The 72,089-nt window shown below is 39.8% G+C and overlaps 1 protein-coding gene and 1 pseudogene across 1 annotated transcript; both read left to right on the plus strand.

Moving 5' to 3' along the window:
• The first annotated feature begins 2,356 nt into the window (after positions 1-2,356).
• Positions 2,357-8,917, plus strand: LOC111163175 (cyclin-dependent kinase inhibitor 2A-like). Its single transcript, XM_022551666.3, has 3 exons — positions 2,357-2,864; positions 6,120-6,426; positions 8,685-8,917. Exons 1-3 carry the CDS (start codon positions 2,739-2,741, stop codon positions 8,708-8,710), a joined length of 459 nt encoding a protein of 152 aa, XP_022407374.1. The 5' UTR covers positions 2,357-2,738; the 3' UTR covers positions 8,711-8,917.
• A 9,726-nt stretch (positions 8,918-18,643) lies between these two features.
• LOC111163162 (LLGL scribble cell polarity complex component 2-like) lies at positions 18,644-30,385 on the plus strand (annotated as a pseudogene).
• Positions 30,386-72,089: the final 41,704 nt, after the last annotated feature.

Genomic DNA, 72,089 nt, shown 5'->3' on the forward strand with positions numbered 1-72,089 from the left:
ATCACCCATTTCCTCCAGTAACCGTCCAATATATTGTATGAGAGTTTAAAGAGTTCCTGATGTAGGGATCTATAGTTGAGTTTTAGAAGAATTTCTGAATTCCCTAAAAGTTATATGTGCCAGTAAACACACTTTTTAAATAAAATTGCATACTTTATTTTTTGAGGAAAGGATATATAGCTTTCAACAGGTTCTCCAAAGGGCCTACTCTCCCTGCCCTAAGATTAGGAACCATCATTTTAGTGATGAGAACTAATTTTGATATTAGTCCAAAAAGCCGGACATATTACAAGGGAAATCTGTTCCCTCCATCCCATCACCACAACGGCTATTTTCACCTCCCCCATGATACAATACCTTAAGCTACATTAAAAGAATTTTATGTTCTCTACCACAGTTTGAATTTTCCACACCATTGTTGCCCTAATGATTGAGAGGTGCCTGGAGGAAAATATAAATGGCACAGTGATGGATTTTTATAATGGATTTGATGCCCCATAAGTGTTTTAATTGGCATCACTTAAAACTTCATGTGTTGCCTAATCTAACAGCAACTGAAAGTACAGTCAGGTATTCTGGGTCTTCAGGAGGAGTCAAGTCTGTCATACGGAGTGAAGTAAGTCAGAAAGAGAAAAACGAATACCGTATGCTAACGCATATATATGGGATCTTAAAAAAAGGTTCTGAAGAACCTAGGGGCAGGAAAGGAATAAAGACGCAGACGTAGAGAATGGACTTGAGGACACGGGGAAGGGGAAGGGTAAGCTGGGACGAAGTGAGAGAGTGGCATGGACATATATACACTACCAAACGTAAAATAGATAGCTAGTGGGAAGCAGCCGCATAGCACAGGGAGATCAGCTCGGTGCTTTGTGACCACCTAGAGGGGCGGGATAGGGAGGGTGGGAGGGAGAAGCAAGAGGGAGGAGATATGGGGATATATGTATATGTATAGCTGATTCACTTTGTTATAAAGCAGAAACTAACACACCATTGTAAAGCAATTATACTCCAATAAAGATGTTAAAAAAAAAAGTCAAGCAGGTACTGAAACATAACTTTTAAAATAGAGCTGGGTTATGTAGTAGACAGACGAAGCATGTGATTAAGGCATCTGCAAAGCCTGAGCAACCCAGTCTTTTAAAAAAGTATATATATGTGTGTGTGTGGTGTGTGTGTGTATATATATATGTATATATATATATGTGTGTGTGTGTAATAACCATAGGATAAATTAGAAACTTGGATTTTCTTTTGCTTATTATCCTCTTCATTCTGTTAAACTTTTCATTAAATATGTCGGCTTTTGGAGGATGTCTATCATTGTTTCGGTGATTAAGGTCTTCTTGCCTTCCCTTTTATATAATATTGATAATTCTACCCAAAGCATTTTCTTCTTTGTGTCTCATAACAGGATTGCAAAAGAATCCTCAAAATGGATAATTTAAGAGCTAACATGCATTAGCTTAGGATGTGTGACACTGTTCTAAATACTTATGGGTATATCAATTCATTTAAAACTCAGAACAGTCCTATGAAGTAGGGACGACTCTTATTCCCCCCCCCCCCCCGCATTTTATAACTAAGAAAATTTTAAGGTTTTTCCAGTAGGAAGGAGAGGTGTAGGGGGCGGGACAGAAGCGGCGCCAGGACAGTGTGTGAGCCTGGTCTCTGAATCAACTCTGAATGCAACTCTGCCCCTAGAGCGCTGAGCACTTTTTCTGGTCTAGGAGGAATTATTTATTAAGAACGGAGCCTATCAGCCCAGTGACTCCCTTGCCACTTTCCTATCTGCTTATAGGCAGAAATCTCCACCATCCCTGTTAAATAGACCTCATCTTCTCGGAGCCAGCCCGTATACTAGGCACTAGTACCAGGCATTGTGTAAGCCTCGGAAACGCTCTCTCCCGACATCCGTTTTCTTGTGTGTGGAGGGAGGGAGGCACAGGCTGGCGGGTGAGCCCACTCTCCAAAATGAACGTTTGAGCTAGAATTTCTGGCATAGCAGAGCCAGCGCGCGATATCCAAGTGCTGAGTGTTGGAGGGGGAGTGTGTCGTCTGAAAGAAGGGAAGCCTCATGGTGGCATGGGTGATACCGATCCTCGGCTCTTACCGCGAGGACAGGCTGGCCGTTTCTTCTGATTAAAAGAGGAAGCAATACTTTGCCTAGGACACCAAACACACTGGTTCGAACTTGGCAGTTAGGAATCCCGTGCAGCTCTCTAATGCCAGGAAGGGTGTACACGAAAGGAATTTCGCTTTGGTGGAACGAACTCGCTCAGAGCTGCGCGTGCGCCTCTGCTGGGGGTGGGGGCGCAGCGCTGGGAGGAGGGCACGGGGAACGCGGGGAGGGGGGCAGGTGGGAGGGCCCTGGGCGCCCTCCAGCCGGGGCTCCGCCGCGCTCCAGGGGCGGACCGCTTCCGGCCGGTGCCCCCAGGCGGACGGGCGGAGGACTCGTGACTGCGGAGGCATGAAGTGGGGCCCGTTCAGCGGTGTCTCATTTGCAGCGCGTTGGGAGCAAAAGGCGCCTCCTGGAAGAACGCGTGGAGGGCGCTCTCCGGGGTGGAAAGAGTCCGCGGGAGGAGTCGAGGAGCGGAGTCTGGGGGCCGCTTCCGCGGGCCCTGGAGGAGGAGAAAGGAGGGGCGGGCTGCTCCCGGGCGGCCGGGGCGGGCCGCCTGCGCTCCAAGGAGGCGGGAGAGGGAGAGTGAGGGAGCGAGGGGCGAGCGTTGGGGAGCAGCATGGAGACCTCGGCTGACTGGCTGGCTACCGCCGCCGCCCGGGGCCGGGCTGATGAGGTGCGAGCGCTGCTCGAGGCGGGGGCGCCGGCCCACGCGCCGAACCGTTACGGTCGGAGCCCGATTCAGGTAGGTCGGCAGGCCTGCCGCGGGAAGGTGGAGGGGGAGCGGGGCGGGGGGATGGCGGGCGACTTAGAAGGACGAGGTTGGCCAGTGGATCGGAACCAGGTAAGCGTTTCTTGGTAAAGGGGAGACTTCCTGGGAAGTTTTCAGACGGAGGTCGGAGTCGGAGACCTCCTCTCGGCGACGCCCCGGGGGCTCAGGAAGCCACCGGAGGACTGAAAGGCACATGGGGTTCAGATCTCTAGACTGGTATGAAGATCTAGGGGGGAGAGCCTATTTGTGTTCATATAAACCGAGGTATGTTCTTCATCAGATGCGAAATTGACGAACATTTGGGGTAAGAGTTTAAAGAAATGGAAGATTTGCTGGACCACTTAACCCCGAACTCACTGAATGGGGAATGGAGCTGATCATCTTCTTTGTTGGGAGTGGGGGGAGGGATTTCAGTGGAAATCTCCTGCTGTGTATGTTGGAATAAAGGTCGATTGAAATTTTTCAGAAGTAACTACACATCGTGTTTATTTTTTTTAACCGAGTAAGGAAAATATATGCTTGTTAGGAAATAGACATATCTGAAGAAAAACGTTAATGTAACCTTGCCTGAAATAATGCTGTCAATTTAGTTAACCACTTGGGGAGTATCTCCTATCATTTTGGGTATTTTAAACTTACTTGATATAGGTTAATTTATTTGAGAGTTTTCAATTCCTCAGAGTTTAAAAATGTCATTTCTCCCCTCCCCACTCTAGTTTTGTGTGTGCGAGGGTGTGTTGAGTTCATTTTTCTGTTGTTTTTCGCCTTCACTAACTTCCTAAATCTGAGGCTAAAGACACATTCTTCTTGGCAGTCACTACCCTTGTTGTACGCCCAGTTTTGACAATGATTTCTGATTCTGAAAAACAAAATTTATATGAAGCAAATGCACATTGCAAAAACTGCAGCCTAACAAGACAAAGGAAAAGTAACTCCACTTGGAACTTAACAGATTTCACAAGTGAATCTTCCTTTCCTGAAACTATGCTACACAGGATAAATTTTACACACTTTTAGATACAGACATAAAAATAAAACTAAAATGATTTCAAATTTGAGATTATTTGGGATTTGAAATGTGGAGAGATTTGGGGAGAGAAAGGTTGAATGGTTGTAGAAGAGAAGCATTGAGTCCTTTTTAAAAAATGCATGCCTGAGTCATAATTAGATATCTCTAAAATTTTGCCAGCACCTTGCAGACTGGGCGTTCAGCCTTCGAGTTCTAGAAGGTGTTAGATGAGACCTTATTGTTTAAATACAAAAAGAAAGTTGGATAATTAATTTTAAATCATTTTTAAAATAGGATGAAAGCATAAACAAAAGGGGGTATGATTTTAGTTTTGAACCCTAACCAAATTTGTGTTTAATAGAAAAATACTTAGTTTATAGAAAAATTTTAATTACTAAATTAAATTTAGGTCATCAAGTTAACTTAGGCACCCTATAAATATTAGTTTGTTTGATTAAGTTTCTTTTTGCTTTGGATTGCTATTTTTTAAGTATTTAAATGTTATGTTACTGTGGCATATAATAAAACATTTAAAACCAGTTTTATGACTAAGATGAAGGACTTTATTTATCCAACCCAACTAATATATTTTCACTTGCATTATATACGGGAATGGAAGTGTACAGACATGTACTAGCTCTGGCACTTGCAGTAGAGCTTCCAAAACATTATGACATCATCCTTGGGTGTGGCCCCTTTGTTTTGGAAATTAACCCATAATCTATTAGAAATCTAATAGTGTAAATAAGTAGTTAATAATATTGTGACAGTTTCACCAGTTTTTCTTTTAAAACAATTCTTTCTTCTAATGCACTGCATTAGTTTTTCTTTCTTTTTGTAGCTGTAAGTTGGTTCACTTATATTTTCTCTCTCTTTTTGAAAATTAAATCAGTTTCACTTTCTCCAGGACATGAATCAACAAACATACTGTAACTTGGTATGATTCTGTTATGATTGGTTTGGACAGATTAATTTGTGTTTAATACAGAATGTAACTAAAAATAAGTAATTCCTCTTTATACAGTCACTATGGTCTAGCTAATATAACCAAATAATGGTTACCCTAAAAAAAGAATAGTCTACCACCACCACCCACCATGTAACACTCAAACTGTAAGGTTGCCGTGATTGTGAACACCATTTCAAAATTCCTCTTTAGTAATGGCTTTGTATCAAAGATTATTTAGGAGCCAAATGAGGTGAGCACCCCCTACTTAATGAACTCTCAGAGTGTAATCTTGGAAGGTGTCTGAGTTTCCTATTTCTGCTATAACAAATTACCACAAATTTAGTATCAACATAAATTTACTATTTTATGTTTCTGGAAGTCAGAAGTCTAAAATGGATCCACGGGGTTGCACTCCTGTTGGGAGTTCTAAGGAAAAATCCATTTCCTTGTCTTTTCTAACGTCTAGTGACAGTCAACTTTCCTTGGCTCTTGGCCCCTGCATCTTCTCTCTGACCTCTGCTTCCATTCTTATATCTTCTCTCTGACTGTGTCCTTTTTATAAGGAAACTTGTAATTAAGTTGAGCCCACCCTGACAATACAAGTTAATCTCCCTCAAAATCCTTAATTTAACCACATCTGCAAAGTCCCCTTTGCCATATAAGGTAATATATTCACAGCTTTTGAGTGTTAGCAAGTGGACATCTTTGGGGGGCATTATTTAGTTTACCAGAAGAAGGAATTTTAGGGCTGGTTAGACAAACTTTCTCATTTTATTCTTAAAGAAATTGAAGTTTAACGTTCAGGGAAACCAAGGGTAGCTTAAAGTTTTGCAAGAATTAAGTTTTTGTCATTTTTTTTCTTTTTCATTTTTGCTTTTAAACAATTACCACGTTCTGGGCTTGGATATACAGCAGTGAACCATAGAAAATCTCCAAGCCTTACATAATTTCATATCAAAATGAGGAAGAAAATAGAGGAGGTTAGGCTGTAGTAAAAGCCAGCTTGTTCCTCACCCTTTTGCTGTTGTCTGTGACTCTGGCAGTTTTCTGTGCGTGGCTGGAACCCTGCAGAACGTTGGAGAATAGAATGTGTACAGAAAAATGGAATAGGTAGGAGAACTGGCTAAGCGAGCTGGTAACTGAAAGAAAGTAGTAACTAGACACCTGTGGCTTGTAAGGGCGTCTGCACGGGCTGGGGGCTCCGCAAATAGTTTCTTTAATCCTGCCCTTGTCCCCACCCCGGTCCTGACCGCTCTGCTCTCTCCGACAGGTCATGATGATGGGCAGCGCCCGCGTGGCCGAGCTGCTGCTGCTCCACGGTGCGGACCCCAACTGCGCGGACCCCGCCACCCTCACCCGACCCGTGCACGACGCCGCCCGGGAGGGCTTCCTGGACACGTTGGTGGCGCTGCACCGAGCCGGGGCGCAGCTGGACGTGCGCGACGCCTGGGGCCGCCTGCCCGTGGACCTGGCTGAGGAGCGGGGCCACCGCGACGTCGCCCGCTACCTGCGCGCGGCTGCAGGGGGCACCGAAGGCGGGAGCCACGCCCGCGCAGACTCCGCGGAAGGTCCCGCAGGTGAGGTGGCTGATCCACGAGTTTGAACTCAGCTTCCGCAGCCCAGCGCACTCACTTTTCGGAAAAGAAAGTTGGGCCCAGGAGACTAGGGTATTTGGTCCTACCTCAGCTCACCCTGCCAACCCGCGGGACAACTCCAGTCTCCCGATCGCGCTGCCTCGTTAGGACTGCAGACGGGAAATAGCCCAAGATGGACTGTCGCACGCTAAAGCCCATCCCATAAACCGTGCCTCCCATCCCCTAAACACTTGAGAACCAGACGGTGGAAAATTGAGCACTCCGGAGGCTAGAGGTCTAGTGGCCCCTCTTCCTGCAAATTAGCTGGCTAGCTGCATCCTTTCAACGGCCCCCAGTTTCCCCACTAGTTTAACAAGGTCGCTGAACCAACCCTGGAATTTCCAAAGCCAACTGCGCGTGGCATCATCTGGCAGAGATCTATCATTCCTGGCTCTATTGCAAAACTTTGCTAAATCCGACCTTCCGCTCTATGCGGTGGAGTTTTTCAGAGCTCCCCCAGTGGGTTCTGAGGGCGACTGGGATGGAGACCTCGCCAACTCTCGCAGTCTGCACACTGGGATTCGCTGCACTCCCTGAGAAACAGAGACTCTCTTAAGCTTTTCCCTCTCTTAAGCATTCTGTTATGATGGATATGTGGACCTCCTTGCCTTTTCCTACGACCACGAGGACTTCTTTTCCCTTGGCCCATTTCCCCCACCTCACTCCTACCTGCTTAAAGTACCAACTTTACTCTGACTTTTTTCTGAAGGGGGAGTCATTTTATCTACCTATCTATCTATCTACCTACCTACCTACCTATCTATAGCAATATACGAAATTACGCGAAAATTTAAGGTAAACCATGACTTCGAAGAGACTGAAATCTATGGTATTTTGGCTCAGACATGGGGCACTAGGCTCCCCGTGCCTTAGGCGAGCCTAGGAGGACGGAGTAGAAAGGCTTGCTCTGGACCTTTGGGAGATGTCTTGAGTGCTAGGCATTGGGTGTGAGAGGCACCCATATCTCCTTTAGCCTGCCACCCTCTCTCTCCTCCAACTGAAGCTTCCGTATGGAATGCGGCATAGGACTAGGGGCCAATCACAGGGCTGTTGGGCGGAGCAAGAACTGGGAAGAGCTGAAGAGGAGAAGGATTTAGATGATCGAGTTGGGCCACAGGCAAATGAATAATCAAACCTAAGATATTTAACCCAGGTACACACGATCCCTCCCTCCTTCCCTTCCTCCCTCCCTCCCTTCCTTCCTATTTTTTAAGTTCCTACTTGCGTGATCAGCCCCGCTCTAGATCAGACACAAAAGTGAATAGGACAAAATGGGAATCCTGCCCTCATAGAGCTTACATTCTGAGAAGTAGATTTTTAAGCAATATAACTGTATTTCGAAGAGTGAGTTTGTAAAACCGATGTGGTGGATAAGAGTGAAGTGTGAATAGGCGGGGAGACTATCTTAAGAGTGGTCAGAGAACCTGAGTCATGAGAAGAGATTAGCCACGGGAGGCAGAGAAACTCGAGTGCAAAAACTTACATGAAAAAGAGTGTGGCAGTTTAAGAGGACCCAAAGGCCAGCTGGAGCGAGTACACAACGAGATCAAAGAGGAGGGCAGAGGCCAGATAACGTAGTAATGGCCCTGTAGGTCAAAAAAAAAGGATGTTAGGTCAAACCATGGATTTTGTTCTAGAAACGTTAGGAAGCCATTAGCAGGTTTGGGAGATAGGGTCTGGGAAAGAAGATACGACTGGAACGAAAGGTTCTCACACTGCGGAGCGCCCCTGAGACTGAGGTGCTCTCTGGTTATGAGAGTTCGCCGAATCGCTGTGCGTCAGGTGCAAGAGATACCTGGGGACGTTCGAAGGGCAAGGCGACCCCTTCACCTCCAGTCGCCTGGCATTGTGTGTGGCAAACAACTTGGCACTCGTTATAGACCTGCTTGGTTCTCGCAAACCCGCAGGTTGCGCGGCTGCTCTCTCCCTGCCCTCGTCGGGCGGGTCCCGAGAGCGGGAGCGGCCTGGCGAGCCCGGAGCAGCCCGGCGGGTCAAGCGGACGCGCTGCGAGATCGGGAAGGCTCGAGAGTGCGGCGGAGGCTGGGAGGGTCCAGACTCCCTAGACAGACGCTGTGCTGAGGGTTGGTGGATGTTAAGAAGCTGTGTCTGCATAGCCAGTGGGGGGCTGCGAGAGAGGAGGGAGGAGTCGCACGTCTTTGACTTCTGGTTTCTAATGTCTTTTTTCTTTCTGCCGTCTACAGACAGTCCCGCCCTAAAGAATCCTTGAAATCTAGAGACACGTCGACTACGTATTTGATCTTCAGTCGTCGAAATTTGAATACAAGAACTACCCCCACCATATCTGTCTTCCCTGCGTAGTTCCAATTCATCAAATAACGCTTTTAAAAAATTGGAACTGCCTCCCCCTTCCTTCCCTTAAATTTTGCTATAAAATTAAAAAAAAAAAAACCCCGACACTGTTCTTGTCTTTTCATCGTGTTGGAGTTTTCGGGAGTCAGTACTCAGGCTCTGGGCACACATCTAAGCGGGCACTTCCTCTTTCGAGCCTCGCACCCGCCAGGCGCTGAGGTTATTACAGCCATTTTGTGAACTAGGAAAACGAAGCTTAAATGGATTACGTGACGCTTCTTGTGTCAAACTGCCCGCAAGGGGCGGAGCCAAGGCGCAACAAAATTTAAAACAAATAGGGTTCTTTCCGTTCACTCAGTCAACATTTATTGAGCACCTATTATAGCACCTTACCAGGGGTATAGTTGTGGGGGGCGGGGGGAACAGATGTCCCTGGACAGGGCCAGGGACATCAACTAATAAGCACACAACACATAACTAGAAATTTTAAGGCCTATTTCATTGAATCGCCGATATAGCATTGTTTCCGAGACTCACCATTGTTTCACATACCTCTTAGAAAGAAAAACGCTGCAGGTAAGAGTGCATACCATAAGTTGATAAGACACATTCGGATTTCAGATAATGAAATGTCAAAAGCTGGGACTTTAGATCGATGAAAAGGGGTAAAAAGTGATAAATGGCAACTCCAGGGAGACCTCAGATTGAGACTTCCCTTACTTACCTGGCCCCAGAATCCGAGCCCCGTAAGTAAGGTTTTGGGTATTTTGCACAAAGCGTCACAGCCAATAATAGGCGGCGGAGCCTGCAGAACGTGACCCACAACCACGCGCAGAGTTCTGCATCCCGCTGGGGCCTGCGTGAGCTGGTCCTCCAGGCCGGCCCAGCGCCCCGGAATTCGACAGCGGCGGGCTGTGAGGTTGTGGCTCTGACTGCCACCCAAGACAAAAGCAGCTCCGCGGTTCTTTGCCAGAGCAGGGATGTTGCAGAACGTAGCTCCAACTTCAGCTGGGGCTGCCTCAGTCTCCGTTGCTTATTGAGGTGAAATTCACACAAGATTAACAATTTTAAAGGGTATAATTCAGTGGCATTAGTACACTCACAATGTTGTGCAACCATCGCCATTTATCTAGTTCCAAAACATTTTCATCATCCCCAAAGGCGACCCCATACCCATTAAGCATATTCATTAGATCCTCCCTGTCCCCAGACCCTGGCAACCACTAATCTATTGTCTCTATGGATTTACCTATTCTGGGCACTTGATGGTAAGTGGAATCATACAATATGTTGCCTTTTGTGTCTGTCTTCTTTCACTTAGCATACTTTTTTTTGAGGTTTATCCATGTTGTAGCATGTAGCACTCCTTCTTATGGCCGAATAATATTCCATTGTTTATCTTGTCATCTGGTAATGAACGTTTGGGTTGTTTCTACCTTTTTGCTTTTGTGAATAGTGCTGTGAACGTTTGTATACCAGTATATTTTGAATACTTGTTTTCAATTTCGGGGGTATATACCTAAGAGTGGAATTGCTAGGTCATATAATAATATGTTAAACTTTTTGTGGAACTGCCAAACTGTTTTCCACAGCAGCTGCACTATTAAACATTCCTACCAGCAATGTACAAGAATTGCAATATCTCCACATCCTCAATAGCACTTCTTATTTTCTGTTGTTGTTTTTTTTAGAAGCCATCCTAGTGGGTATGAAGTGGTAACTCATTGTGGGTTTGATTTACATTTCCTTAATGACTACAGATGTTGAATATCTTTTCATGTGTTTATTGGTAATTTGTATATTTTCTTAGGAGAAATGTCTCTCCAAGTCCTTTGTCCATTTAAAAACTGGGTTGCTTTTCTTTTTGCTGTTAAGTTGTATCAAATCTTTGTATATTATAGATACTAGATCCTTATCAAATATATGATTTATAAATATTTTCTTTCATTGTATCTGCTGTAATTTCACTTTACTGATAGTGTCCTTTTTATTTAAAAAATATTTATTTATTTGGTCATGCCAGGTCTTAATTGCTGCAGGGGGGCTCCTTAGTTGTAGCAGTCCCCTTAGTTGCAGCAAGTGGGCTCCTTACTTGCGGCACATGGGCTCCTTAGTTGTGTCATGCAAACTCTTAGTTGAGGCATGCATGTGGGATCTAGTTCCCTGACCAGTGATCAAACCCCGAGCCCCTGACATTGGGAGCGTGGAGTCTTATCCACTGCACCACCAGGGAAGTCCCGAGAGTGTCCTTTTATGCACAAAAGATTTTAGTTTTGATGAAGCCTAATTAATTTTGTTTTTTTTGTTTGTTGCTTATGCTTTTGGTGTCATATCCAAGACTCCATTACCAAATCCAAGGTCACAAATATTTACCTCTATGTTTTATTTTTTTTAACTTTGTATTTTATATTGGAGTAGAGTTGATTAACAATGTTGTGTTAGTTTCAGGTGTACAGCAAAGTGATTCAGTTATACATATACATGTATCTATTCTTTTTCAAATTCTTTTTCTGTTTAGGTTGTTACATAATATTGAGCAGAGTTCCCTTTGCTATATAGTAGGTCCTTGTTGAAGATTTACCTCTATGTTTTCTTCCATGACTCTTAGAGTTTTATAGCTCACACTTAAGTCTTTGATGCATTTCGATGTCTTTTTTTGCATATGGTGTAAGGTAGGGTTCTACCTTCCCTTGCAAGTGGACCTCCAGTTGTCCTATCACCATTTGTTAATGAGACTGTTCTTTGTCAATTGAATGGCTTGGGATTCTTGTCAAAAATCGATTGAGTATAGATGTATTGGTTTATTTCTGGATTCTCAATCATATTCCACTGAGATATATGTGTATTTTTAATGTCTGTTCCACACTGCTTTGATTACTGTAGCTTTGCAGTATGTTTTGAAATTGGGGGGTGTGAGTATTCCATTTCTGTTCTTCTTTTCAAAATAATGTTGACCTGTTCCAAGTTTGTATCTGGGTTCCCTTGCAATTTCATGTAAGTTTCAGGATCAGGTTTTTCATTTACCAAAAAAAGGCCATTGGGATTTTCATAAGGATTGCACTGGACATGTAGATTACTTTAGGTACTTTTGCCATCTTGACACTATTAAGTCTTCTAATTCATGAACACAGGATGTCTTTCCATTCATTTAGGTCTTCTTTAATTCAACAATGTTTTGTAGTTTTCAGTGTACATGTATTGCACCTATTTGGTTAAATTTATTTCTAAGTATTTTATTCTTTTTGATGGTACTGAAAATTGAATTTTCTCAGATTCCTATCTGGATTGTTCATTGCTAGTGTTTAGAAATACAATTAATTTTCATGTGTTGATCTTTTATCCTGAAGTTTCACTGAATTTGTTTATTAGCCCTAATAGTTTTTTGTGGATTCTTTATGATTTTCTATATAAGATCATGTCAGCTGCAAAGAGGGGTAGTTTTACTTGTTTTTTTCTAATTTGGATGCCTTTTGTTTCTTTTTTTTCCTTAATATTTATTTATTTATGTATTTAGGCTGCACCAGGTCCCAGTTGTGGCACATGGGCTCCTTAGTTGTGGCATGTGGGATCTAGTTCCCTGACCAGGGATCAAACCCAGGCCCCCTGCATTGGGAGTGCAGAGTCTTACCCACTGGACCACCAGGGTGCCTCTTATTTCTTTTTTCTTGCCTTATTGCTCAAGTTAGAACTTTCAGGACAATGCTGCTTATACAATTTTGAATAGAAGAAGCAAAAGCAGGCATTCTTTTTGTTGTTGTTGTTCCTGACCTTAGGCGGAAATTTTCAGTCTTTCACTATTGATGTTAGTTGTAGTTTTTTTTTTTTTCATAAATGCCCTTAATCAGATTGAGGAAGTTCTCTTTATTCCTAGTTTGTTGAATGTTTTTATCCTGAAAAAGTGTTGGATTTTGTCAAATTATTCTTCTGCATCGGTTGAGATGGTCACGTTTTTCCTTCATTCTATTAATACTGTATATTACATTGATTGATTTTTGTATGTTGAATCCCTCCTGAAATAAATATCATTTAGTCATGGTGTGTAATTCTTTTAACATTTTGCTGGATTTGGTTTGCAAGGATTTTATTGAGGATTTTTTGCATCTATATTCATAGGGGATATTGGTCTGAAATTTCCTTTTCTTGTGATGTCTCTGGTTTTGGCATCAGGTAATGCTGGCCCCATCAAATGAGTTAGGAAGTGTTCACTGCTTTTCTATTCTTAGAAGAGTTTGAAAAGGATTAGTGTTAATTGTTCCTTAAAAGTTTGATGCAATTCACTAGTGAAGCCATCTTATCTGGTTCTGGACTTTTCTTTGTCAGAAGGGTTTTTTGTTTGTTTTGTTTTTTAAACTACTGATTCAATCTCGTTTTAAGGCTGTTCAGATTTCCTTTTTTTTTTTTTCTTGAATCAGTTTTGGTGGTCTGTGTGTTTCTAGGAATTTGCCCATTTTATCTAGGTTACCTAACTTGTTAGTGTACACTGTTCAGAGTTTTCTCTCATAATCCTTTTTATTCCCTTAAATTCGCTAGTAATGTCCCCATTATGCTGTGTTTAAGTCATCTTTTTCTTGATTGAGGATTCACTTGGATGCTACAAACGCTCAGCTATTTCCCAGAGTTCCCACAAAGTCAATTCTGACACTTATCTTTTTGGGGTTTCTGTGTAGGGATGGGCCCGTGCAGCTTCTTATTCTGCCATTTCCATTGACGTCCCTTCTAATTTTTGTTTTGTTTTGCTTTCGAGCAGAATGGCAAAATGCCTCTGATGTGCCAAGTTCTCCTCCATACATCCTCTGTGACTGGAACGCAAGTCTTCCATGCCCCGCCTTCCCACTTTCTGGGTTACCTGTCCCCCACTACTTCTCTGAAGCCCCCTCTAACAGTCAGCTACTCCCCTCCAAATTTTCTCCACCTCCCCCCTTTCTCTTTTTTGTACTGTTAAGAGCTGGCTCTTCTTTCCTCAACTTTCTTAGACGCACGCACGCACGCACGCACGCACGCACACCCTGCCCTTCTCCTTTGGAGATTCCTCACACGCAGTCAGCAGGCTGGAGCGCCTCAGGGGCAGCACGGACGCTCACTTGTAAGCCCCAAGGGCCTCCGGCCAACCAGAGCTCCGCTCGCAGAGCAGAGCGTGCATGTGCACCTCTCCAGAGCACGCAAAGCGCCGGCTCGGCCGGCCGCTTGCGCCGCCGGAGCGACGTGGAAGTGAAACGCGCGGGGCTGGGCCGGGGCCCCCGGAGAGCGGGCCGAGAAACTCGGCGGCTTTCTCTGGTTTAAAAACCAAACAAAGAAAATAGAGAGCGAGGAGGGTGAGAGAAAGGGAGCGAAGAAGAGGAAAGAGGGAGGGGTTCTAAGCTAGACGGCTGGGGCCCTGAGGCCGGAGGGGAGGCTGCGGGACCGCAGCTCGGCTCGGAGGTCGGAGGCCGGGGCTTTCCCGTAATAACGGACGAAACTTCGGAGCCAATCAGACGTGGAGGAAAGAAAAAAAGGTACTGCCGGACTGAGGCATTTTTCTCGCTTCAGTGGGGAGCGCGCCGGGTGCAGCGACCTGGGAGCCCGAGGCCCCAGAGAGTAGCCCTGGATTCGGCCGCGTCTCCCAGGTGCCCGCGTAGGCCGGGCGGCCGGCGGGAAAGGAAGCACCTCCTCCCAGAACTCACGTACCGGATTTAAGCCGTAACGTTCGCGCAATAAGCAAACATACATATTTTAAAGTGAATATTATTATTCCATTTTTTTCTATTTGAACTTTTCTTTGAGTGAACTGTCTTACAATAATTTAGTCTGTTTTCTGAAATCTCAATAGTCTTTTTCTTTAAATAGCTGACTAAATCATCGGGTGTTGCCCCAGTTCTGTCTGTAGACGGCTTGCTCTTAGAGAATTGTTTCTCTTGAGGGATCGCAGCCAAGGAGCAAGTCTGCATTTACGTTTTCTGCCTGTGGACTGCTACCTGAAATTATTTAAGTTATCTCCTCTGTTTATTAATATCTTTAAGGTATTTATGAGCAAACAGAATAATCATTCCCTAACCTCTGTCTCCATTCAGGTGGATAATGGAGCTCCCCCCTACCCTGTTTGCACTCCAGTTTACTAGAAAAAGATATGTGAGAGCTGAGGGGGAAGAATGTGAGGAGTTCTTTCTCCGTAAGTAATCTTATTCATTAATTGACTCAAGAGATAATTATTGAGCACCTCTTGTATGCCAGGCACCGTGCCAGGCAGTAGGACTACAGGACTCACCATCTCTAAGGAAAGATAAAAACAAAACAGAAAGTACTGGTACTGTTCATGAATCTACCAATGTTCTGTTCTAGTTACCTTCTGAGAAAATCTTTCCCCTCATACAAGGACAAATTTCTTAATGGACTGAAATCACATCTGTTTTCCAACCAAGCCAAATAGCTTTGATTTGGTAAAGATTGCCAGAAAGATTTTTGTAGTGAATAAGAGAACAAATCAACATGTTAACTCTACCCAGAAAAAGCTAGTGATAGTATTTTTTCTTTATTGGAGGTGAGGAGAGAGAGAGAAATAGTGCTCCCTACTATAAATCATATAATGAAATGATTTTTGTTGTTGTTGTTGTTGTTAATAACTCAGGTGAGAAAACTGTTGTCACAGATAAAATTTGAAGTTAGCAAACCAGGAAGTACATCTCAGGATCCTTCTACCTGCTAACCTCTAAGTTACTATTAGTTGCTATATCATTTTAAAGCTATTTTAATATGTAAAATTTTTTTTATCAGTTGCCATATTTTCGAGCTTTGTATAGGAATAGTAAGAAAAAATAGATTTGGCCTTAGAAATCAAGGAGTCTATCTTTGTAGTTGGGGAACTGGGGAAACTAGTTTGCACAAAGCTAAATAGTAATGAAATAAAGTGTTTTCCTAAGGAAAACACTTGAGATGAGATTGATGAAAGTGGGGGGAAGAAAAAAATGGGGACAGTGTGTTTCTTTTTTGCCAGGAAAAGTACCTCAAGTAAATAGTTCTCAGGAGGAGGCAGTAGCTACACCACAGAACCAAAGGTGGAAATTTCTGGAAAGTGCCCTTAGAAGTGACCTAGGATTGTGAGGGGTCGATCAGTTTGAAAGGAGTGATATCTTTTAAATAGAAGAGCAGAATTAATAATTTCCATGCCGAGTCCTACATGAAGTAGATCAATCACGTATAAAGTAAAAGAGAGGGGAATAGTTTTCACAGTTTCAGTTGAAAAGTAGTACAGTTGCAGGAAATTGGGGGTTGATGGAACTGCAACTTGCCCCTGGGCAAGGTTGAAGAAACTACCTTTGGGTGTCAAATGCAAATGAAATAGATTTTTTCTTTTCTTTTTTCTGTCTTTTCCCTCTTGTATAAGGAAATGTTACCAAGTGTTGGAGGTGGGGTACGAATAAACATTACTTGGGGAGAGTGAAATTATATAACATCTACAGAGGAAAATTATCAATATCCATGAAAGATTTTAAGGGACATCTATTTTATTCAGCAATTGCTCCTCTAGAAATTATTCTGCAGATACATTTGCACATGTGCAAAATGGCCCATGTATAACCATAGCCACTGTAGCTTTGTAATAACAAGATATGAGACAATTTCAGTGGCCATAAATGAGGAGGGATTAATTAAATTATGAGGTTTCTCTAAAATTAATCATGTACAGCTATGGTCCAGAATGTAGCAGATCTAGCAAATATGTAATGATTTCCAAGATACATTGTTGAGTGAAATAAGAGAGGTACTGGATAATGTATGTAAAATGCTTCAAATTAAACTTTAGAAATATTTGTATGTGTGCTTGTATGTACATAGAATATTTCTGGAAAGACACACAAAAAGTTGTTGACTATTGTCTCAAGGGAGGGAAGTAGATGTACTGAATACAATTTACTGCCAGTTTTAAAAGCAAATGTATGAACTATCTAATACTAGTAAAACAAATAACTAATAAAGCAAGTCAAGTACTGGTAGAAGGAAGTTGTTTCTTGAACTGACCACATTCTGTTTTGTAAGAATTCTGCAACTGTCAAAATTGCATTTACAGGAAGAGAAAAAAGAAAACTCCAGGGTAAGTCATTCAGTTAGTCCCTTGTCTAAGCCTTAATTTCCTCATTTGTAAAATGGGTATGAGGGTGACTACTTTGCAGGCTTGTTGTCTGGATTAAACATAAAGAATATAAATTATTATGCATGCTAGCACGTGCACGCATGCACACACTTCTGGCTCAGGCTTCCAGTTTCCCCAAAGCAGTTCCCAAAGGAAGACCAAACGGGGCTTGAAGCAGGAAGAATTTAGGTATAACCAGGGCATTTTCTAACCAGCACGGGATTTACAATTAGCAATAAGTCCCATCCCTTTGGATTTCATTCACTAAACAAACATTACATATCAAGTACTGTGCAGGCTGCTTGGGTACAGTGATGAGCAAGACAAAACTGTGCTTTAAAAAATATTATGCAGTTTATACATGAATGTGTCTGCATTCAAAAGATATAGAACAGAATTAATGTTTCCCTTTGCTGCTACTCTTTTCCCCAGAGGTAATTGCTGATATCCTCATAAAGTTGGGGGAAATACTTCATGACTTTGTTTGGTGCATGTTGTTTCCCCCCTTAAAATAGCATCACACAGTACATGCTGTTCTATAACTGTCTAAAATATCAATATGTCTTGGAGATTTTTGCAAAGAATCAGAAAGATTCTCCCTCATTCTTTTAAACTACTGTAGGTAACCTATTGTATGGATAAATGTAAGATTTAGTTAATCATTCCCCTAATGATGGAAACTTAAGTCATTTTCTATTTTTTACTAGTATAAAATGGGCTATTAATGCTTGGTTATATATGTTACAAATGTTTTCTGCCAGCTTGTTGCTTGTATTATTACTTTATATATCGTATTATTTAGCTTACAGAATTTTAAAACTTTGATGGAAGCAAATGTATCATTTTTTTAAAAAGATGTCTTAACAACTTTGTGGTCTTAAGGCCTTTTACACACCCAAGATTATGAACACATTCTCCTACATTTTCTGTTAATGTTTGACATTGACATATTTTGTTCACCTGGACTTTCACTGTGTGTGAAGTTGTGGTAGGCAGTATAATGCCCTTACCCCCAAGATGTCCATGTCCTAATTCCTGGAAACTGTGACTATATTAAATTCAAAATGGAATGGAAAAATGGAATGAAGTTTTCAGATGGAATTAAGGTTGGTAATCAACAGACCTTGAGATGATGGTATATTAGTTTCCTATTGTTGCTACAAGTTCTGTTGCTTAAAACAACACACATTTATTCTCTTACAGTTCTGGATGTCAGAAAGCCAACATCAGTTTTCACTGAGCTAAAGTCAAAATGTTTTCAGGGCTGATTTTTTTCTGGAGTCTCTGAATGGAAAGTCCCTTTTCTTGTTTTTTTCATCTTCTAGTGTCCACTTGTATTCCTTGGTTTGGGGCCCCTTCCTTTATCTTTGAAGCATATCTCTCTAATCTCTGCTTCTGTCATATCTCCTTCACCGCTCTTTCATGAAATCTCCCTCAATCTCCCTATTATAAGAACACTTGTAAGTATATTTAGAGTTCACCCAGATAATCTAGGATAATCTCCCCATTTCAAAATCCTTAATTTAATTACATATGCAAAAGTCCCTTTTTCCATATATGGTAGCAATCATAGGTTCCAGGAACTCAGGCTTGGATATCTTTGGAGGACATTATTCACTCTGCCATGTGTAGAGAGATTATCCTAGATTATCCATATGGTCCCAATGTAATTATAATTCATATAAATTGAAGAGAGAGGCATAACAAAGAACCAGAGAGCTGGCAGTGTGAGAAAGACTTAGTCCGATGGTGATGGCTCTGAAGATGAAAAAAGAGGGCAATAAGCCAAGCAATGTGGAAGGCCTCCAGAGAGTGGAAAAGGCAAGAAACAAATTATCCTACAGAGCCTCAGAAAGGAACACAGTCCTGTCAACACATTGATTTTAACCCATTTCAGAGTTTAATGTTAATAAGAACACTTAGCATGAGATTTATCCTCTTAGTAGTTTTTTAAGTATACAATACAGTATTGTTGACTATAGGATAGATACAGTGTTGTAGCGCAGATCTCTAGAACTTATTCATCTTGCTTAACTGAAACTTTATGCCTATTGATTAATAATTCACACAACCCCTCTCTCTGGCTCCTGGAAACCACCATTACACATTTTGATTCTATTAACTGGACTATTTTAGATACCTTGTATAAATGAAATCATGCAATATTTGCCTTTCTGTGACTGGTTTATTTTACTTAGGATAATATCTTCAGGGTTCATCCATGTTGTCACATATTGCAGAGTTTCCTTCTTTTTAAAGGCTAAATAATAATCCATTGTATGTGTATACCACTATGACTTTATTCACCTGTTGATAGACATTCATGCTTTTTCACGCCTTGGCTATTGTGACTGGTGCTGTAATGGAGTGTAATGAACATGGGAGATTTCTTTGAGATCCTAGTTTCAATTCTTTTGGATAAATACCTAGAACTGGGATTGCTTGGTCATATGGTAGTTCTATTTTTATTTTTATTTTTTGGCTACACCGCACAGCATGCGGGATCTTAGTTCCTCGACCAGGGATCAAACCCATGCCCCTTGCATTGGAAATGCAGATTCTTAACCACCAGACCACCGGGGAAGTCCCAGTAGTTCTGTTTTTAATTTTTTGAGGAACCTCTATACTGTTAACCATAGTGGCTACACTATTTTGCTTTCCCACCAACAGTGCACAAGGGTTCCAATTTCTCCACATCCTAACCAACACTTGTGGTCTTTTCCTTTTTTTTTTTAAAATAATAACCATCCTTACAGGAGTGAGGTGATATTTCATTGCAGCTTTGATTTGATTTGTATTTCCCTGATGGTTATAGACTGTGGAGCTTTTTTTTTTTTTAAGAAGATGTTGGGGGTAGGAGTTTATTAATTTATTTAGTTTTGCTGTGTTGGGTCTTCGTTTCTGTGCGAGGGCTTTCTCTAGTTGTGGCAAGCGGGGGCCACTCTTCATCGCAGTGTGCGGGCCTTTCACTGTCGCGGCCTCTCTTGTTGCGGAGCACAGGCTCCAGATGCACAGGCTCAGTAGTTGTGGCTCACGGGCCTAGTTGCTCCGTGGCATGTGGGATCCTCCCAGACCAGGGCTCGAACCCGTGTCCCCTGCATTAGCAGGCAGATTCTCAACCACTGCGCCACCAGTGAAGCCCCGAAGCATTTTCTCATATACCTGATAGCCATTTATATGTCTGCTTTGGAGAGATGCCTATTCAAGTCCTTAGCTCACTTTAAAATCAGGTTTTGGTTTTTGGCTGTTGAGTTGTAGGACTTCCTTACATATTTTGGATATTAACCCCTTATAAGTTACATAGTTTTCAACTATTTTCTCTGAGTCCATAAATTGCCTTTTCACTCTGTTGTTTCTGTTGCTATAAAGGAGCTTTTTAGTTTGATGTAGTCCCAGTTGACTGTTTTGCTTTTGTTGCCTGGGCTGTTGTTGTCATATACAAAAAAATCATATTCAAGACCAATGAAGCTTTTCCCCAACATTTTCTTCTAGGAGATTTACACTTTCAGAATTCTTTAAATGTTAATCCATTTTGAGTTGATTTCTGTGTATGGTATAAGATAAGGGTATTATTTCATTCTTTAGCATATAGATATTCAGTTTTCCCAACACCATTTGTTGAAGAGATTATCCTTTCCCCATTGTGTATTCTTTGCACTTTTGTCAAAGATCAGTTGACCATGTATGCATATGTTTATTTCTGGGCTCTCTAGTCTGTTCCATTGGTCCAAATCTCTGTCTTTATGCCAGTAGTGTACTGCTTTGACTATTGTAGCTCTGTAATATATTTCGAAATCAGGAAGTGGAGTGCCTCCAGTTTTGCAAGATTGCTTTATCTATTCAAGTTCTTTGGTGTTTCCACATGAGTTTTAGGATTGCTTTTTCTACTTCTGTGAAAAATGCTGTTGGAATTTTGATAGGGGTTACATAGAATCTGTAGATCACTTTGGGTAGTATGGACATTTTAACAATATTAATTCTTCAATCCATGAATATGGGATATCTTTCCATTTGTTTGTGTCTTTATCAACGTCTTATAGTTTTCAGTGCATGGGTCTTTCCCATCCTTGTTTAAATTTATTCCTAAATATGCTGTTGTTTTTTATGCTATTATGAATGAGATTGTTTCTTTAATTTTCTTTTCAGATAGTTCAGTGTTAGTATATAGAAATACAACTGATCTTTGTATGTTGATTTTGTATCCTGCAAATTTACTGAATTTATTAGTTCTAACAGTTTCTTGGTGTAGTCTTTTTTCTATATATAAGATATTGTCATTTGCAAACATGGAAAGTTTTACTTCTTTCTTTCCAATTTGGATGCCTTTTATTTCTTTTTCTTGCCTAAATGTTCTAGCTATAATTTCTAGTACTATGTTAAATAGAAGTAGCAAGAGCAGTTATCCTTGTCTGTTACTAATATTAAAGGAAAAGCTTTCAATTTTTTACCATTTAGTGTGAGGTTAGCTGTGGGCTTGTCATATATGGCTTTTATTATGTTGAGGTAATTTCCTTATATTCCTAGTTTTTTGAGAGTTTTTATCATAAAAGGGTATTTGAATTTTGTCAAATGCTTTTTGTTCATCTATTGAGATGATTGTGTAATTTTTATTCTATATTCTGGTATTGTGGTGTATCACATTTATTGATTTGTATATGTTGAACCAACATCTTTGCATCCCAGGGATAAATCCCACTTGGTCATGATCTACAGCCCTTTTAAAAAAAGCTGTTGAATTTGGTTTGCTAGTATTTTGTTTTTTGGTTTTTTTTGCATTTGTATTCATCTGGGATATTGGCCTGTAGTTTTCTTTTCTTGTAGTGTCTTTTTCTGGCTTTGGTATCAGGATAATGCTGACTTCATAAATGAATTTGGAAGTGTATACTTCTCTTCAAGTTTTTGGAAGAGCTTGAGACAGATTGGCATTAATTCTTTTAAAGTGTTTGGTAGAATTCATTAGTGAAGCCATCTGGTCCTGGACTTTTCTTCCTTGGGAGATTTTTGATTATTGATTCAACCTTCATACAAGTTATAGGTCTGTTGAGACTTTTTTTTTTTTTTTTTGGCTGTGCCATGCAGGTTGTGGGATCTCAGTTCCCTGACCAGGGACTGATCCCAGGCCATAGCAGTGAAAGCCCAGAATCCTAACCACTAGGCCACCAGGGAACTCCCTAGACTTTGTTTTTCTTTATGATTAGGTCTTGGTAGGTTGTATGTTTCTAGGAATTTATCCATTATTTCCAGATTATCCAGTTCGTTGGTGTATAATTGTTCATACTGGTCACTTATGATCTTTTTAATTTCTGTGGCATCGTTTTTAATGTCTTCTCTTTCATTTTATTTTGTAACCTCTTTTTTTCTTAGTCTTTCTAAGAGTTTGTCAATTTTATTTATCTTTTCAAAATATCAGCTCTTAGTTTCATTGGTTTTTTTCACTTGTTTTTCTATTTCACTTACTTATGTTCTGATCTTTCTTATTCCCATCTTTTTTTATAACTGAAGGCTTAATTTATTCTTTTTCTAGCTTCTTGGAGTGTAAAGTTAGGTTGTTTGAGATTTTTTTTCTTTTTTAATGAAGCATTTATGACAATAAACTTCCCTGTTAGTACTGCTTTTGTTGAATCTCATATGTTTTGATATGTTGTGTTTTTGTTTATCTCGAGGTATTTTCAAATTTCCTTTTAAATCCAATTGTTGTTCAAGATTATTGTTGTTTAATTTCCACATCTGTTAATTTTTCCAGTTTTTTGTCTACTATTGACTGCTAGTTTCATTCCATTGTGGTCAGAAAAGATATTTGGTATAATTCCAATCTTCTTAAATTTGTTAAGACTTGTTTTGTAACCTAAATGTGAGCTATCCTGGAGAATGTTCCATGTGCACTTGAGAAGAATGTGCTCTGCTGCTGTTGGGTGGAATGTTCTATACATACAAACAAAATGTCCCCTACATACAAACGAGTTCTGTTCTGAGAGCACATTCATAAGTCCAATTTGTTTGTAAGTCCAACAAAGTTAGCCTAGGCACCCAACTAATACAATCAGCTATATAGTACTGTACTGTAATAGGTTTATAATACTTTTCACACATATAATGCATAAACAAAAAGTAATGAAGACATTTTTAATCTTACAGTACAGTACCTTGAAAAGTACAGTGTACAGTACAACAGCTGGCATACAGGGGCTGGCGTTGAGTGAACAGGCAAGAAGAGTTACTGACTGGAGGAGGGAGAGGAGGTGGGAGATGGTAGAGCTGAAGGATCAACAACAATAGGAGATAGAGGGCAAGCTGCAGTTTTCACTCACACCTGACGATGGCACAGGTTCTGGTTCCTTGCTGGAATTAATTCTGTCTACCCTCTTGAAAAAATGAACCAGTGATGTCTGGGTGGTAGCTCTTTTTTTCTCATTATAGATGACATGGTAGCACTGGATTGCATTCTGAATGGCTGCTGCAACCTTCGTGTACTGTTCTATGTTCCGGCCCTATGCCTGAAAAACTAACAGTGCCTCCTCAAATAAAGAAAATCCCCTTGCCATTTCCTGCATCGTGAATCTCTTCGGTTCTTCAGTTACTTCTTCTTTCTCTTGTCTCTCTTCGTCCTTTCTCTGGGCCTCCAGTTCCATCAGGTCTTCATTAGTAATCTCCTCATGTTGCACAGCAAGGAGTTCAATGAAGTCGTCCTCTTGCAGATCTAGCTGAAATAAAGATACTATACTACTGTACTCTGTACAGTACTGTACAGTAAAGTACACAGAAGCACAACTACTTGTAGAGGATGCATGCACATGACAATGTACGCCAGACAAGTGAACTAATTTACGTGATTGGACAAGCGAACACACGTTCCCATCTTCGAAAGTTCACAACTCGAAGGTTTGTATGTAGGGGACTTACGCTGTATGTCTGTTAGGTCCATTTAGTCTATAGTTTTGTTCAAGTCCTCTGTTTCCTTTTTGATCTTCTGTCTGGATGTTCTATCCATTACTGAGAGTGGAGTCTCTTACCATTATTGTCTTGTCTTATATTGTTTATTTCTCCCTTCAAACTATCAATGTTTGCTTTATATATTTAGGTGCTCTGATGTGTGTAATATATATAATTCTTATATCTTGTTGGTAGATTGGCACTTTTATCAGTATAACGTCCTTCTGTCTCTTATGACAATTTTTGACTTATAATCTATTTTGTGTGATATAAGTATAGCCAACCCTGCTCTATTTTGGTTACTATTTCTGTGGAATATCTTTTTCCATCCCTTCACTTTCAACCTGTGTGTCCTTTTTATTTTTTACTTTATTTTATTTTATTTTATTCATTTATTTATTTTTGGCTGTGTTGGGTCTTCGTTTCTGTGTGAGGGCTTTCTTCAGTTGCGGCAAGCGGGGGGCCACTCTTCATCGCGGCGCGCGAGCCTCTCACTATCGCGGCCTCTCTTGTTGCGGAGCACAGGCTCCAGACGCGCAGGCTCAGTAGTTGTGGCTCACGGGCCTAGTTGCTCTGCAGCATGTGCGATCTTCCCGGACCAGGGCTCGAACCCGTGTCCCCTGCATTGGCAGCCAGATTCTCAACCACTGCGCCACCAGGGAAGCCCATTTGTGTCCTTTTTAGACAGCATATAGTTGAGTCTTGTTTTTTTAATTCGTTCAGCCACTCTTTGTCTTTTGACTAACGAGTTTAATATTTTTTCATTTAATGTTAATTACTGACAGAAAAAGATTTACTGTTACCATTGAGTTCATTGTCTTGTTAGGTTTTTTGGTTTTTTTGGGGTTTTTTTTTTGTTTGCTTTTTGCTCTGAAAGATCCTTTTGTGAATCATGGTGGAATTACCTATACCAGATATTTTAAAGATGTAGAACTTTATAATCGTGAGGTGATTTCAGTGAACAAGAAAAGCTTTCCAAAGTGAACTTAGCCAAAATTGTATTTAATCTTCCTTAAATATAGACACATTTTAGTTATTGGGGAGAAAGTCTGTTGAAATATAACAGGAAGTATTCGGATCCCTCTCTACTCCTCCTCCACTCTGTCCCCTATAGCTTCACATAGCCCAGAATCCATTTACTTTTGTTCCAATAGCCGTTATACTTTATATTCTTTTAAAGTGGAAGCTTTGAAGTTGTCATAAATGTATCATACTACTCAGTTTGTTCAATTCAGTAAGCATTCATAGAGTATTAGGCATCCCTCTAGGTTAGGTACCAGAGAGCAGTAGCTTTCAAACATTTTATACCATGAAAAAAAAACCCGTTTTATACTGTGACTCACAGTAACAAGTATCAATATGGTTAACATTGTAACCCACCATGTCATTTGTGTGCGCCTATACTCATAACTGAAACAAGTGTCATAAAATAACACTTATTGGTATTATGGGAGATATACTTTGATATTTTCTATTCTATTTTTTTCTTTTTAAAAACTTTTTATTGAAGTATAGTTGATTTACAATGTTGTGTTAATTTCTGCTATACAGCATTGTGACTCAATTATACATATATTTTTTTTCATATTTTTTTCCGTTATGGTTTATCACAGGATATTGAATATAGTTCCCTGTGCTATACAGTAGGACCTTGTTGTTTATCCATCCTGTATATAATAGTTTGCATCTGCTAATCCCAAACTCCCAATACTTCCCTCCCACATCCCCCCTCCCTCTTGGCAACCACAAGTTTGTTCTCTATGTCTGTGAGTCTCTTTCTGTTCCATAGATATGTTCATTTGTGTCCTGTTTTAGATTCCACATATAAGTGATATAATATGGCATTTGTCTTTTTCTGACTTACTTCACTTAGTATGATAATCTCTAGGTCCGTTCATGTTGCTGCAGATGGCATTATTTCATTCTTTTTAATGGTTGAGTAATATTCCATTGTGTGTATATATACATATATACACACATATCACATCTTCTTTATCCATTCATCTGTCGATGGACATTTAGGTTGTTTCCATGTCTTGGCTATTGTAAATAGTGCTGCTATGAACATAGTTTCCAGAGGAGGCCCTCCACCGGTGGGTGTTTGAGGTGGTGGAGGCTCTGCAGGAGCATCCTTGGCACCCCAGCCAGATCCTCATTCGCTACAGCTGGGAGCTCATCGTCATCTGGGACCTGCAGGGCAGCCGCGTGCTCTGTCATTGCCTCAGCAGCCAGCAACAGGAGAATATCTGCTGGCAGTGGGATGGTCATCTGATAGCTGCCATTCTGACAGCAGCTACTGCCAGTGGCCCCTGTCCGGTGATACCCAGCAGCCAGAGCCCCTGCACAGCTGTGTGCCTTTTGGTCCTTTTCCTTGCAAAGCTATTACCAACATCTTCTGGCTGACCACCAAGCAGGGGTTGCCCTTCACCATCTTCAAGGGTGGCATGCTGTGGGCTGGCTATGGGGACTGCCACTGCATCTCAGTGGTCCACAACAGCCAGCAGACAGCCTCTGACTTCATCTCCCGAGTCGTCGACTTTACTCTTCTCGTTGAGATGGACTGTGCGGCTCCCTTTGATGACCCCTACACTCAGGTGGTGTTGGCTGAGGAGGAGCTGGTGGTGATTCACCTGCAGACGGCCGGTTGGCTGCAGATTTAGCCTCCCTACCTGGCCTCCCTGAACTGCTCTGCCATCACCTGCTCCCACCAAGTCTCCAACATCCTCCTGAAGCTGTGGGAGCACATCATCACTGCTGGCAGCTGGCAGAACACACACTTCTCCACCGTGGAGTGGCCCATAACTCACGGGGCATGAGGACAGCATGGTGAGGTTCTGGGATGCCTGTGGCATGTGCTTGCTGCTGCTCTACAAACTCAGCACTGTACAGGTGTTCCTCACCAACACAGACCCCAGTGAGAACCTCACTGCCCAGGGCGAGGATGAGTGGTCCCTGCTCTGTAAGGTGGGCTCCTTTGACCCCCACAGTGATGATCTTCAGCTGGGCATCCAGAAGATTTTCCTCTGCAAATACAGTGGCTACCTGGTTGTGGCCACCACGGCAGGGCAGGTGAGGGTGCTGGAGCTAAATGATGAGGAGGTGGAGCATTCCATGGAGCAGGTGGAGGCTGACCTGCTGCAGGACCAGGAAGGCTACCGCTGGAAGGGGCAGGAACGCCTGTGTGCCTGCCCGGGGCCTGTGTGCTTTGAGCCTGGCTTTCAGCCCTTCGTATTGGTGCAGTGCCAGCCCTTGGTTGTGGTCACCTTCTTGGCCCTGCACTCCCAGTGGCACTTCGTGGCCTTCGGCACCAGCCACGGCTTCAGCCTCTTTGACCACCGGCAGTAGCAGCAGGTCTTTGTCAAGTGCACACACCTCAGTGATCAGCTAGCCTTGGAGGGCCCACTGTCCCATGTGAAGTCCCTAAAGACGTCTCTGTGCCAGTCCTTCCGCTGGACACTTTGCAGCCGGGTGTCCAAAAGGTAGCAGTGGCCCGCTGGCCCTCCAGGAGATGTGCAGGAGGGGAGCACCAGGCAGAGCAGACCCACATGCAGAACATGGAGCTGGTGCCCGTGCAGTGCAAGATGGAGGCCCACTCGGCAGCAGACACCTTCATGGGCTTAGTCCGGACCCTCTACTTCACTGACATCTACCTGAGGGACAACTCTCGCCTCTGCCTCTTGCTGTGGGCTGGCACCAATGGTAGTACCGTCTTTGCCTTTGCCTTGTGCATGACACCCGAGGAGCACAGAATGGATGAGCCGGTGTGAGCGGAGCAGGCCAAGGAGATCCAGCTGATGCCTGGTGGGCATCCTGGTACTGGACGGACACAGTGTGCCCCTTCTCAAGTCCCTGGAAGTGGCCCATGACCTGTCAAAGAGCCTGGACATTGAGGGAAGCCACCAGCTGTTCGTTGGGTCAGAAGAACAGTTCAAGGTGTTTCACGCTGCCCAAGGTCAGTGCCAGGCTGAAGCTGAAGCTAACCACCCTAGAGGGCTTGCGGGTGCAGTGAGTCACTGTGGCCTGCTTCCGCAGCTGTCGAGCTGAGGACTATAGGGAACATCACCTGGCTGTCATCACCAACATGGGTGATGTCCAGGTGGTCTCACTGCCCCTGCTCAAGCCCCAGGTTCATTATAGCTACTTCTGCTAAGTGGATGTCAGCAGCATTGCTTTCTGCATCTTCACCAAATATGGCCAAGGTTTCTACCTGATCTCACCCTCCAAATTTGAGCACTCCTCTCTCTCCACCAAGTGGCTGGTTGAGCCCCAGTGTCTGGTGGATTCAGCAGAAGCAAAGAACTACAGCTGCCCCCGCAATGGATTGGGCCCTGAGAAGGCCTTGGGTGGAGCCAGGAACTCAGCCAAGGTGATGGAGAGGAGAGGAGGTTAGCCTGAGATGGAGCATGCTCTGCTCAGTGATGAGAGGGTCCTGAAGGAGATCCAGAGCACGCTGGAGCGAGACCAAGGGCACTGTGGCAATTGGCCATTCTTAGCAAGTGGGTTACAGCCTCAGCAATGGGGAGGATGCTCCTGAGTTGCTGTCACTCTATCTCCTTCTGCAGTGGAGTGAGTGGTAGGGGCATCCAGGCTGCATGATAAGCACACACTACTGAGGCCTCTTCCTTGGGGTACCACCCCACCTAGAGAGGCCCATGCACTGGGCCATGCAGGGGGTAGGGGGATCCCCATTTTCCACCCTGCTGCTGCTCCTGGCCTCGGGAGAGGAGACACCCCAGGTCCTTGGGGCTATCCCTTCCTGGGCCTTGACTATCTTGGTCCTTTTGTCAATGTTGCACAGTTTTTAAACCCCCACTCCCCCCTTTTTGTTAGTCTTTTAATTATTTTGTCTGCCTTTTCCTCTCTTGATGTCTTCCTTTGTGTTTTGTTGTTTTTTCGTATAGCTGTGCCTTGATTCTTCTCTTTCTTCTGTGTAGTTTCTGTAGGTCCTTCCTTCCTTCCTCCCTTCATTGGGTCTTCTTTGCTGTGTGTGGGCTTTCTCTAGTTGTGGTGAGCAGTGGCTGCTCTTCATTGTGGTGCATGGGCTTCTCATTGAGGTGGCTTCTCCTGTTGCAGAACATGGGGTCTAGGCGTGTGGGCTTCAGTAGTTGTGGCTTGCAGGCTCTAGAGGACAGGCTCAGTACTTGAGGCGCAGGGGCTTAGTTGCTCTGTGGCATGTGGGATTTTCTCAGACCAGGGCTCGAACCCGTGTCCCCTGTATTGGCATGAGGATTTTTAACCACTGTGCCACCAGGGAAGTCTGTATTTTTCTTTTTTATTGTGGTAAAATATACATAATGTGATATCTACCATCTTAGCCATTTTTAAGTACAGTTCAGTGGTGTTAAATACATTCACATAACTTTTTCATCTTGTAAAACTGAAACTCTATACCCATTAAACAATGACTCCCCATTCTCCTCTCCCCTCAACCCCTGGCAACCACCTTTCTACTTTCTGTCTGTATAATATTGACTGCTCTAAGTACCTCATATAAATGGAATCATACAGTATTTATCTTTTTGTGACTGGCTTATTTCACTTAGCATAATGTCCTCAAGGTTCACCCATATTATAGTATATTGCAGAATTTCCTTCAAGAGTGAATAATGTTCCATTGTATGTATATATGACATTTTGCTTATTCATCTATCCATGGACACATGGGTTGCTTTCACATTTTAGCTATTGTGAATAATGGTGCTAGTGTACAGATACCTCTTTGAGACCCTACTTTCCATTCTTTTGGGTATATACTCAGAAGTGAAATTGTTGGATCATATGGTATTTCTATTTTTAGTTTTTTTAGGAACTGCCATGCAATTTTCCACAGCCACTGTGCCAATTTACATTCTTTTTTTTTTTTTTTTTTTTTTTGCGGTATGCGGGCCTCTCACCGTTGTGGCCTCTCCCGTTGCGGAACACAGGCTCCGGACGCACAGCCTCAGCAGCCATGGTTCACGGGCCCAGCCGCTCCGTGGCATGTGGGATCCTCCCGGACCGGGGCACGAACCTATGTCCCCTGCATCGGCAGGTGGACTCTCAACTACTGCGCTACCAGGGAAGTCCCCCAATTTACATTCTTATCGGTAGTGCATAAGGGTTCCAATGTTTCCACATCCTCACTGGCACTTGTTTTCTGTTTTTTGACAGTAGCAATCCTAATGGGTATAAGGCTGTAGGTATTTTTTTACATGGTTACGTTGAGGCTTACATACAATATCTTAGAACTGTAACAGTCTATTTTCAGACTGATAACTTAAGTTCAATCACCTACAAAACCTCTACATTTTAAGTCCCCCACACACTTTATATTATTGTTGTCACATTTTACATCTGTTCATATTTGTATCTTTTTTTTTTTTTTGCGGTACGCGGGCCTCTCACTGCTGTGGCCTCTCCCGTTGTGGAGCACAGGCTCCGGACGCGCAGGCTCAGTGGCCATGGCTCACGGGCTTAGCTGTTCCGCGGCATGTGGGATCTTCCCGGACTGGGGCATGAACTAGTGTCCCCTGCAACGGCAGGCAGATTCTCAACCACTGCGCCACCAGGGAAGCCCCCCATATTTGTATCTTTTAACATATTTTAAAATTATAGTTTTTTTCTTTAACTTTTATACTAGAATTAAAAGTGACTTACTCATCATGATTAAAATATTACAGTATTCATATTTGTCTACATGTTTACCTTTTTTTTTTTTAACATCTTTATTGGGGTATAATTGCTTTACAATGGTGTGTTAGTTTCTGCTTTATAACAAAGTGGATCAGTTATACATATACATATGTTCCCATATGTCTTCCCTCTTGTGTCTCCCTCCCTCCCACCCTCCCTATCCCAACCCTCCAGGCTGTCACAAAGCACCGAGCCAATATCCCTGTGCCATGCTGCTGCTTCCCACTAGCTATCTACCTTACTACGTTTGTTAGTGTGTATATGTCCGTGACTCTCTCTCGCCCTGTCACAGCTCACCCTTCCCCCTCCCCATATCCTCAAGTCCGTTCTCCAGTAGGTCTGCGTCTTTATTCCTGTCTTACCCCTAGGTTCTTCACGACATTTTTTTTTCTTAAATTCCATATATATGTGTTAGCATACAGTATTTGTCTTTTTCTTTCTGACTTACTTCACTCTGTATGACAGACTCTAGGTCTATCCACCTCATTACAAATAGCTCAATTTCGTTTCTTTTTATGGCTGAGTAATATTCCATTGTATATATGTGCCACATCTTCTTTATCCATTCATCCGATGATGGGCACTTAGGTTGTTTCCATCTCCGGGCTATTGTAAATAGAGCTGCAATGAACATTTTGGTACATGACTCTTTTTGAATTTTGGTTTTCTCAGGGTATATATGCCCAGTAGTGGGATTGCTGGGTCATATGGTAGTTCTATTTGTAGTTTTTTAAGGAACCTCCATACTGTTCTCCATAGTGGCTGAACCAATTCACATTCCCACCAGCAGTGCAAGAGTGTTCCCTTTTCTCCACACACTCTCCAGTATTTATTGTTTCTAGATTTTTTGATGATGGCCATTCTGACTGGTGTGAGATGATATCTCATTCTAGTTTTGATTTGCATTTCTCTAATGATTAATGATGTTGAGCATTCTTTCATGTGTTTGTTGGCAGTCTGTATATCTTCTTTGGAGAAATGTCTATTTAGGTCTTATGCCCATTTTTGGATTGGGTTGTTTGTTTTTTTGTTATTGAGCTGCATGAGCTGCTTGTAAATTTTGGAGATTAATCATTTGTCAGTTGCTTCATTTGCAAATATTTTCTCCCATTCTGAGGGTTGTCTTTTGGTCTTGTTTATGGTTTCCTTTGCTGTGCAAAAGCTTTGAAGTTTCATTAGGTCCCATTTGTTTATTTTTGTTTTTATTTCCATTACTCTAGGAGGTGGGTCAGAAAGGATCTTGCTGTGATTTATGTCATAGAGTGTTCTGCCTATGTTTTCCTCTAAGAGTTTGATAGTGTCTGGCCTTACATTTAGGTCTTTAATCCATTTTGAGCTTATTTTTGTGTATGGTGTTAGGGAGTGATCTAATCTCATACTTTTACATGTACCTGTCCAGTTTTCCCAGCACCACTTATTGAAGAGGCTGTCCTTTCTCCACTGTACGTTCCTGCCTCCTTTATCAAAGATAAGGTGTCCATATGTGCGTGGGTTTATCTCTGGGCTTTCTATCCTGTTCCATTGATCTATCTTTGTGTTTTTGTGCCAGTACCGTACTGTCTTGATTACTGTAGCTTTGTAGTATACATGTTTACCTTTAAACAACAAATTTCATATTACTAGTCAAAGACACCATCTCGACTCTCCTCCAGGTGGCTAGATTCTGTTGGACCTGCCAGAGCTCCAACATGAGCAAGAGAGAAGCCAGTCCTTTGAGGAGCCCCATCAGAAAAGCTGGGGAGGGTGAAATAGGTAAAGGGGATTAACTGAATGGTGATGGAGGGAAACTAAATTTTTGGTAGTAAGCATGCTGTAGTGTATACAGAATTAAAAATATAATGTTGTACACATGAAACTTATATAATGTTATAAATCAACATTACCTCAATGAAATAAATTTTAGAATATATCAGTCCATCAATTATAGAAAAAGTAATAGAGCAATGCAGGTTGTTAATAATAGGGGGAACTGTGTGTGTGTGGCAGGAAATAGGAGGAAGTATATGAGAACTTGGTAATTTTAACTTATTTTTCATGAACTTAAAACAGTTCTAAAAAATAGTCTATAATTTAAAAAATATTTTAAATTATGATCATCTACTACTTTTGTAATCAGCAAAGGATCAGCAAGAAAAGAATACATATTGTTTTTCTGAAGGAGTCAGTATTATGTGTGTTTGGAATTTAGGAATGTGTAAATAGGGAGCTCTGGGACACCACCTTTAGTCATGTACATAGGGAACTAAGAAATGCCAGTTTCTGAAGAGAGAGACTACATCATTTATGTTTAGTAATCAAAGGTGAATGGCCATGTGGCTCAGAGAAAGAGAGAGAGCTTGAGAGAATGGCTGCTTTTGTTCTGATGGCTTTCTTTTTCCTAGTTTTTGTATCCTTTTAATTAACTTCACTTTTTGCCTAATCTCTAAAACATCACCCTGCCCCTGAAAATGTCTTTTTTTGAGAATCTTCCCAAAGGGACAAGAAAGCCAGCTTAGTCATCCCCAGCATCTGTAAAATGGAGGCATGAGCTTTATATACTCAGTCATTGTAATAAAACTCCACCATCACTTAAATAGCTGTGGGATCTGCTCCCACTGAAGTTGATCTATAGTAAAAATGAGGAAGAGTGCCCTGTCTTTAAGGCAACTACAATCTGGTAGGGGAGACAAGGCATGAATTCTTGAGAAGTCTATGCAGGCAACAAGTCACCATCTATAACCAACTGACAGCTGTGTACTACATGCTGAGTAACTGACATAGATGACAGTGCTACATACTTCGAGGAAGGAAATAGCACTGTTTTGAGTCATGGTGACAGTACTGAATATGAGGGAGAGCTGTAATCACTAAAACTAAATTTATGAGTAAATGATTCTACGCAGCAAACTACACAGAAACATCCACTGCATTTGTCGATTATTGTTTTAATTAATTCTTAGTGAGAAACTGAAACCGACATCAATCTGTCTACAAGTAACTTAGGTATTTTAACATATTCACTAAGTTCTTGTTCTTTTTTTTTTAATTGTGAAGCCTAACATACATACAGCAAAATGCATAAAATATAAACATTCAGTTTCACAAATAATTACAGAGTAAACACCTGTATTCCAACCAACTAGGTCAAGAAATAGGCTATTTTGAGTTCCACAAGTCTCCGGAATGTCTTTTCTTGATCACAAGCTCTCCCTTTTCCCTAAATGTAACCTCTGTATTGACCTTTGTAATAGTTACTTCCTTGTTTTTCTTTATAGTTTTCCACCTATATATTCATCCCTAAAAATGTTGTTTTATTTCTCCTATTTTTATCTTTATATATATATATAGAATCATGCTATATGTATTTTTTGTTTTTTCTTTTGCCCAACATTATGGTTTTTTTGAGATGCATCATGCTGTTTCCACTCTCCAATAGTGTTCCATTGTATGGATATACTAAAATTTATCCTTGCAAAGTCAAGGTAGAGTAATAGGAGGATGTGGAATTCGCGTCTCCGCACAACTAGGGCACCTGCCAGGCACCAGTGGGGGACCACGGACACCTAAGGGGATGGGAGGAACCCCCAGTTACCGGCTTGCGGGATCTTGGTTTGCAGGCTGGAGGTTGGGCCCAAGCTCCTGTGGTGGGAGCTCCGAGTCCAAACTGCTGGACTAACAGAGAACCTCAGACACCAGAGAATATTAATAAGAGTGAGGCATCCCAGAGCTTCTCATCTCAGTACCAAGACCCGACTCTATCCACCTGCCTGCAAACTCCAGTGCTGGACGTCTCAGGCCAAACAACCAGTAAGACAGGAATACAGCACCACCAGTCAAAAAAAAAAAAAAAGAAATGACAAAAAAATATGTTACAGGTAAAAACCTACAAGATCAAATAAATGAAGACAAAATAGGCAACCTACCTGAAAAAAAATTCAGAGTAATGATAGTAAAGATGATACAAAATCTCGGAAACAGAATGGAGAAAATACAAGAAACATTTAACAAGGATCTAGAAGAACTACAGAGCAAATAAACAGTGATGACCAACACAGTTACCGAAGTTAAAAATACTCCAGAAGGAATCAATAGCAGAATAACTGAGGCAGAAGAACAGGTAAGTGACCTGGAAGATAAAATAGTGGAAATAACTACCACAGAGCAGAATAAAGAAAAAAGAATGAAAAGAATTGAGGACAGTCTCAGACACATCTGGGACAACGTTTAATGCACCAATGTTCGAATTATAGGGGTTCCAGACGGAGAGAAAAAGAAAGGGTCTGGGAAAATATTTGAAGAGATTATAGTCGAAAACTTCCCTAATATAGGAAAGGAAATAGTCAAGTCCAGGAAGCACAGAGAGTACCATACAGGGTAAACCCAAAGAGAAACACATCAAGACACATATTAATCAAATTAATAAAAATTAAATACAAAGAAAAATATTAAAAGCAGCACGGGAAAAGCAACAAATAACATGCAAGGGAATCCCCATAAGGTTAACAGGTGATCTTTCAGCAGAAACTCTGCAAGCCAGAAGGGAGTGACAGGACATATATAAAGTGATGAAAGGGAAAAACTTAGCAACCAAGATTACCAAGCAAGGATCTCATTCAGATTCGATGGAGAAAATAAAACCTTTACAGATAAGCAAAAGTTAAGAGAATTCAGCACCAGCAAACCAGCTTTTCAACAAATGCTAAAGGAACTTCTCTAGGCAGGAAACACAAGAGACCTACAGAAACCCAAAACAATTAAGAAAATGGTAATAGGAACATACATATCAGTAATTACCTTAAATGTAAATGGATTAAATGCTCCAACCAAAAGACATAGACGGGCCAAATGGATACAAAAACAAGACCCTTATATAAGCTGTCTATAAGAGACCCACTTCAGACCTAGGGACACATACAGACTGAAAGTGAGGGGATGGAAAAAGATATCCCATGCAAATGAAAATCAAAAGAAAGCTGGAGTAGCAATTCTCATATCAGACAAAATAGACTTTAAAATAAAGACTATTACAAGAGACAAAGAAGAACACTACATAATGATCAAGGGATCCATCCAAGAAGAATATATAACAGTTATAAATATTTATGCACCCAACATAGGAGCACCTCAATACATAAGGCAAATGCTAACAGCCGTAACAGGGGAAATTGACAGTAACACAATCATAGTAGGGAACTTTAACACCCCACTTTCACCAATGGACAGATTATCCGAAATGAAAGTAAATAAGGAAACACAAGTTTTAAATGATACATTAAACAAGATGGACTTAATTGATATTTATAGGACATTCCATCCAAAAACAACAGAATACACTTTCTTCTCAAGTGCTCATGGAACATTCTCCAGGATAGACCATATCTTGGGTCACAAATCAAGACTTGGTAAATTTAAGAAAATTGAATCATATCAAGTATGTTTTCCGACCACAGCTCTATGAGACTAGATATCAGTTACAGGAAAAAAAACTGTAAAAAATACAAACACATGGAAGCTAAACAATACACTACTAAATAACCAAGAGATCACTGAAGAAATCAAAGAGGAAATTAAAAACTACCTAGAAACAAATGGCAATGAAAACACAATGACCCAAATCCTATGGGATGCAGCAAAAGCAGTTCTAAGAGGGAAGATTATAGCAGTACAATCCTACCTCAAGAAACAAGAAAAATCTCAAACAACCTAACCTTACACCTAAAGCAGTTAGAGAAAGAAGAATAAAAAAACCTCCAAACTTAAAAGAAGGAAAGAAATCATAAAGATCAGATCAGAAATAAATGAAAAAGAAATGAAGAAAACAATAGCAAAGATCAATAAAACTAAAAGCTGGTTCTTTGAGAAGATAAGCAAAATTGATAAAACATTAGCCAGACTCATCAAGAAAAAAAGGAGAAGACTGAAATCAACAGAATTAGAAATGCAAAAGGAGAAGTAACAACTGACACTGCAGAAATACAAAGGATCATGAGTGATTACTACAAACAACCATATGCCAATAAAATGGACAGCCTGGAAGAAATGGACAAATTCTTAGAAATGCACAACCTTCCAAGACTGAACCAGGAAGAAATAGAAAATATAAACAGACTGATCACAAGCACTGAAATTGAAACTGTGATTAAAAACCTTACAACAACAACAACAACAAAAAACCTTCCAACAAACAAAAGCCCAGGACCAGATGGCTTCACAGGCAAATTCTGTCAAACATTTAGAGAAGAGCTAACACCTCTCCTTCTCAAACTCTTCCAAAATATAGCAGAGGGAGGAACACTCCCAAACTCATTCCACGAGGCCACCATCACCTTGATACCAAAACCAGGCAAGGATGTCACAGAGAAAGAAAACTACTGATGAACATAAATGCAAAAATCCTCAACAAAATACTAGCAAACAGAATCCAACAGCACATTAAAAGGGTCATACACCCTGATCAAGTGGGGTTTATCCCAGGAATGCAAGGATTCTTCAATGTACGCAAATCAATCAATGTGATAAACCATATTAACAAATTGAAGGAGAAAAAACATATGATAATCTCAATAGATGCAGAAAAAGCTTTTGACAAAATTCAATGCCCATTTATGATAAAAACTCTCCAGAAGGTAGGCATAGAGGGAACCTACCTCAACATAATAAAGGCCATACATGACACACCCACAGCCAACATTGTTCTCAGTGGTGAAAAACAGAAACCATTTCCACTAAGATCAGGAAGAAGACAAGGTTTCCCACTCTCACCACTATTATTCAACATAGTTTTGGAAGTTTTAGCCACAGCAATCAGAGAATAAAAAGAAATAAAAGGAATCCAAAAAGGAAAAGAAGAAGTAAAGCTGTCACTGTTTGCAGATGACATGATACTATACATAGAGAAACCTAAAGATGCTACCAGAAAACTACTAGAGCTAGTTAATGAATGTGGTAAAGTAGCAGGATACAAAATTAATGCACCGAAATCTCTTGCATTCCTATATGCTAATGATGAAACATCTGAAAGAGAAATTAAGGAAACACTCCCATTTACCATTGCAACAAAATGAATAAAATACCTAGGAATAAACCTACCTAAGGAGACAGAAGACCTGTTTGCAGAAAACTATAAGACACTGGTGAAAGAAATTAAAGATGATACAAACAGATAGAGAGATATACCCTGTTCTTGAATTGGAAGAATCAACATTGTGAAAATGACGATACTACCCAAGGCAATCTACAGATTCAGTGCAATCCCTATCAAGCTACCAACGGCATTTTTCACACAACTAGAACAAAAAAATGCACAATTTGTATGGAGACACAAAAGACCCTGAATTGCCAAAGCAATCTTCAGAAAGAAGAACTGAGCTGGAGAAATCAGGCTCCCGGACTTCAGACTATACTACAAAGGCTACAAAACCGTATGGTACCGGCACAAAAACAGAAATATATATCAATGGAACAGGATAGAAAGCCCAGAGGTAAACCCATGTACCTATGGTCAACTAATCTATGACAGAGGAGGCAAGGATATACAATGGAGAAAAGAGACTCTCTTCAATAAATGGTGCTGGGAAAACTGGACAGCTACATGTAAAAGAATGAAATTAGAACACTCCCTATCACCGTACACAAAAATAAACTCAAAATGGATTAAAGACCTAAATGTAAGGCCAGCACTATAAAACTCTTAGAGGAAAACATAGGTAGAACACTCTATGACATAAATCACAGCAAGATCCTTTTTGACCCACGTTGTAGAGAAATGGAAATAAAAACAAAAATAAACAAATGGGACCTAATGAAACTTAAAAACTTTTGCACTGCAAATGAAACCATAAACAAGACAAAAAGACAACCTTCAGAATGAGAGAAGATATTTGCAAACAAAGCAACTGACAAAGGATTAATCTCCAAAATATACAAGCAGCTCATGCAGCTCAATATCAAAAAATCAAACAACACAATGCAAAAATGGGCGGAAGACCTAAATAGACATTTCTCCAAAGAAGATATACAGATTGCCAACAAATACATGAAAAGATGAATGCAAATGAAAACTACAGTGAGGTGTCACCTCACGCTGGTCAGAATAGCCATCATCAAAAAATCTACAAACAATAAATGCTGGAGAGGGTGTGGAGAAAAGGGAACCCTCTTGCACTGTTGGTGGGAATGTAAATTGATACAGCTACTATGGAGAACAGTATGGAGGTTCCTTAAAAAATAAAAATAGAACTACCATATGATCCAGCAATCCCACTACTGGGTGTATACCCTGAGAAAACCACAATTCAAAAAGAGTCATGTACCACAATGTTCATTGCAGCACTCTTTACAATAGCCAGGACATGGAAGCAACCTAAGTGTCCTTCGACAGATGAATGGATAAAGAAGATGTGGAACATATATACAATGGAATATTACTCAGCCATAAAAAGAAATGAAATGGAGTTATTTGTAGTGAGTTGGATGGACCTAGAGTCTGTCATACAGAGTGAGGTAAGTCAGAAAGAGAAAAACAAATACCATATGGTAATACACATATATGGAATCTAAAAAACAAAAAAAGGTTCTGATGAACCTAGGAGCAGGACAGGAATAAAGACGCAGACATAGAAAATGGACTTGAGGACACGGGGAGAGGGAAGTGTAAGCTGGGACAAAGTGAGAGAGTACCATTGACATATATATAGTACCAAATGTAAAATGGCTAGTGGGAAGCAGCTGCATAGCACAGAGAGATCAGCTCGGTGCTTTGTGACCACCTGGAGGGGTGGGATAAGGAGGGTGGGAGGGAGATGCAATAGGGAGAGGATATGGGGATATACGTATGCATATAGCTGATTCACTTTGTTATACAGCAGAAACTAACAGAACATTGTGAAGCAATTATATTCCAATAAAGATGTTAAAAAATAAATATTTAAACAAAAATTTATCCTTTTGTTGATGTGCATTTGAGTTTTTCTTCAGTTTTGGACTTTACACCCATTGTTGCTAGAAGACATTCTTGTAAACATATCCTGGAACACGAGTACCCAAGCTTATAATATCTGAAGTCTTTGTGATTCTCTTTCTGTGTCTCTAGTTTCTATTACATAGAATCTTTCTTTATCTCTGTACTTACTTACCTTTGTAAACTGATTATACTCCTTGAAAATCTTTTGTAAAAATAATTTGAGTTCTGGTATTAAGGTGCTTGCCTCCAAGGAAGGCTGTATTTATTTTTCCAGGCAACATTGGACAGTTTAGTACAGAACTAATTTAAACCAAATTTCTGGCTTGAGTTCCATGGCCAGTTCAGGCAATGTGACCCTAGGTTGCAAATCTCTGGATAGGCCAGTTGATTTCTAGTTCCTCTGTACCTTGAAAGTGTAACCTCTTGAGTACTCTAAACTGGAGAAACATGGAGAAAGTCTCGTGTTAGACACTGAAACTTGAGGAGGTCTTGGCTTTTATTTCTAGTCCCCTAATTTTGCAGGGGCATTAAGACAACCGTGAATTTTCTCTGATCAGCAAGTGTCCTCAGGACAAAACAAGCTTTTGTGGTTGCTTATCTCTCTAGGTTCCTACTTTCCCATTAGTCTTTGTCCGGTAATTCCCTACTAGCTTTTTAGCTCTCCAATGCGTTTTAAATGGTTTTAAATCTTTTAATTCAGACTCCTTAGCTGCTTTCTTGTAGGAGCATTACTTCAAGTTACCCAGCTCACACTCTCTGGAAACAAAAGTTCCAGGCTAAGTCATTATGAGGTAATTCTAGAACCTGCTACAGAGAATAGGGTAAAACTGGATTTGGCTTTCTGCAATCTTGGCATGTAGTGCACAACTTTACTAGCCAATGTTCTTGCCTTTTATTAGATTCCGGTCTTATTCTGCCCATATTGGTCTGCAGACATACCCCAAATCCTTCTAGCTGGAAAAGCATTGTCTTGACCTCTAACAGCATGTTCTGTATTTCTTTCTCTTAGAGTTGTCATTGCATCTTAATTCTCCTCATTCTTTTCTAAAAAGCCAGACTTTAGATGGGGCCAGAGACCAAAACCTTGCTACACAAATGTCTGTGTCTTTAACCATCTTTTTCTTGGTTTTTAATCAGTTAAATATTAGTGTTTTCTGGCTCTCTAACATATCTATGATCATCCTTCACTTTAATAACAGAAAATTTTGACTATTTCTGTATGAAGACAGTGCCTGGTGAGGCAATTTCTCATTCTTTAGTTTGCATACAGACATCTTTGCTTTCTCTCAGTTCTCTTAAAACTTAAAAACGTCTAGTTGTTCTTGAAAAATTCTAGAGATCAATATGGTCTGTTACCAGTTACTTTACAGTTTTTCATTGTGTATTAGAAACATATAGGGCTGGGGAGGAAAACTACAGAGGTAAAGTGCCATGTTCACCATATCGTAAAAAGAGTACATACTATCAGCATGACTTATCACTGTTGATGATGACCCTGAACACCTTGCTGAGGTAGTGCTTGTCAGGTATTTTTCCACCACTCTTTTATTTCCCCTTTCCACACTGTGCTTTTCGGAAAAGAGTCACCATGCACGGCCCACACTTAAAGAGTGGGGAGTCATGCTTCATCCCCTTTAGGGTGGAAAAGCTGCATACATTATTTGGAATTCTTCTGTATGGAAAATTGTCTCTTCTCCCCCATTTATTTGTTTATTCAGATTAGTATAAACTCATGGGTATTTATTTTAGAGCCTGGATTATAATCCAATGTTACTTTATGTTATTGCTCAAATGGTTCCATATTTGACCATTGGGAGCTTTTTTCAGTTGGCTGTTTCAGTTTAAGTCCCTTTGACATAACTCCATCTTTTGGGTTTGTTGTTGTCAGCATATCTTTACATTTTGACACTACAAGATACTCCAGGCTCATCTTGCATATTTCCTGCTCTGGTTCCAGAACTAGCATTTTTTCCCAAAGAGCAATGGTTCCTTTTATTGGAGAATGGTATTATAAACCAAGAATTGGATACAGATGTGCTCATTGTTCCTGGGGTATTGTTGCTTCTAGACCTTCTCAGCTGACAGTGCAAGGAAATATATGTGTATATTAATCCATGTATATGTACATATCTATAAGTCTTTTTGTATGTAATCATTTGTATCTACATTAAGCTTAATGCAATTTCATATTAATGTCTCCAAATGTAACCTGTTATCACAAAGAGCATTCTAGCTTCCTTCCCTTACTTATCTGTAAACTCCCACTCCAACAGTGAGAAATCTGCCTTGCACCATCCCTAATTTACTGTAATTTACTTAATTGTTCAAATGCAGTAATCTGTATAGAGTATTAGAGTTGTTAGCCTTAATCTCTGTGGAAAACAAGAGTCTGGCCCTTATGGACAGTTTCTTTTGCCTTTTGTCTTATAGACTCCACTCATTTCTGGAAGTTAATTAGGTCAGCAGTTCCCCCATTCCCTACGGTAAGGTAATTTCATATATTTGTAAATCAGTTATTTTGTCACATTCTGCACTTTTTCCTGGAATTTCCTGATCTCCTAAATGATCTTTTTTAACTGCATACATTAAGGTTCACTCTTTGTATCGTAAAATTCTGTTGTTTTAAAAAATGCAGTGTCATGCATACACAATTACAGTATCATACAGAATAATTTTACTGATCGAAAAAAATCCCCTGTGCTTCACCTATTCCACCCTTCTGTCCTTTTCCTGAATCCCTGGCAGACACTGATCTTTTTACCATCACTATAGTTTTTCTTTTTCCAGGATGTCATATGCTTGGAATCACACACTGTGTAGGCTTTTCAAAGTAACTTACTTCACTTAGCAACTTACATTTAAGATTCATGCATGTCTTTTTGAGGCTTGATAGCTCACTTCTTTTTTTTTTAATCACTGAGTGATATTCTATTGTCTGGATGTACCACAGTTTCTTTTTCTTTCTTTTTTTTTTTTTTTGCGGTACGCGGGCCTCTCACTGTTGTGGCCTCTCCCATTGCGGAGCACAGGCTCCGGACGTGCAGGCTCAGCGGCATTGGCTCACAGGCCTAGCTGCTCCGCGGCATGTGGGATCTTCCCGGACCGGGGCACGAACCCGTGCCCCTGCATCGGCAGGCGGACTCTCAACTACTGCACCACCAGGGAAGCCTCACAGTTTCTTTATTCACCTATTGTAGGACATCTTGGTTGCTTCCAGTTTTGCTGAATATGAATAAATCTGCTATAAATATTTGTATGTTTTCAGATCAGTTGAGTAAATACTTAGGAGAATGATTACTGGATTGTATGGTAATACTATGTTTAGCTTTATAAGAAGAATTGTCCAGCTGTCTTCCAAAGTGGTTGTACCATTTTGCAGTCCCACCAGCATGAATAAGTCCTGTTCTCCACATCCTTGCTAGCAGTTGGTATTCTCAGGTTTTTTGGGTTTTGTTTTGTTTTTTGGTATATTAGCCATTCTGATATGTAGTAACATCTCACTGTTGTTTTAATTTTCAATTCTTAGTGATAAATTATGTTGAGAATCTTTTCATATGTTTATTTGCCATACGTATATATCCTTTAGAGAGGTGTCTCTTCAGAACTTTTGCACATTTTTTATTGGGCTGTTTTCTTATTGCTAAGTTTTAAGAGTCCTTTGTGTATTTTGGATACCAGTCTTTCATTGTTATGTGTTTTGCATATATTTTCGCCTGGTCTGTAGCTTGTGTTTTTATTCTCTTACCAGTGTCTTTTGCAGAGCAGAAGCTTTTAATTTCAGTGAAGTCCAACTTACCTTATTTTTCTTTTCATGGATCAAGCTTTTGAGGTTCTATGTAAAAAACCCAAGGTCAACTAGGTTTTCTCCTGTATTTTAGAAATTTTATAGTTTTGCATTTTACATTTGGGTCTATGGTAAACTTTGAATTAATTTTTCTGGAAGGTGTTAAGTCTTTGTCTAGGTTTATTTTTTTGCATGTGGATGTCCAACTGTCCCAGTGACATGTGTTGAAGAGACTGTCCTTTTTCCATTGAATTGCCTCTGGAGCTAATATTTTAAAAATAGGCACAGGTATCCATTCTGGTGAGGATGGATTTTGGGTCTATAAATATAGGAATATAGAAAGATTCTCAAGACTTATTAAGAGAGGAAAAAGGAAATTGCATAATAGTACATAATATTCCATTAATCTTTAAACATACATACAACAAAATTATACATTGTATATGTGTTTGTAAACTTATAGAGAAGGATCTAAAAGGCTATACATCAAACTTTCAACAGTGTTTCTTCCAGGGAGAAGTGATTTGAAATGGCAATAAAAGATTTTAGGCAAAGAAGTATTTCTAAAAATCTTAAGGAATATTCTATAATGATAAAAATGCCATTTTAAAATATTAAAATATAGACTCAAAATATATAAAATAAAAAATGCCAGAACTTATAAAGTATATAGATAATTTATAATCATATTTGGAAATTTTAACATAGCTCTCGTAGTAACTAATAGAGAAAGCAGACAAAAATTAGTGAGAACCTAAAAGATTTGAATATCATGAATAACAAACTTTATAGGCACAAGGTATTCTGTGATATACATTCTTTCAAGTCCATATGGAACACTTACCAAAATAGATCTTATATTGAATCATGTAAGTCTCAACAAATTTCAAATAATTTAAATCATATGGTATGTTTCCTGATCACAGTGGAATTAAGCTAAGGACATTTACAGTAAGATAACTAGAAAAATCATCATTTAGTATTTAAGTTGTCTATTTCGAAACAATCTTTGGGTCAAAAGAGAAATCACAACAGAAATTTTATTTTTTAAGATTTTTTGATGTGGACCGTTTTTAAAGTCTTTATTGAATTTGTTACAGTATTGCTTCTGTTTTATGTTTTTTTGGTTTTTGGCCATGAGGCACATAGCCAAAAAACTACCTGCTCCCCAACCAGGGATCGAACCCACATCCCCTGCATTGGAAGGCAAAGTCTTAACCACTGGACCACCAGGGAAGTCTGACAACAGAAATTTTAAAATATTTTTGTTTGAATGATAATGTACATATAACATATCAAAACCTGTGGTTTGCAATTAAAGCAGTGCTTCAAGGATAACTTTTTCCCAGTTTTATTGAGATACAGTCGACATACAGCACTATATAAGTTAAAGGTATACAGGATAGTGATTTGACTTACATATATCATTAAATGATTACCACAGTAAGTTTAATTATCATCAGCATCTCATTAAATACAAGAAGAAAAGAGAAAAAGGAAAAACTTAGAGGAAAAAGAAAAAACTCTTAGAGGATAATTTTTTTTAGCTTTAAATGTAAATATTAGAAAAGAAGAGCTTCCCTGGCGTTGCAGTGGTTGGGAATCCTCCTGCCAATGCAGGGGACACAGGTTCAAGCCCTGGTCCGGGAAGATCCCACATGCCGCGGAGCAACTGGGCCTGCATGCCGCAGCTGCCGAGCCCACGTGTCACAACTACTGAGACCCACACACCTAGAGCCAGTGCTCCACAACAAGAGAAGCCACCACGGTGAGAGGCCCGTGCACCACAACTGAAGACTAGCCCCCGCTCGCTGCAACTAGAGAAAGCCTGCGCGCAGCAACAAGGACCCAATGCAGCCAAAAATAAATAAATAAATGTATAAAAAAAAAAAGAAAAGAAGGCAGACTGAAAATCACTGATCTAAACATCATCTCAAATGGCTAGAAAAAGAGCAGTAAATTAATTGTAAAGAAAGTAGAAGGAAGGAAAAAATGAAGAGATATCAGAAACAGAAATCAAATAGCCAAAAGAGAAAAAAATCAACATAAAAAGTTAAATCTTGAAAAAATTAATAAAATTGATACCCTACCCCCAGCTCCGCAGCAAGACTGACAAGTGTCTTGTACATTTGCACACAACTAGGAAATCAAAGAGTTAGGTGCAGGACAGACTCAGGTGCTAAGAAGAATACATTGCATGAAAGGGCTAGCACCATGTATGGCACAAAACAAGTGTTTAGAAAAATTTTCTTGAGTTTGAAACATGCCTGTATTAGTTTCCTGAGTCTTCCATAAAAATTACTACAAACTGAGTGGCTTGAAACAATAAAAATATATTCTCCCACAGTTCTGGAGGCCAGAAGTCCAAAATCAAGGTTTTGGCAGGATTGGTTCCTCCTGGAGTCTCTGAGGGAGAATCTCTTCCATGGCCTGTCTCCTGGTTCTAGTGGTCGTCAGAAATCCTTGGTATTCCTTGGCTTGTAGCTGAATCACTCCAGTCTCTGACTGAATATTCACATGGCCTTTTCCTCTGGGTCTCTCTGTGTTGTCAAATCTTCCTCTCCTTTCTCTTATAAGGACGTTGGTTATTGGATTTAGTGCCTCCCTAAATCCAGCATAATCTCATGCTGAGATCCTTAATTTAATTACATCTGCAACACCCTATTTCCAAATAAATAGGGGGTAGGGCTTGGACATACCTTTGGGGAAGATGCTATTCAACTTACTATACTGTCTAATTCTTCTAGACTCTAGAGAAGAAAAGAGGCATACAGGACCAGAAAGAGATTTTTTCAGAGACTAAACCCAAAGACGAAAACTCTTACAAGATCAGTTTAAGACATCCAGGATCTCTGGGGAATAAAATTGGGGCTCTGACTGGGTATGCATTTTTAGAGTAAGCCCAAAGAGGAGAAGGATTTCCCCTCCTCCATAAACTAGAGTGAAAACACTAGGAATGATCTCTTAATAGGACCAGGTAGATTAAGGAAGATAAATTGGCACACAGGTTTAACTTATACTGGGGAAGAGGAGAAAAGTAGAATGGAGTGGAGCTGCTTTCCTTATGCAGAGTGGAGACTGCCTTCTTTATGCACCCTCCTGTGGTGCATTCAGATGCAGTCACAGGACACAATCTTGGCTCAGATTGTGGAAAACTAGGAAAATTGACATTTTTCTGTTTTCAAATCACTTTAATAAAGAAGATTTCCACCAATTGTTGCAACCCCTTATAAGGCATTGCTATTCCAACTTTAAAATCAGGAAATAGAGAATCTGAGAGATCATACAATTCGCTGAGGGCATGAGAATCCTCCAGGCCTTCAATAGTGGTATTGAGATTTACTGCACAAGCTTCCTCAACTAAGAGTTATTACGATACCCATCTCGTAAATGAGGAAGCTGAGGCTTAGAGAGGTGCTGTACCTGGCCCAACCCCATACGTCTAGTGAATGGTAGAGCCAGTATTTGATCCCAGTTCTGTCCAGGAGACCATGGACTATGACCCTTGAGCCTGATATTGCTCTAGACTGGGAGGTCTTTTGGCCTTTCTCAAAAAGGCATTTGAGATTAAACCCATCTTGCTTCTTATTCCTGTTTTCATCAGTCAGAGACCTCAGCGTAAGTAAGTACTCCTGACCAATTTCCTCTACCTGCCCTTCATGCTCATAATTGTCTATAGTCCCTTGTCCTTAATCCAAACCTCTCCCACCTCCCAAACTTTCCACTGTGTTCCCTCATATTCCTACTCCATAATCCACTAATGCCCTGTAGCCTCAATTTCTTCTTAGTTTCTGCCTCCTTCTTAGTATAAATTCAGTCCAACTCTCCCTTGAGGACACGGAATTTCCTGAAGGTCTCTGAAATGAAAATTTTTATTCTCATTAGCAACCCATCTGAAGTCAGGAGGTGAATTTGAGACCCTTTTTGCTTCCCACTGTAAGTTCCCCAGCTGTTAATGGATTGAATTTTATACCTGCAAAATACATATGTTGAAGTCCTAGCCTCAAAATGTGACCTTGTTTGGAAATAGGGTCATTGCAGATATAATCAATTAAGATGAGGATTAAGGTGAATCCCTAATTTAATATGACTGGCGTCCTTATAAAAAGGGGAAATTTAGGCACAGATATGTACACAGGGCGAATGCCATATGAAGATGAAGCAGAAAATCTACAAGCCAAGGAGCACCAAAGATTGCCAGCAAACTGCCAGAATCTGGGAGAGAGGAATGGAACAGATTCTCCCTCACCACTCTCAGAAGGAACCAATTTTACTAACACCTTGACTTCTACCTTTTAGAACTGTGAGACAATGAATTTCTGTTGTTTAAGCCACCTAGTTTGTGATACTTTGTTATAGCAGCCCTAGCAAAGTAATACACCAGCTCTTCGGTAAAAATCCTGTTTCACTTTAAGGCTCAGACTATTCAACCCAACTCATCCTTCAGATCTCAGTTTAATGGTTATTTCTTCCAGGACACTTCCTTGATTTAGATTCTTTGGTATAAACTCTCACAAAATAACTTTCCTTCTTTTTGGCACACTTATTTACCTCAGTTTGCAATTGCACAGATGTTAGTGTTGTTTGATTGATATTTGGCTTTACCTCTAGCTCCTAAACTCCATGACCCCAGCAAAAGTTTCCGTTGTGCTCACCATCATATCCCCAGTAGGTGCTTAGCAAATATTTGTTGAATGAATTAAAGCATTCCATTGTTTCAGAAGTTAATTTCTTTTTGAAATACAACTAACCTTTGGCAAATATAATCCACCAAGCCTTATCAGTTAACTGATACTTAATATGTACATGAAGGTTAAGTCCAAGAGGGCTCTGAGTTTTGTGTTATCAGATAATTGCTTCCTAAATGACACTTGGCTTCTTTTTGAGTCCTATTTCTTGCTCTTGTCTACTTTGACAACTATTTCACTGACTTTTTTTATCTGGCTTCTTTGAATTTTTTATTGACAATCCCATGGTCTCCAGAATCTTCTTTATCATCTTTTAGCATCAGTTGCCTCAGATACTTTTGGGGGATTTCTTGGCAGCTATTGTGACATTTTAATTTGTTGTAGCCATTACATGGCATCTTGGCTGTACTCCTAAATTTGGCCATGTTTGTCTTCTCGTCAAGATTTTAGAACATTAAAGAGGTAGATGGCCTACCGTTACTTTTAGCCCCAGATGTAGGAAACTTGATCTTTTTCAAATGGTAGTAACAAATAGCTAGTGCTGTCTTGAAATTAGCCAAGGATGCACCAGTATACAACTTGGGGCAGACAATGCCTTGGTGATAAGTGTGAATACAAGAGAATGACAACCCATGAGGTGTTTCTTGGATTTTTTAAAATAGGTGTCTCTTCCCAATTGGAGCTGGGTTGGCAGATGTTGTTCAGGTGTTTCAGAAATGATGGTGGATTAAAATACTAGACAAAATCAGAGGGGAAAATATCAGAATTCAGCTGCATAACTGGTACATTCTAAAATTTTAATACCTATTTCTACTTTTGGGGTTCAAAAATCAAATATTACTACATGGTATTGTGGTATAATAAGAAATATATTTGGTCTTTGCTGGCCCCACCTCCTTCTTGGCAGGAGCTGCTAAAACCCTAGGAATCTCCTGAGAGATAAGAGCGTTTTTTATATGCTAATGAGATGACTCCTGACTGGGTCTCCTACATAGCTTCAGATTCGGGGCTAGAAAAGATCAAGCCAGAATAAGAGGGTTTGATTTTTCTGTCCCCCATCCCCACCTCAGAGGAGGAGAGGGGAGCTGTAGATTGAGTTCAGTCACCAATGGCCAATAATTTAATCAATCATGTCTGTGCAGTAAAATGTGCATACAAACTCCTAATCAGTGGGGTTTAGAGAACTCAGTTGGTGAACATGTTGAGGTCCTGGGAGGTGGTGGAGAGGGCATGGAAGCTTTATGCAGCACCTCAACAAATACTCCTCATTCACCACCACCACCTGCCAGTACCTTTCCCTATGCATCTCTTCCATTTGTCTATTCCTGAGCTGTATCCTTTATAATATACCAGCAAACATATTTGTCAGTTGTGTAGCCCAGTGCCAAATTGATATACAAAATGTGGTATCATTCAGCCCTAAAAAGTAACAAAGTACTGATACATGCTACAATGTGGCTGAACCTTGAAACTCTTATGCCAAGCAGAAGAAATCAGACACAGAAGGCCACATATTGTGTGATTCTTTTTATATGAAATGTTCAGAATAGGCAATTCCATAGAGACAGGAAGTAAATTAGTGGTTTCCAGGGGCTAGGGGAAGGGTGAAATGAGGAACAGCTGCTAAGTATGGGGATTATTTTGTGGGTGATGAAAATACTCTGGAGTTGGATTGTGATAATGGTATCACAGCTCTGAATATACTATAAACTACTGAATTGTACACTTTATTAGTGTGAACTTTATGGTATGTGAATTGTAATACAATAAAGCTGTTATTAAAAACAAAGAAAAAACCCACAAAGACACCACTGTCCCTCAAAAAATATCCCAGAACTTTTCAGTGACTTTCATGCCTATATATGTCTCTTTACCTCATCTACTGCTACTCTTCCACTGGATCGTTTTGCTTTAGCCACACCAGCCTCCTGGCCATTCTTCAAACATGCCAGGCCCTCCCCAACTTTGGGTCTTAGAACTGTCCTTTCTACCTGGACTCCTCTTCCCCCAAAACTCATTCTCTCATCATCACGTGTCATTTTCTTATGCTGACTATTCTATTTAATGTTGCTTACAACCTGCACACTCCTCTGCTGAACCTTCTTACCTACACTAGTTTTTCTTTTTCCCTAATACCTCCACTTTGCCTAAAACCTTATGGATTTGATCCTGGTTATGCCACTGTTAACTGTGTGTGACTTGGGCAAGTAACCTAACATTCTTGAGCCTTAGTTTCCTCATCTACATAATGGGGAATTTAATAGTATCTGCCTCACGGATGTGTTGTGAGAATCAAAATATTTAATATTTGTTAAATGAATAGCATACTGTCTGGCACATGGAAAGTGTAGAATGAATGTTAGCTATTGTTATGCTTATCACATAGTAATTTTATGCTTGTCATAGATCCTTCTCCCCCTTGTAAGGGGGAAGGTGACTGATCAGTTACTCACAAATATAGAAGAAGCCATTTATATTGCCGATGTTGAGGAATAATGGGGATGTCCAAAGTTCAGAGAGAGTGCAAGAGAATGAAAATAATCCACAGTAGAATTAACTTTATGTTATAATGGAGTACTCTATGATGGTTTGCTATTAAGTATAAAACTTGGGAATTCGCAGGTTTGTTTTAAAAGGACAACCGTGAAAAATTCTTGTGATGAAGGAAATGTTGTGTTTTGACTGTATTAATGTTAATATCCTGGCTATGATATTGTACTATAGTTTTACAAGATGTTCCTTTTGGGGGAAACTGGATGGCGGCTTCCCAGTATCTGTCTGTATTATTTCCTAGAATTGCATGTGAATCTGTAAGTCTCTCAAAATAAAAATTTTAATTCAAAAATAATAAAATAAGGTATACTTGGAATATTCTAAAAAGCTGATAAATGTTTTCTTTGGGTGATGAGATTAAAGGAAATACAAATATTTTTTCTTGTGACTTGTGTATATTTAAAAAATTTTCTGCAACACACAGGAATTACTTTTGTAGTAAAAAAAAAAAATTATCATTTATGAGAAAGAATAGCCCTGAAAATCTAATCAAACCATTTGAAATACATTGATAGCTTTATTTTATTACATACAAACTATTAAGCATTAAGAATATTATGTGACAGCCTTTACAGGTCAGTGCATTAGAACTTCATGTAAATTAAATACTGCTGACCACCATTGTGTCTCTCTTGTCTAAATAGCCAAAATCTAGGTTAGTTGACCCCAACATCTGGCATTGTACTTAGATATCACATGCTGTTTCTTCAATAAGCTTTTTCCACTTGACCATTAACCCAGGCACATTCCTTCATAGAATCACATAGCCTTAATTAGTGGAAAATACCTGTGATTTAACATTTGTTTCAATTGCTGGGTTCAGTTTTCAGTTGCCAGGCTATTCTTCTGATTTACAGAATTACTGCGAAGCAATCTTTGACAGGAAAAGAGATGACTCAACTTCTTTTTTCTTCTGAAAAAGAATTCACTTTTTAAATCATAGGGCATAGTTCAGTGTATATTCTGGTAATTCTTTCCACTGATTTATGACTTCTATTGCTGATGATTACAAATCTGCTAGTATACTGATGAGTGTTCTTTTGTAGGTAATCTTTTATCTTTAGTTGTTTTTTGTTTTGTTTTTTTTTTTGCGGTACGCGGGCCTCTCACTGTTGTGGCCTCTCCCATTACGGAGCACAGGCTCCGGACGCGCAGGCTCAGCGGCCATGGCTCACGGGCCTAGCCGCTCCGCGGCATGTGGGATCTTCCCGGACCAGGGCACGAACCCATGTCCCCTGCATCGGCAGACGGACTCTCAACCACTGCGCCACCAGGGAAGTCCTTATCTTTAGTTGTTTTTAAGAATTTTCTGCATTTTCAACAGTATTTGTCTAGGTATGAATTTAATTTCTCCATCTTGGAACTTATTTTGTTTCCTGAATCTAAATATTTATATTTCTCTGTAATTTTGGTAATAAACATTTCAGTCTTTGTATTTTTCTCAAACATTGCCTGTCAGTCCTCTAGTCTCTCATTTTCTCTGTTCTTTCCACCTGGCACTTCTGTTAGATTTTATGTTAGTCTTCCTTTACTCTATGTCTCTTTTTTTTTTTTTTTTTTTTTTGTGGTACGCGGGCCTCTCACTGCTGTGGCCTCTCCCATTGCGGAGCACAGGCTCCGGACACACAGGCTCAGCGGCCATAGCTCACGGGCCTACCCGCTCCGCAGCATGTGGGATCTTCCCGGACCGGGGCACAAACCCGTGTTCCCTGCATTGGCAGGCGGACTCTCAACCACTGTGCCACCAGGGAAGCCCTACTCTATGTCTCTTAACATCTCTTGCATATTCATTCTCTTGCTCTCTCTTGCTCTTTCGCTCTCTGTCTCTTTCTCTCTCTCATTTTGGGTAATTTCTTCAGGTCTATTATACAGTTGACCAACTCTCTCTCTTCAGTTGTGTTCACCTGCTCTTTAACCCTTCCAATGAGTTTTATTTTTAATGACTATATTTTTATATCTTTCATTTCTATAATTCTACTTTGTTTTCTAAAGTATATTTAAAAACACTTCTTTATTTTTATTTTTAAATTATCATACAGCAAAATTGATTTTTTGTGGGTGCACAGTGCCATGAATTCAAACACCTATACAGATTCATGTATCCACAACCACAATCAGGATACAGAACAGTTCCATCACTCCAAAAAACTCCCTTTGTAGTTACACCCTCGCCTTACCTCTAACCCATGGCAACCCACTGATCTGTTTTCCATCACCACAGTCTTTTATTTTCTGCCCAATCACTGTTGGTTATACAACTCCTTTTGGTATTCAAAGTCCCTTATGCTATTAGACCTACATAATTAGTTTCTTTACAATATAGCTCCAGAAAAAATTTCTCTCTATATATATGTTAGCATATTTTCCATTATGCTCAAAATTACTTGTGTAATAGGATTTATGTAATTAAGTTCTCCATTATCTCACGTTCTTAGGAATATAATCTGGCTCTCTATCTTTGCTGACATTTCTTTATTGAAGATTGTTCTCTTTTGAGTTTTGTATTTTGGAAAATGAGTTCATTTTAAGTGGGGCTTTATCCATAAAAATCCTATGTAGCCTGGGTTTTAGGTGAATCCTTCCAAAGCATTTTGCTTCTGTTTCTTTTTATTTATTTATTTTATTAAAAAAATTTTTTTTGGCCATGCTGCGTGGCCTGTGGGATCCTAGTTCCCCAACCAGGGATCAAACCCGTGCCCCCTGCAGTGGAAGTGTGGGAGTCCCAACCACTGGGCCGCCAGGGAATTCCCAACTTCTGTCTGTTTCTATCAGGCCTCACAAAAATATTACCCGTCTGTAATTTGTTAATTTCTTGACTTGGAGTACCCAGACCATGCAACTAAAATAAATACCAAACCAACCTGAAGGCAGACTTTCTCACAAGATGTTTCTCCTGACCCAAAGCCACTTATGGCAGCAAATGGCACAATCTTATGCATTCTCATGTCCCCCTGCAATATTTTCTAGGACCTCCTGGCCATTGGTTTATAGCTCTTTAAGAGATCCAATTCTGTGTGGGAATTTTGATTCTGATGTCTTGCTTTCTTGGTCTCAAAGTCTTATCTCCATCAGTGAGTGGCTATTACAACCCAAATCTTGATTCCTGATATCAGAAGCTCCCCTTACCATCCCATTACTGCTTTATTTTTCTGTTCCCTCTTGTTTTGGGGCCCTTGGAAATTCACTTTATTGACATCTCGCCTATACACTTAACAGTGCTATATTTGTCAGCATTTCTAACTTTCTGTGGTAAAAGATTTTCACATCTTTTAGTCTTCCATATTCTTGGAAGAGAGAAGAGAGAGAGAGAGAGAGAGAGTGAGAGTGTGTGTGTTGTAATTAGGAATACTAACAGAAATTGGGGGGAAAAATATCACCAGCCTAAACCAATACCTTTTTTTGAAGGTATGTTGACTTTAATTTATTGGCTTCTATTAACTAAGAAATAATAAGTAGATTAAAATCTCGTAATGTTAGCTCTAAGCAGTTTTCCATTTTTCACAGTAAAATGACAACCTCTGAATAGTTAACCCCAGTGTTGTTCTAAATGGGTTGAGAAAATTATATGTTGAAAATCTGGTATTAAAATAAATCCTTATTAATCAGCAATATCAACCAAAACAATCTCATGCATTATCAGATAACTCTCTTTCTGCCCTGAATTTTTTCCTCTGCTTCAATCTGTCTATGATGTTTAATGTATATTTTCTTCTTTTTAGTGAGTCAGGATTGTTTGTTCATGATGTTCAACAGTTACCGAGGCCTGTCTGTATTGCTGGTAAAAGTGACTCACATACAGCGCTTGGGTTTGTTAAGCAAGAGTAGTAGAGAAGCGGTTTTGATGAAGGTATGGAGAGAAGCCCAGACTGCCCCTGGGACAGACAGCATCTCTGTGAGCAGCTGAAAAGGGCTTTCTTCTCCCAGCAACTCAGATTCATATTTTCCATCTCTTCCCTTTCCAGGAGCATTTCCTTCTAATTCCACATATTATGTTATCAGTAGGGGACATTTTAGATACTGGTTAAGCGTTGGACCTGGAGATTTCTGAGGGGTAGTCTTAGGTTACATGTTTCAGGCTAATTTGTCCATATAATTCAAGGATCATCATCCTGCAGCAAGCCTAAGCATGCCTCACCCATCCTCACTGGCAGCCATACTCTAAATAATATACTGTCCCTGTATCCACCTTTTGAAATAGCCTGCAATTGAAGTCATCTAGCAAAGCAGGCTCCACTCAGTGCCACAGAGAGAAGCAGGCAATTATGGAATCTTCCTTCTCATTTGCAGTCACCACTCAGGAAGAAGACAACAGAGCTCACTTTGTCTTTTGAGATGGTTGTGCATGTAGTTGAATTAATCTTCTCCCCAGTAGCTTTTTTATTATTTCAGTTTTCAATTCTTTATATGCACCTCTGTCACTTTTGAAATTTATCTTTTGGTGGGAATTTCAGTTTCTATTCAGATAGTGGCTAATTTCATTTTAAAGTAAATAAATGTTTATTACATGTTGATATTTCTGCTCTTAACCTAATCATTTGCTTCTTTAACTGATGGATTCAGTTTTATTAAGACCCCTTTGAGATAATAAGAAGGATTTGCTAATCTAGCCACTCCTTCAGGCATTCCCAGTTCTACTCTTGGATCAAGTTAAATTGATCCAATAAAACTACATACATGGATGTATTAAGAACCTCTACTGAAAACAGTAAATAAATGCAGGATTATAATACATCATTGGATTGAGAAGAGTTAGGTCAGTAAGTCAATATAGAACAAGGAACAAGTTGCTATCTTAGTTAAGCCCCTCCCAGGATGGACTTCATTTATTATAGAGCAAACTCAGAAGACAGTTATGGTTATTGTCAGGAAATTTATCATCTGTTTTGGCTGCCCAGCAGCAGAACCACTTTTTATGTTTGTGGAATTCCTAACCCCCAAATTATTTGGTTCATATGGTAGGGTATACTATAGGAGCTAAAAGTGTCAGATACTTACTTTCCCTTCCTCTTTTGCAGCTGGGGCACAGACATGTGACCTCGGCTCTACCAATCAGATGCTGCCAGATGCACTGCACAGCTGCACTAGTAGCTGGAAGTGGCAGTATCCAGTGACACTGAAGGGAGCGATTTTATCTCCACATCAATTCTGAAACATGCTTCCACGTATTTTTTGTTTTGTGGTTTGGTCTTGAGCCTGTATATAAGTCCCTTATAGTAGATTCTGTGAGCTATCCCACTATCTGTTTAGTGACTTAGCTGGAGATGGCATCTGTTTCTTGCATGTAAGAATCCAGACTGACAGTGATTTCTTATACACTTTACTTAGGGATTTATTGTGAACTTAACATGTTGCCTCATTTCTAGTAATGAGCACTGTAACACTTGTCATACTTTTGTTTTTATTATTCCTGGCAGCTAGAAATCTCAGAATCAAATTTGGAACTTGACTATAGTACAGAGATTAACTCAACTATTACAGTTAGTACAATTGACTCATTTTCCTTTGCTTCCAACCCACCCTCCACAGTTTTTCAAATTAATTCAGTTTGTATTGTGGTGTCATTGGTTGTAAGCAGCCTACCAGAAAACTCCACAGGTCTTTTCAGGCCCACGTGGGTTCCCCCAATTCTCATTTCTTCCTGGTGGCAGGCCTCTATGTCCTGGTCTTCTTTCCTTCCCCTCATAGCTGTAATAACGCTTCTTTTCCCCCTTCACACAACTGGCAAAGGAGGATGATGTAGTCTCTCCAGCCCCTCACTCTCTTCTCCCTGACTCCTAATAAAAGCTCATTTAAGGATTTCATAGTTAATAACAATAGAAAAAATTATAGCAAAATATGGACATCCAAGATTCTAAAATCTGGCAATTTTGTGTGATGTATGATTCTTTCTGAGATGGTTAGTAAAAGTGCTATTAGGACTCTGCCTCCCTTTTAATTTTCAAGCTTCACTAAATGCCCTCCTACTCTATTAAACTTAAAATTGTTTTGTTATGAAATCGTGCAAAAATTTTTTAAAGCTCAACTCTGTCCATTTTTTTTTTTTTAATTTTTTGCGGTATGCGGGCCTCCTACTGTTGTGACCTTTCCTGTTGCGGAACACAGGCTCCGGATGCGCAGGCTCAGCGGCCATGGCTCACAGGCCCAGCCGCTCCGCGGCATGTGGGATCCTCCCCGACTGGGGCATGAACCCATGTCCCCTGCATCGGCAGGCGGACTCTGTGCCACTGTGCCACCAGGGAAGCCCTGAATTTATTTTTGTGTATGGTGTGAGGGATCATTCTAATCTCATTATTTTGCAATTGGCTGTCCAGTTTCCCCAACATGACTTGTTGAAGAGACTGTCTTTTCTCCATTGTATATTCTTGCCTCCTTTGTTGAAGATTAATTGACTGTGGGTGTATGGGTTTATTTCTGGGCTCTCTCTTCTGTTCCATTGAACTATGTGTCTGTTTTTGTGCCAGTACCACACTGTTTTGATTACTCTAACTTTGTAGTATTGGCTGAAGTCTGGGAGGGTTATACCTCCAGCTTTTTTTTTAAATCCAACTTAATCATAGTGTATGATCCTTTTTTAAATCCAACTTAATCATAGTGTATGATCCTTTTTATGTATTGTTGGATTCAGCTTGCTAATATTTTGTTGAGGATTTATATTCATATAAATATATTCATTAAAAATGTTGGCCAAATGTAAAATAGATTGCTAGTGGGAAGCAGCCGCATAGCACAGGGAGATCAGCTCGGTGCTTTCTGACCACCTAGAGGGGTGGGATAGGGAGGGTGGGAGGGAGGGAGACGCAAGAGGGAAGAGATGTGGGGATATATGTATATGTATAACTGATTCACTTGGTTATAAAGCAGAAACTAACACACCATTGTAAAGCAGTTATACTCCAATAAAGATGTTAAAAAAAAAAAAAGTTGGCCTGCAGTTTTCTCTTTTTTTGGTAGTATCTTGGTCTGCTTTTGGTATCAGGGTAATGGTGGCCTCATAGAATGAATTTGGAGTGTTCCTTCCTCTTTAGGTTTTTGGAATAATTTGAAAAGAACAGGTGTAAGTTCTTCATATGTTTGGTATTCCCCAGTGAGTTTGTCTGGTTCTGGACTTTTGTTTGCAGGAATTTTTTTTAAATTACAGATTCTATATCATATTCAGCAATCGGTCTATTCAAGTTTTCTGTTTCTTCTTGACTAAGTCTTGGTAGGCTATATGTTTCTGGAAATTTGTTCATTTCTTCTAGGTTGTCCAATTTGTTGGCATATAACTGTTCATAGTATTCTCTTACGGTTTTTTTGTATCTCTGTCCTATCAATTGTTATTTCTCCTCTTTCATTTCTTGTTTTATTTATTTGGCTCCTCTTTCGTTTCTTCTTGGTGAGCCTAGCTAAAATTTGTCAATTTTCTTTATGTTTTCAGAAAACCACCTCTTGGTTTCATTGATCTTTTCTATTTTTTTGATCTCTATTTTATTTATTTCCTCTTTGATCCTTATTATTTCCTTCCTTCTGCTGACTTGGACTTTGTTCTTTTGCTAATTCTTTTGGGTGGTAGGTTGTTTATTTGCCATTTTTCTTGTTTCTTGAGGAGGGCCTGTATCTTTATGAACTTTCCTCTTAGAACTGCTTTTGCTGCATCCTATGGATTTTATAAAGTTGTGTTTTCATTTTCATTTTCATTTGTCTTGAGGTATTTTCTGATTTCCTCCTTGATTTTATCATTGACCCATTGGTTTTTTAATAGAATCTGGTCATGTTTTTGAGACTCCATGTGTTTGTACTTTTCCCCTTTTTCTTTCTGTAGTTGACTTCTAGTTTTATACTTTGTGGTCGGGGAAAAAGTGCTTGATATAATTTCTATCCTCTTAACTTTGTTGAGGCTTGTTTTATGACCTAGTATGTGATCTATCCTGGAGAACATTTTATATGCACTTGAAAAGAAGGTGTATTATGGTTTAAGATGTAATGTCCTATAGATATTAATTAAGTCCAGCTGGTTTATTGTGTCATTAGAGACTTCTGTTGCCTTACTGGTTTTCTGTCTGGATGATCTGTTCATTGATGTCAGTGCAGTGTTAAAGTTCTCTACTATTATTGTATTATTGTTGGTTTCTCCCTTTGTCTGTTAGTGTTTGCTTTATCTGTTCAGGTGCTCCTGTTTTGGGTGTATTTGTTAACAAGTATAATGCCCTCTTTTTGTATTGATCCCTTTATCATTATATAATGCCATTCTTTGTCTTCTGTTAAAGGTTTTGTTTTAAAGTCTGCTTTTCCTGATATGAGAATTGCTGTCCCTGATTTCTTGTCATTTACGCTTGCATGACATATCTTTTTCTGTCCCCTCACTTTCAGTATGTGTGTGCCTTTTGCATTGAAGTGAGTCTCTTATAGGCAGCATGTTGAAGGGTCTTGTTCTTTTATCCAGTCAGCCAGCCTGTGTCTTTTGATTGGAGCATTTAGTCCATTGACATTTAAAGTAATTATTGATAGGTATGCACTTATTCCATTAAACATTAATCTTATATCCAGTAAACTTGCTGAACTCACATAATAGTTCTAATAATTTGTCCTTAAATCTTAGATTTTCTACTTACATAGTCACTACTTCTGTTAATAATAGTTTTGATTCTTTTTTCAATCTTTACACCATTGATTGATTGACTGCACTTACAATTTTTTTCTTTCTGAGTATAATCATTTAAAGGTTATAAATTTCCTCTAAACATAAGATTTAGCTACACATCACAGTTTGATAGGTAACTCACAATTTGACAGGTAATTGAGTTTTCCAAGTACACTTTATTCTTTCACATATTAATTATTTAGAAATGTGTTCTTAAACTTACAAATGATAATATTTACTTAAGATTTTAAATTTTTATTAAACTTTACTTTTGTATTGTGATCAGAGGGTTATGCCTCCGATACAAATACTTCAAAATCTGTTGAGATATGATCTGTGTACTAAAATGTCATCAATGTGATGTGCTTTTGAAAACAATGCATATTTTCTAACTGTCATATAGAATATACTTAATCAAGTTTGATAATTATGTTGTTCAAAACTTCTATATTTAAATTAAAGCTTTTTAAAAAAAATCTGCTTGATGCATCAATTACTGGGAGAGAAAAATAAAAATCTCTTACTCTGGTGGATTTGTAAATTTCTCCATATAATTCTGTGTTGAATCTGTAGGTCAGTTTGGGGAGTATTGCCATCTTATAATATTAAGTCTTTTGATCTATAAGCATGGGATGTTTTTCCATTTATTTATATCTTTAGTTCTTTTCAACAGTATTTTGTAGTTTTGAGAGTATAAGTGTTTTTTTTTTTTAGTTGTGGTAAAAACACATTACATAAAATTTACCATCTCAACCATTGTTAAGTGTACACTTTTAGTGGAGTTAAGCATGTTCAAATTATTATGCCATAGACCTCTATACTTTTTTCATCTTGCAAGCTAAAGCTTGTACTCATTAAACAACAGCCCTTCCATTCCCCTTTCCCCAGCCCCTGGCAACCACTATTCTACTTTCTGTTTCTATAAATTTGATTACTTTAGGTAGTTCATATAAGTGGAATCATATACTATTTGTCTTGCTGTGACTAGCTTATTTCACTTAGCATAATGTCCTCTAGTTTCTTCCATGTTGTAGCCTGTGACAAGATTTCCTTCCTTTTTAAGGCTGAATAATATTTCATTGTATATATATACAATTTTACCTGTTCATGCCTTGATTAACAGATAAAATTGTTCCACATTTTACCTGTTCATCCTTTGATAGACATTTGAGCTGTATCCGCCTTTTGGCTGTTGTGAATAAAGATGCTATGACCATGGGTATGTGAATATCTCTTCCAAGTTCCAGCTTTCAGTTCTTTTGGTTATATATCCAGAAGTGGTTTGTTGGACAATAGGGCAACATTGGTTATTTTCTTTCTTTCTTTTTTAATAGTAGCCAACTAATGGGTGTGAGATGATTTCTCAGTTGTGGTTTTGTTTTGCATTTCTAATGATTAGTGATACTGAACACTTTTTAATATGTTTGCTGGCCATTTTATATATCATCTTTGAAGAAATGTCTATTCAAGTCTTTGTTCATATTTTAATTGGGTTATTTGTTTATTTGTTATTGAATTGTAGGAGTTCTTTATATATGCTGGATATTAACCCCTTATTGCATATGTGGTTTGGAAATACTTTCTCCCATTCATAGGTTACATAAGTTTAAAAGTTTGATGTGGTCTCATTTGTCTATTTTTACTTTTGTTGCCTGTGCTTTTGGTGTCATATTCAAGGACTAATTGCCAAATTCAGTGTCATGAAGCTTTTCCCCTATATTTTCTTTAAGTATTATAGTTTTAGGTCTTATGTTTAGGTCTTTAATCCATTTAGAGATAATTTTCATATATTGTGAAAGATAAGGGTCAAACTTTATTCTTTTGCATGTGGATATCCAGTTTTCCCATCACCACTTATTTAAGAGACTGTCTTTTTCCCATTGTATATCCTTGACACCTTTATTGAAGATGAGTTGACTGTATGTGTGTGGGTTTATTTCTGGGCTCTCTATTTTGTTCGGTTTTGTCTTCATGCCAGCACCACACTGTTTTAATTACTGTAGCTTTGTAATATATTTAAATTCAGGAAATGTGATAGCTCCAGCTTTGTTCTTCTTCCTCAAGATTGTTCTGGCTATTCTATGTCCTTTGTAGTTCCATATGAATTTTAGGGTATTTTTTCTAAGTCTGAAAAAATGCTATTGGGATTTTGATAAGGATTGCTCAGAATTGGTAGATCACATTGAGTAGTAGGGACATCTTAATCGTATTAATTCTTCCAATCTATGAACACTACGAATGGATGAATCTATGAATGGATGTCCTTGCATTAATTTGTGTCTTCTTTAATTTCATTCATATATGTTTTGAAGTTTCCAGTATACAAGTCTTTCACCTCATTAGTTGAGTTTACTCCTAAGCACTTTATTCTTTTTAATGCTATTGCAAATGGGATTTTATTTTTAGGGTAGTTCACTGTTAGTGTATAGAGATACAACTGAGTTTTTATATTTATTTTGTATCCTACAACTTTTCTTTTTTTTAAATCTCCTTATATTCCTTGTTTATTGAACAGAACCATTCCATTTGTCATTGTTTTATATAATATGCATTTTTTGAACATCTTTATTTATTTTTTATACAGCAGGTACTTATTAGTTATCTGTTTTATACCTATTAGTATATATATGTCAATCCCAATCTCCCAAATCGTCCCACCACCACCACCCCTCCTCACTTTCCCCCCTTGGTGTCCATACGTTTGTTCTCTACATCTGTGTCTCTATTTCTGCCTTGCAAACTGGTTCATCTGTACCATTTTTCTAGATTCCACATATATGCATTAATATACGATATTTGTTTTTCCCTTTCTGACTTACTTCACTCTGTACGACAGTCTCTAGGTCCATCCACGTCTCTACAACTGACCCAGATTTGTTCCCTTCTATGGCTGAGTAATATTCCATTGTATATATGTACCACAACTTCTTTATCCATTCGTCTGTCGATGGGCACATAGGTTGCTTCCATGACCTGGTTATGGTCAATAGTGATGCAGTGAACATTGGGGTGCATGTGTCTTTTTTTTTTTTTTAAATAAATTTATTGATTTATTTTTGGCTGTGTTGGGTCTTTGTTGCTGCTTGCGGGCTTTCTCTAGTTGCAGGGAGAGGGGGCTACTCTTCACTGTGGTGTGCAGGCTTCTCATTTCAGTGGCTTCTCTTGTTGCAGAGCACAGGCTCTAGGCATGCGGGCTTCAGTAGTTGTGGCACATGGGCTCAGTAGTTGTGGCTCATGAGCTCTAGAGTGCAGGCTCAGCAGTTGTGGCGCACGGGCTTAGTAGCTCTGCAGCATGTGGGATCTTCCCGGACCAGGGCTCAAACCCGTGTTCCCTGCATTGGCAGGCGGATTCTTAACCATTGCGTCACCAGGGAAGCCCGCATGTGTCTTTTTGAATTATGGTTTTCTCTGGGTATATGCCCAATAGTTGGATTGCTGGGTCATATGGTAATTCTATTTTTAGTTTTTTTTTTTGTTTTTTTTTTTGTGGTACGCGGGCCTCTCACTGTTGTGGCCTCTCCCGTTGCGGAGCACAGGCTCCGGACACACAGGCTCAGCAGCCATGGCTCACGGGCCCAGCCGCTTCGCAGCATGTGGGATCTTCCCAGACCGGGGCATGAACCCGTGTCCCCTGCATCGGCAGGCGGACTCTCAACCACTGCGCCACCAGGGAAGCCCTATTTTTTGTTTTTTAAGGAACCACCATACTGTTCTCAATAGTGGCTGTATCAATATACATTCCCACCAACAGTGCAAGAGGGTTCCCTTTTCTCCACACGCTCTCCAGCATTTGTTGTTTGTGATTTAGTGATGTTGCTCATTCTAACCGGTGTGAAGTGATACCTCATTGTAGTTTCGATTTGCATTTCTCTAATAATTCGTGATGTTGAGCAGCTTTTCATGTGCCTCTTGGCCATCTGTATGTCTTCTTTGGAGAGATGTCTATTTAGGTCTTCTGCCCATTTTTAGATTGGGCTCTTTGTTTTTTTAATATTGAGCTTTATGAGCTGTTTGTATATTTTGGAGATTAATCCATTGTCCATTAATTCGTTTGAAAATATTTCCCCCCATTCTGAGGTTTGACTTTTTGTCTTATTTATAGTTTCCTTTGCTGTGCAAAAGGTTTTAAGTTTCATTAGGTCCCATTTGTCTATTTCTGTTTCTATTTCCATTACTCTAGGAGGTGGGTCAAAAAAGATCTTGCTGTGATTTATGTCAAAGAGTGTTCTTCCTATGTTTTCCTATAAGAGTTGTATAGTGTCTGGTCTTACATCTAGGTCTTTAATCCAGTTTGAGTTTATCTTTGTGTATGGTGTTAGGGAGTGTTCTAATTTCATTCTTTTACAGGTAGCTGTCCAGTTTTCCCAGCACCACTTATTGAAGAGACTCTCTTTTCTCCAGTGAATATCCTTGCCTCCTTTGTCATAGATTAGTTGACCATAGGTACATGGCTTTATCTCTGGGCTTTCTATCCTGTTCTGTTGATCTATGTATCTGTTTTTGTACCGGAACCATTCTGTCTTGATTACTGTAGCTTTGTATAGTCTGAAGTCAGGGAATCTGATTCCTCCATCTCCGTTTTTCCCCCTCAAGAATGCTTTGGCTATTCGGGGTCTTCTGTGTCTCCATACAAATTTTAAGATTTTTTGTTCTAGTTCTGTAAAAAAATGCCACTGGTAATTTGATAGGGATTGCATTGAATCTGTAGATTGCTTTGGGTAGTATAGTCATTTTCACAATACTGATTTTTCCAATCCAAGAACATAGTATATCTCACCATCTGTTTGAGTCATCTTTGATTTCTTTCAACAGTGTCTTATAGTTTTCTGAGTACAAGCCTTTTACCTCCTTAGGTAGGTTTATTCCTAGGTATTTTATACTTTTTGTTGCAGTGGTGAATGGGATTGTTTCCTTAATTTCTCTTTCTGATCTTTCATTGTTAGTGTATAGGAATGCAAGAGATTTCTGTGCATTAATTTTGTATTTTGTAACTTTACCACATTCATTGATTAGCTCTAATAGTTTTCTGGTGGCACCTTTAGAATTATCTATATATAGTATCATGTCATCTGCAAACAGTGACAGCTTTACTTCTTCTTTTCCAATTTGTATTCCTTTTATTTCTTTTCCTTCTCTGATTGCCATGGCTAGGACTTGCAAAACTATGTTGAATAATAGTGGCAAGAGTGGACGTCCTTATCTTGTTCCTGATGTTAGAGGAAATGCTTTGAGTTTTTCACCATTGAGAATGATGTTTGCTGTGGGTTTCTCGTATATGGCCTTTATTATGTTGAGGTAGGATCCCTGTATGCCCACTCTCTGGAGAGTTTTTATCCTAAATGGGTGTTGAATTATGTCAAAAGCTTTTTTTTTTTAACATATTTATTGGAATATAATTGCTTTACAATGGTGTGTTAGTTTCTGCTTTATAACAAAGTGAATCAGTTATACATATATATATATGTTCCCATATCTCTTCCCTCTTGCATCTTCCTCCCTCCCATCCTCCCTATCCCACCCCGCTAGGTGGTCACAAAGCACCGAGCTGATCTCCCTGTGCTATGGGGCTGCTTCCCACTAGCTATTTAGTTTACATTAGGTATTGTATATATGTCCATGCCACTCTCTCACTTTGTCACAGCTTACCTTTCCCCCTCCCCATATCCTCAAGTCCATGCTCCAGTAGGTCTGTGTCTTTATTCCCATCTTACCCCTAGGTTCTTCATGACCTTTTTTTTTTTTCTTAGATTCCATATATATGTGTTAGCATACAGTATTTCTTTTCCTCTTTTTGACTAACTTCACTCTGTATGACAGACTCTAGGTCCATCCACCTCACTTCAAATAACTCAATTTCGTTTCTTTTTATGGCTGAGTAATATTCCATTGTATATATGTGCCACATCTTCTTTATCCATTCATCTGTTGATGGACACTTAGGTTGCTTCCATGTACTGGCTATTGTAAATAGGGCTGCAATGAACATATTGGTACATGACTCTTTTTGAATTATGGTTTTCTGAGGGTATTTTCCCAGAAGTGGGGTTGCTGGGTTGTATGGTAGTTCTATTTGTAGTATTTTAAGGCGCCTCCATACTGTTCTCCATAGTGGCTGTATCAATTTACATTCCCACCAACAGTGCAAGAGTGTTCCCTTTTCTCCACACCCTATCCAGTATTTATTGTTTCTAGATATTTTGATGATGGCCATTCTGACTGGTGTGAGATGATATTTCACTGTAGTTTTGATTTGCATTCTCTAATGATTAATAATGTTGAGCATTCTTTCATGTGTTTGTTGGCAATCTGTATATCTTCTTTGGAGAAATGTCTATTTAGGTCTTCTACCCATTTTTGGATTGGGTTGTTTGTTTTTTATTATTGAGCTGCATGAGCTGCTTGTAAATCTTGGAGATGAATCTTTTCTCAGTTGCTTCATTTGCAAATATTTTCTCCCATTCTGAGGGTTGTCTTTTGGTCTTGTTTATGGTTTCCTTTGCTGTGCAAAACCTCTTAAGTTACATTAGGTCCCATTTGTTTATTTTTGTTTTTATTTCCATTTTTCTAAGAGGTGGGTCAAAAAGGATATGCTGTGATGTATGTCATAGAGTGTGCTGCCTTTGTTTTCCTCTAAGAGTTTGATGGTGTCTGGCCTTACATTTAGGTCTTTAATCCATTTTGAGTTTATTTTTGTGTATGGTGTTAGGGAGTGCTCTACTTTCATACTTTCACATGTACCTGTCCAGTTTTCCCAGCACCACTTATTGAAGAGGCTGTCTTTTCTCCACTGTATATTCTTGCCTCCTTTATCAAAAATAAGGTGACCATATGTGCGTGGGTTTATCTCTGGGCTTTCTATCCTGTTCCATTGATCTATATTTCTGTTTTTGTGCCAGTACCATACTGTCTTGATTACTGTAGCTGTGTAATATAGTCTGAAGTCAGGGAGCCTGATTCCTCCAGCTCCATTTTTTGTTCTCAAGATTTCTTTGGCTTTTCGGGGTCTTTTGTGTTTCCATACAAATTGTGTAATTTTTTGTTCCAGTTCTGTGAAAAATACCAGTGGTACTTTGATAGGGATTGCATTGAATCTGTAGATTGCTTTGGGTAGTAGAGTCATTTTCACAATGTTGATTCTTCCAATCCAAGAACAGGGTGTATGTCTCCATCTATTTGTATCATCTTTTATTTCTTTCATCAGTGTCTTATAATTTTCTGCATACAGGTCTTTTGTCTCCTTAGGTAGGTTTATTCTTAGATATTTTATTCTTTTTGTTGCAGTGGTAAATGGGAGTGTTTTCTTAATTTCACTTTCAGATTTTTCATCGTTAAGTGTATAAGAATGCCAGAGATTTCTGCACATTATTTTTGTATCCTGCTACTTTACCAAATTCATTGATTAGCCCTAGGAGTTTTCTGGTAGCATCTTTAGGATTCTCTGTTTATAGTATCATGTCATCTGCAAACAGTGACAGCTTTACTTCTTCTTTTCTGATTTGGATTCCTTTTATTTCTTTTTCTTCTCTGATTGCTGTGGCTGAAACTTCCATAACTATGTTGAATAAGAATGGTGAGAGTGGGCAGCCTTGTCTTGTTCCTGATCTTAGTGGAAATGGTTTCAGTTTTTCACCATTGAGGACGATGTTGGCTGTGGGTTTGTAATATATGGCCTTTATTATGTTGAGGAAAATTCCCTGTATGCCTACTTTCTGCAGGGTTTTTTATCATAAATAGGTGTTGAATTTTGTCGAAAGCTTTCTCTGCATCTATTGAGATGATCATATGGTTTTCCTCCTTCAATTTGTTAATATGGTGTATCACATTGATTTGCATATATTGAAGAATCCTTGCATTCCTGGCATAAACCCCACTTGATCATGGTGTATGATCCTTTTAATCTGCTGTTGTATTCTGTTTGCAAGTGTTTTGTTGAGGATTTTTGCATCTATGTTCATCAGTGATATTGGCCTGTAGTTTTCTTTCTTTGTGACATCTTTGTCTGGTTTTCGTATCAGGGTGATGGTGGCCTCGTAGAATGAGTTTGGGAGTGTTCCTCCTTCTGCTGTATTCTGGAAGAGTTTGAGAAGCATAGATGTTAGCTCTTCTGTAAATGTTTGATAGAATTCACCTGTGAAGCCATCTGGTCCTGGGCTTTTGTTTGTTGGAAGATTTTTTTTTTTTGCGGTATGCGGGCCTCTCACTGTTGTGGCCTCTCCCATTGCAGAGCACAGGCTCTGGACGTGCAAGCTCAGCGGCCATGGCTCACAGGCCCAGCTGCTCCATGGCATGTGGGATCCTCCCGGACCGGGGCACGAACCCGTGTCCCCTGCATCAGCAGGTGGATTCTCAACCACTGGGCCACAAGGGAAGCCCCTGTTGGAAGATTTTTAATCACAGTTTCAATTTCAGTGCTTGTGATTGGTCTGTTCATGTTTTCCATTTATTCCTGGTTCAGTCTTGGCAGGTTGTGCATTTCTAAGAATTTGTCCATTTCTTCCAGGTTGTACATTTTATTAGCATAGAGTTGCTTGTAGTAATCTCTCATGATCCTTTGTATTTCTGCAGTGTCAGGTGTTACTTCTCCTTTTTCATTTCTAATTCTATTGATTTGAGTCCTCTCCCACTTTTTCTTGATGAGTCTGGCTAATGGTTTATCAATTTTTTTTATCTTCTCAAAGAACCAGCTTTTAGTTTTATTGATCTTTGCTATAGTTTCCTTCATTTCTTTTTCTTATTTCTGATCTGATCTTTATGATGTCTTTCCTTCTCCTAACTTTGTGTTTTTTTTTTTTTCTTCTTTCTCTAATTGCTTTCAGTGCAAGGTTAGGTTGTTTATTTGAGATGTTTCCTGTTTCTTAAGGTAGGATTGTATTGCTATAAACTTCACTCTTGGAACTGCTTTTGCTGCTTTTGGGTCGTCGTGTCTCCATTGTCATTTGCTTCTAGGTATTTTTTGATTTCTTCAGTGATCGCTTCGTTATTAAGTAGTGTATTGTTTAGCCTCCATGTGTTTGTATTTTTTACAGATCTTTTCCTGTAATTGATATCTAGTCTCATAGCTGGTCAGAAAAGATACTTGATACGATTTCAATTTTCTTAAATTTACCAAGGCTAGATTTGTGACCCAAGATATGATCTATCCTGGAGAATGTTCTATGAGCACTTGAGAAAAATGTGTATTGTGTTGTTTTTGGATGGAATGTCCTATAAATATCAATGAAGTCCATCTTGTTTAATGTATCATTTAAAGCTTGAGTTTCCTTATTTATTTTCATTTTGGATGATCTGTCCATTGTTGAAAGTGGGGTGTTAAAGTCCCCTACTATGATTGTGTTACTGTCGATTTCCCTTTTTATGGCTGTTAGTATTTGCCTTATGTATTGAGGTGCTCCTATGTTGGGTGCATAAATATTTACAAATGTTATATCTTCTTTTTGGATCAATCCATTGATCATTATGTAGTGTCCTTCTTTGTCTCTTTTAATAGTCTTTATTTTAAAGTCTATTTTGTCTGATATGAGAATTGCTACTCCAGCTTTCTTCTGATTTCCATTTGCATGGTATATCTTTTTTCCAGCCCCTCACTTTCAGTCTGTATGTGTCCCTAGGTCTAACGTCGGCCTCTTGTAGACAGCATATATATGGGTCTTGTTTTTGTATCCATTCAGCCAGTCTGTGTCTTTTGGTGGGAGCATTTAATCCATTTACATTTAAGGTAATTATCGATATGTATGTTCCTATTCCCATTTTCTTAATTGTTTTGGGTTTGTTATTGTAGGTTTTTTCCTTCTCTTGTGTTTCGTGCCTAGAGAAGTTCCTTTAGCGTTTGTTGTAAAGCTGGTTTGGTGGTGCTGAACTCTCTCAGCTTTTGCATGTCTGTAAAGGTTTTAATTTCTCCATCAAATCTGAATGAGATCCTTGCTGGGTAGAGTAATCTTGTTTGTAGGTTTTTCTCCTTCATCACTTTAAATATGTCCTGCCACTCTCTTCTGGCTTGCAGAGTTTCTGCTGAAAGATCAGCTGTTAACCGTATGGGGATTCCCTTGTGTATTATTTGTTGTTTTTTCCTTGCAGCTTTTAATATGTTTTCTTTGTACTTAATTTTTGATAGTTTAATTAATATGTGTCTTGGCATGTTTCTCCTTGGATTTATCCTGTATGGGACTCTCTGTGCTTCCTGGACTTGATTATCTATTTCCTTTCCCATATTAGGGAAGTTTTCAACTATAATCTCTTCAAATATTTTCTCAGTCCCTTTCTTTTTCTCTTCTTCTTCTGGGACCCCTATATTTCGAATGTTGGTGCGTTTAATGTTGTCCCAGATCTCTGAGACTGTCCTCAGTTCTTTTCATTCTTTTTTCTTTATTCTGCTCTGCAGTAGTTATTTCCACTATTTTATCTTCCAGATCACTTATCCATTCTTCTGCCTCAGTTATTCTGCTATTGATTCCTTCTAGAGTACGTTTAATTTCATTTATTGTGTTGTTTATCATTGCTTGTTTCCTATTCTGCTATTGATTCCTTCTAGAGTACGTTTAATTTCATTTATTGTGTTGTTTATCATTGCTTGTTTCCTCTTTAGTTCTTCTAAGTCCTTGTTATATGTTTCTTGCATTTTCTCTATTCTGTTTCCAAGATTTTGGATCATCTTTACTATGATTATTCTGAATTCTTTTCAAGGTAGACTGCTTATTTCCTCTTCATTTGTTAGGTGTGGTGGGTTTTTACCTTGCTTCTTCATCTGCTGTGTGTTTTTCTATCTTTTTATTTTGCTTATGTTACTGTGTTTGGGGTCTCCTTTTCACAGGCTGCAGGTTCATAGTTCCCATTGTTTTTAGTGTCTGTCCCCAGTGGCTGTGGTTTGTTCAGTGGGTTGTGTAGGTTTCCTGGTGGAGGGGACTAGTGCCTGTGTTCTGGTGGATGAGGCCGGATCTTGTCTTTATGGTGGGCAGGTCCGTGTCTGGTGGTGTGTTTTGGGGTGTCTGTGGACTTATGATTTTAGGCAGCCTCTCTGCCAATGGATGGGGCTGTGTTCCTGTCTTGCTGGTTGTTTGGCATAGGGTGTCCAGCACTGTAGCTTGCTGGTCGTTGAGTGAACCTGGGTCTTGGTGTTGAGATGGAGATCTCTAGGAGAGTTTCACCATTTGATACTACGTGGAGCTGGGAGGTCCCTTGTGGACCAGTGTCCTGAAGTTGGCTCTCCCACCTCAGTGGTACAGCCCTGATGCCTGGCTGGAGCACCAAGAGCCTGTCCTCCACATGGCTCAGAATAAAAGGGAGAAAACATAGAAAGAAAGAAAGAAAGAAAGAGGATAAAGTAAGATAAAATAAAATAAAGTTATTAAAAATTATTAAGGAAAAAAATTTAAAAAGTAAAAAGAAAATGGACGGAGAGAACCCTAGGACAAATGGTGAATGCAAAGCTATACAGACAGTATCTCACACAGAAGCATACACATACACACTCACAAAAAGAGGAAAAGGGGAAAAAATAATCCATCTTGCTCCCAAAGTCCACCTCCTCAATTTGGGATGATTCCTTGTCTATTCAGGTATTCCACAGATGCAGGATCTTCTTCCACAGATCAAGTTGATTGTGGAGCTTTAATCCGCTGCTTCTGAGGCTGCTGGGAGAAATTTCCCTTTCTCTTCTTTGTTCTCACAGCTCCCAGGGTTCAGCTTTGGATTTGGCCCCGCCTCTGCGTGTAGGTCGCCTGAGGGCGTCTCTTCTTTGCTCAGACAGGACAGGGTTAAAGGAGCAGCTGATTTAGCGGCTCTGTCTCACTCAGGCCCAGTGGGAGGGAGGGGTTCGGATGCAGGGTGAGCCTGCCGCGACAGAGGGTGGCGTGACGGTGTACCAGCCTGAGGCGCGCTGTGCGTTCTCCCGGGGAAGTTGTCCATGGATCACGGGACCCTGGCAGTGGCAGGCTGCACAGGCTCCAGGGAGGGCAGGTGTGGAAAGTAACCTGTGCTCGCATACAGGCTTCTTGGTGGCAGCAGCAGCAGCCTTAGCGTCTCATGCCCGTCTCTGGGGTCTGTGCTGATAGCCGCGGCTTGCGCCCGTCTCTGGAGATCCTTTAAGCAGCACTCTTAATCCCCTCTCCTCGAGCACCAGGAAACAAGGAGGCAAGAAAAAGTCTCTTGTCTCTGTGGCAGCTCCAGACTTTTCCTGGACTCCCTCCCGGCTAGCTGTGGCGCACTAACCCCTTTAGGCTGTGTTCACGCCGCCAACCCCAGCTCTCTCCCTCCATCCCATGGAAGCCCGATCCTCAGCTCCCAGCCCCCACCCGTCCCGGCGGGTGAGCAGATAAGCCTCTCGGGCTGGTGAGTGCTGGTCGGCACCGATTCTCTGTGCGGGAATCTCTCCGCTTTGCCCTCCGCACCCCTGTTGCTGTGCTCTCCTCTGTGGCCCCGAAGCTTACCCCCTCTGCCACCCGCAGTCTCTGCCCGCAAAGGGACTTCTAGTGTGTGGAAACCTTTCCTCCTTCACAGCTCCCTCCCATTGGTGTGGGTCCCATCCCTATTCTTTTGTCTCTGTTTTTTCTTTTTTCTTTTGCCCTACCCACGTACGTCGGGAGTTTCCTGCATTTTGGGAGGTCTGAGGTCTTCTGCCAACATTCAGTGGGTGTTCTATAGTAGCAGTTCCACGTATAGATGTATTTCTGATGTATCTATGGGGAGGAAGGTGATCTTCGCATCTTACTCTTGTGCCATCTTCTCAAATCCCCTGTCAAAAGCTTTTTCTGCAGTTGTTGAGATGATCATATGGTTTTTATTCATCAGTTTGTTAATATGGTGTATCACATTGATTTATTTGTATATGTTGAAGAATCCTTGCATCCCTGGGATAAATCCCACTTGATCATGGTGTTTGATCCTTTTAATGTGTTGTTGGAGTCTGTTTGCTAGTATTTTGTTGAGGACTTTTGCATCTATATTCTTTAGTGATATTGGTCTGTAATTTTCCTTTTTTGTAGTATCCTTGACTGGTTTTGGTATCAGGG

The sequence above is a fragment of the Delphinapterus leucas genome, chromosome 6 (assembly GCF_059928025.1).
Source record: "Delphinapterus leucas isolate spDelLeu-1000000601 "Yukka" chromosome 6, BTC_Dleu_Yukka2, whole genome shotgun sequence".
Classification (NCBI taxonomy): domain Eukaryota; kingdom Metazoa; phylum Chordata; class Mammalia; order Artiodactyla; family Monodontidae; genus Delphinapterus; species Delphinapterus leucas.

Bases quoted from the DNA above. Each gene is read 5' to 3' on its own strand.
- LOC111163175 (XM_022551666.3), top strand. From the start codon at position 2,739: ATGGAGACCTCGGCTGACTGGCTGGCTACCGCCGCCGCCCGGGGCCGG. The intron at 2,865-6,119 runs GTAGGTCGGCAG...TCTCTCCGACAG, and splicing joins ACGGTCGGAGCCCGATTCAG to GTCATGATGATGGGCAGCGC. The intron at 6,427-8,684 runs GTGAGGTGGCTG...TGCCGTCTACAG, and splicing joins CTCCGCGGAAGGTCCCGCAG to ACAGTCCCGCCCTAAAGAAT.